The 71,932-nt window shown below is 45.4% G+C and overlaps 1 protein-coding gene and 1 long non-coding RNA gene across 6 annotated transcripts; one reads left to right on the forward strand and one right to left on the reverse strand.

Moving 5' to 3' along the window:
* Window positions 1-19,452: 19,452 nt before the first annotated feature.
* Window positions 19,453-25,092, reverse strand: LOC118224090. Its single transcript, XR_004764566.1, has 2 exons — window positions 24,943-25,092; window positions 19,453-20,721 (listed from the first exon to the last, which is right to left on the reverse strand). It is a non-coding gene; the product is annotated as an uncharacterized LOC118224090 (long non-coding RNA).
* Window positions 22,867-43,725, forward strand: arhgef37 (Rho guanine nucleotide exchange factor (GEF) 37). 5 transcript variants are annotated; one of them, XM_035411277.1, is made up of 13 exons: window positions 22,867-23,061; window positions 26,144-26,487; window positions 26,850-26,973; window positions 28,372-28,519; window positions 28,899-29,098; window positions 29,728-29,858; window positions 30,773-30,877; window positions 34,840-34,953; window positions 35,588-35,905; window positions 37,056-37,184; window positions 38,669-38,864; window positions 39,722-39,897; window positions 40,917-43,725. In XM_035411277.1, the coding sequence occupies exons 2-13, from the start codon at window positions 26,149-26,151 to the stop codon at window positions 41,130-41,132; spliced, it is 2,196 nt and encodes a 731-aa protein (XP_035267168.1). In that variant the 5' UTR covers window positions 22,867-23,061; window positions 26,144-26,148; the 3' UTR covers window positions 41,133-43,725. The 5 variants fall into 5 exon arrangements, with proteins under 5 accessions (XP_035267168.1, XP_035267165.1, XP_035267164.1 ...); XM_035411274.1 differs by lacking the exon at window positions 22,867-23,061 and adding an exon at window positions 23,146-23,468; XM_035411273.1 differs by lacking the exon at window positions 22,867-23,061 and adding an exon at window positions 23,475-24,349.
* The last annotated feature ends 28,207 nt before the right edge of the window (window positions 43,726-71,932 follow it).

Raw genomic sequence — 71,932 nt, forward strand, 5'->3', positions numbered from 1 at the left:
TGGAGACGGAGGACTGCGCTCAGAAGTGTTCAGCTGCAATGCCTGCGCAACACAGCAGCATTCACTTTTCCAGTTTCCTGTTCCTGGTGTTTGCAAAGGAGAGCACAAACAGAAGCTTTCCCTGGCTTTACATTCGCTGTCCACGTTGAAACTTTTACCCAACATATTGTGCAGTGATACCCGTTCCTTTAAAAACTGTTTATTCATGTTTCTCAGATTTTCATGAAATACAACAGTTTTTTCTAGAGTCGTGTATCATATGTAATATCATATGTAGTCATTTGTATTTTAATCCTGAATCGCAGATAACTGCAGTAGAACCTCAGCGACACTGACCTTTTCAGAATGCGAGTCTTATCTGGTCCATTGATATTTCGTACTGTGCAATAGGAGCTTGCTTATGGGACTTCATACCCTGATCGGTTTATTGGTCAGAACACAACTCTGCCAAACTTTCTGTAAGAAACACATGCAATTGCTGGAACGGAATCACAATGTATTCCAATGAGAATTAATCCAATCCAATCTCATATGTACATGAATGTCTTACATGCGGATCAACCTCAGTATTCTGAAAATAACTAAACGTCATTTTCCTAAGTAGGAACAGACCCCAGTTGCCTGATGTCTATATGTATGGCACATAATCCAGACTTCCTCACTTTGCACATTGTACATTATAGCGCCCCCTTGTGGGGAATCACCAATCTATTTCTGCAGGCAGATTGCTTGGTTGGCGGCAGCACAGTTGGAAAAAGATATGACTATAAATGGAAATAAAATGAAGGGCAAGTTTTGGAGCTTTCTTTCCAGGAAATGATATGAAACCAGCCAACAGTTGACGATGTCTGTATTCACTAGAGAGAACCTCTGAGTGCCCTTATGCTGTTACGGTGACTTCTGTAGGACTTGCCTTACTCTTGCTCACTGTCTGCTCCATTGTCTTTGGTCTAGACAAGCCCAGCTTTGTGGAAAACCTTCCTCTTAAATCACATGGGACAGTGCAGCGCTGATAAATGGCTGGAAACAGTTTTCCGCAGTGGTGTAGGAGAAGCGGCAGCCCCCCCCCCCCCAAACCTAACCCCAACAGTACGCCACCCCCCCCCCCCCCCCCCCGCCCCACCTTCACCCCTGCCCCCCCTCTGGTGTTTGCAGAGATGTTTGAGCACAGCATTCCTCCTCACCTGTCAGTCTTCATTGTGAAAGGAAGGGTGACCTGGTCAGCGGTTTTATTGCTTGTGGGTGCAGACATCACTGCGCAATCTGTTCCATCAGGATCTTCCTCAGAGTTCAACAACTCTGCGCATTCCAAAACTTCAGGAGCTCCCCCATGCGAACTGCAGCAAAGCCATCCATCTTCTCCTGCCTTGGGAAACCGCTGCTCCCTTTGTGGAAGGCGACAGGTTGGTCTTAAACACATTTTAATGTGTTTCTCTGGATGTTCTAGCCTCGTCCCCTTTGGTCAATGGTGCAGTGTCCACTTTGTTGAGCGTAATGCACTTAGGGACCTCGAGACAAGCTCTGGCGGAACACAAGTGTTGTTTTACAACACAATGCTCTGGCCTTTTTGAATGCAGTAAAATAACCATTAGACAAGAAATCAATGCCCATGTTTTGTCTTAATGTGTTGTCAGTTTGCACGAGTATTGTTTTTGCAAAATTTCTATTAAACTCTTTTTATGATTTGTGATCGTATAGCCATTGATTGATGAATTTCAAAGCCTACTGCAATCCACCAAAGTGGATCTTTTCCCCTGAATGAAGTGGACACCACTGCCTCAGAAGATACAAGTTAAAATGCAATATTAAACACATTAGAACATGAGAGACTTTTGATTATAGATCAATCAGTTCTCAACTCCAGTATGTGCTACCTGTTGCTCCACCTCCACTGCAAAAAGTTTGCTGTGATATTTCTCAAAAATATTTTCACATTTCACAAAGAACCCAAAATTAGTGACAAGTTTTCTGATTACTGAAAATATATACTTGAACAAGTACAATGAAACAAAATTTACTGAGTAGGTAAGAACATTAATTTTCTCTGCAATGCCAAATGTGATTACCTTCTTGAGAACTGAAGTGTTTTTGGAATCACGAATGCCATGGTTTTAGAAATCAAGTAAATCATTGAAGGGACGATTAAATTTCCAAGGGCAACCTGAAGGTCTGCTATGTTTAAAACTTTTTCAGAACTGGGGCCCTGGCACTATTTTAAGTGTGATCCCCCCTTAAACCCCCCTTTTTTCATAGAAATGGCCAGGACAAAACATGATACATTTGAATACTTCACATTACATGAAACATTTCTGCTTCTCTGCGCAGCTCAATTTATCTGAGAAAGTTTCTTGAGGGCAGACATGAATAATGACCAAAATGTCAGAAGAAAAAATGCATTTCTACTTATGGAAGCCAGGGCAAGAGGCAGGATAAAGTTTGGCATACAATCAAATATGCAACACAAACAAACCTCCCTCTCTATTATATCTAAGACTTTTTTAAATAAAAAAAACATTAAAAATACATGCCTGCAATAATATTTACAAAACCTTTGAAAACGTATTACACTTTCTTCCCTCCTTTTCAATTTAAAGTTGGAAAATATAAATGAACAATCATCTTTCATAAAGGTTGTTGATGAAGCACTGTTTTGGCACTCCATATCTCATCATATATTTAAGGAAGATTTAATGTATTTTTCAATATATTCCAGATTGAAAGGTATTGATTAGAGATTTGTTCACAGTAAGAGTATTTTGTGAAAATATTTTCCACAAAGCTGTTTGCATTGGAGTGAGGTTACTTTGCTTATTTTTTGAATAACGATTTTTAATCAAATGAGATTTCAGAAGAATGTTATACTAGAAAAAAAGATACGCCCAAGTTTCCGTGCTACTTTCTTTGGGGTGGTTTTTCTGAGAAACTGACAAAATATGTAGGTGTTATTGTAACAATAGAGTGCCCTGTGATTCCCTTCCAAGAGCTGCTGAAGTCTTTCAATATAATCTTGCCTTTTATTCAGGCACCTTGGAAAGTTTGCAAGGTGGCTTCAGGCCTGGCGATATTTTCAAGCAGAATTTCAAATATAATAATTCACTGTCGTTGGGTGGCAAGAGCGCTTGTGAAATTAACGCTTGTATGGTATATAAATAAGCTATTATACTTTAGTCCTTTATGGTCGGAAGCCATATTACAAAGGCACATGGAACACTTTGTACCACCAAGAATGTATCAAAGGGGCTTGATCAAAGGCTTTTCAACTAGACAGTATCTTTAAGTGTGTAAGAAGTTTGTTTCTGTATCCTAGCAACTGTGAAGTGAAAAGGCATCCTATCTTTAGCAGGTTTGACCCTGCCCTTGCCTACTTTTCTGACCTTGTTTAGACAAGAGGTGGCAGAAGACATGAAAAGAGAGGGTGAACCTCTCCTATCTATTGAAAATCTGGCGTTGCTATAGGATCACGTTACTATGTGGGACTAAGATAAGAAAATAAAACCTACTTTCAACTACCTACAGTAAATACAATTTACTATCATACAGAAAGATAAAGAATATTCCATCTCAGAACATATGGGAAGCACACAAAGGGAAGATTTAGATGGACAGGGAGTCATGGTATCCGTAAGATGGAAAAATTGAACATTTTTCAAGAGTTCTAGTTAAGCAAACATCCCATCCTGAAAAAGCCTTTGCTTCTGAAATCTGCACCACTGAATAGAACAAATCACAGAATAATGGAATGGCAATTAAGCTTATTTTCTGTGTTTGTGGGGACACCAGATCATTTCTTCTCTGCAAAAGTTCAGAACAGTCAAGGAACTTCCGGCAATTTGGGTCAATGAAATTTAAGCGTAACTGTACACATTTTTAAAACCAATTTTTATCCCTAGCCCTGATTTTCTGGTTATCCCATTACACCTTGTGCAATGTCCTGCGTCAGTTTTGGAGAGTGCAGCCTATCGTATCTTTTTCAGTACTGCGGAGCACCAGCCAAGATCAGCAGTGCTGCAGAGGAGTATATCTTATGTACAGCTGATGCAAGCAGACTGTACGTGCCCGACTGTAGGTGACCACAGGAGTCACTCTTGCGAGACGGTGACAAGACTGCAGGCTGAATCCATCCTTCGCAGAGAAACTCAGCACCAAGTGATCACCAGAGACTACTCGCCACAGTTGACACTGACAGGCCTGAATTTGACACCACAGCATCAGTGCCTTAAAAATATGTCATCCAATGATCTTACAGTCCACTCTGATAGGATACCTGAAAGACCACACCACTCCAACAATCCTGTTTGCTCTTTTAGAAATGTAAAAAGAACAGGACTGTGACACAATTCACATAATTCACATATGTTTGGGTGCCTGGCTGTGTGTTCATCAGCAGCAAAAATCCTGAAAATGAATTCAAGACTTTTTTTATTAAGTTATTTCCCACACAGCGAGCAAGCAACAAATGCACAGTGAACGTACGATTCAACTCTCACCAGATAATATTTGGCCCCACATTCTACATTGAATTAACACTGTTAGAGCTGAATTAACACTGCACATTTTACTGTGTAGCAATCACTGTAAATATAAGACAGCAGGCAGAGCACATCACCCAACCAACTATTCCAGGTGGCAAAACTGGTGCTGGAACCCTAACCATGTCCTATTACCCATAACCCAGAATGCGATTTCACTTAACACCTTGAATGTACAACATTTTCATCATATGTTTAGAGGCCGATGTCTGTTATATGTTATAGCAGGACATGGTTAGACATTTTAAGTCAGTAGTCTGCAGTAGGGATTGAATTAAGACCAGCCCCCCCCCCCAAGTCACAATATCAACAACAGATATGACAACTTGACAGAAAGATGCTGCAAGATGAGTTTTGGATGTTGCATCTTGATAAGTGAACGATTCTCTGAAAACTACTTTCCTGAACATTTGGCCAAAACTAAAGTAAATTCTCCTGAGACATGGCTGAAAAAAAGAAGTTTATTATATTCTTTATTGTTTTCGATATAAGTGTCTTTGAAAATATTAGACAAAATGCATTTATTTAATTTTTATTGAATGTCCCTAGAAGTGTATATTTCAGCATACTATAATATATGGCTCTTGAAATTAACTAACCACAGACTCATGTCCCCTACAGTGGACAAAAAATGAATTGCTGGAATTGTCTCCGGAGGAAATACAGTGTACTATTCAAGAGTGCACAAGCAGTTCCTGTATCCTTCTGTTTTCAAAGTGAAATCTCCACCCCAAAATTCTGTCAAACATTTCAGTTCATTTTTGGCTTCTAGACAAATGCATTTGACAACAGATCAAGCATTTCTATTTTGATTTATTCCACTAATGTCACCGGGTGAAACAGGGCAGCACTTTTGTAAGGATATCCCAGAGCAATGGAAGAGAAATCTCACAGCAGTCTGCCTCATGCTTTCTCTCTATTGCTCTGTTTGCCTCCATCGCTGTCTGAATCGTCTATTGTTGTCTGCCTTGCTCTGTTGGTTGGCCTCCGTCCTTGGAAAGCACTCGCAGATCACTGTAATGAAGTGAAATTGCAGCTCTTTAACAGCTACAGCTATGGAAAAACATGGCATTTTAAACATGCAATTTTACTGTTCATTAGACATGCTGATGACTGTGCAATCTACAGAATACGCGTAGCTTTAAAAGTCTCGGGTGGCAGGGCGGGGGACTTGGGCAGCAGTTTCTTGTAAACCATTCAACCGTGTTGTTCCAGCCTCTGTTGAGTACTCTGCGTTTCATTTTTACACACCTCAGTGGGATGTATTTAGGGTTGTAGTCTCCCCCGCAAATTGAACGTAGATTTTCTCTCTACTGTTGTACTGTAAGTAGCATATGTATTTTAAGTTAGATACAGTAAGTTGACACCCACTCAAAGGGATGACAAAGGAAGAATATTTAGTAAGAATATTTTCATTATATGCAGTTCATTCAGCTGAAAAAATGTTCTACATTTTTTTCTCCATTAAAGTTATACATGAAGAGTTTGATGTGAATGCCTTTACCTTTGTTTCCCAATTTTACCCAAACTGGTAAAAACTGACTTGAAAATGTGGTGCCAGGACATATACGTACTTTTATTTACTTCAGATTCTGTAAAACAGCTACAGCAGGGCATGAATCCCTAACTCTCAAACAGCTGCAACAACTCAGAGAGATTTGTAATGTTCATCTCTGGTCTCTTCAAGATATGGATATTTAGATAACTTGTTCTACTAATAATTCTGAGTGTATGTCTCAACAATCAGCACAGAGGCAGATCCATGGTTCTTATCAGGAGGTGTAAACCACTGCAACTGACCTTACTGGAAATGAAGGCCGTTGGTAGGCTGAGGTGCATTCTGGGATGTGGAGGAGATAGTACACAATATAATGTCCTGTGTTAATTCAACTCTTAACAGAGTTTTACGAGCCCACTCTGATTTAACTCTGATTTGATTTAACTCTGAACATTTTACTGTGCTGTGAGGAGCTGATCTTGTGTCTGGAGAACGTCTGTGGGCTGTGGATGTTATGATGTTCTGTGCTGGAATGTGATGTGTTTAGGTGAGCATTGTATATAGTTCACCACAGAGGTTTCAGAATGACAGAATATTTCAAGCCCAAATAATTAAAATGGTTATACCTACATATTACTGAATACTTCTGGCCAGAAACAGCACAACAGTTTTATGATATTCTCTTCAAAATGACAAACAAATAGTATACATTAAAGTAAAACAATTTTCTCAATGTTATGTACAGTGAATAGCACTGTCAAGAAAAGATCAGCTAGGATGACATCCAAATGTGTTGTGCTTCCTAGAGGAAGTTTTATAAAACAATGCAACAGTATGCATTTTCAAGTTTATGTTGATATCTTTCAGGTTGTCCCAGCATAACCCAGCGAGTACTTGCTTTCAATAAATACTACACGTCAAAATTCACATTTTTAAAGTCTGATTAACACTGCCACGACAAAAGAAAACACTGAGATAGAGGGTTAGGCCTAGTGGGTATACGGTATGTTGCATCCGAATGCTTTGATTATGCAAGCCAGGACTGGTAAACAAAACAAAAAAAATCTCATAAAACGCCTCCTTTATGTATCTCTTAAAATACAGTACCGCGACAACAACAGCATCAACAACGGCAACCAGGTAAACAGCAGCGACGTGGTGACAGCGCTGATGAATGGGCTAAAAAGCAAGGGAAATAAATCAAGTCTCCTAGGGGATCAAAGGGGGCGCGTGGTAACGGCAACAAACAGGCAGTGAGCCGTTATCGGCGGACTAGGGGTGCTCCCTCAACTTATCTCCCCTCAGCTGTGAATATCCCACATCAGCAGGTAGAGACGCTCTGTCGGACGGTCGTTTCACATCAGCGGCAAAGAGGATGTTTTTCAAGGCTGTCTCCTGGCAACAATCGCAAGAGGAGGAAAGGAGCTTTTGTCGGAGGTGTCGTGTTAAGCGACTGAGCTTTCAGAGAGTTGAGCCTTATCGGCGAGTTGATCTGACCGCAGTGAGCTGCACCAAGCTGCATTATCCTGCTGCGGGATCGCAGCGCTCCGTGATGCTCAGCCGGGGGGAACGGTGCCCTTTTGCTGCGGGGAAGGAAAGGAAGGCCCAGCCCATGCCGGTGTTACCTGTTACAGAAACCACTGTTTCTGATCATCAGCCTAAAAACGGCGAAATATGCTGGCTACGCATGCACATTCAACACGGACAGATTTGACCCATCGAATTAGGTGCTACATCTCCCACATTATAAGCATTAAAAGTGTTGTGCTTGAGTGACATTGAAAACAGTACGGTACAAGGTATGAAGGCTAGGCTATTATTATGTGCTGTATGTTCAAGCACAGGGTATTGATTTGTGACTAAAATATGAATAGTTCAGATTCCAGACACTCTCTGGGTAGAGCACTTCACCTGGATTGCGCCGTAAGAAAGCACAGAAAAGAAACTTGCCGTATTCATGTTGAGTTGTATTCAGAGCATGCAATAATTTATGAAGTTAAAAAGAAATAGCCAGCAATATATATAGGCTTCTGCATAATTGTGGAATTCGTCTGTACCAAGGGGAGCCTAACAGCAAATAAATTACACATAGGCTAGGCCCATTAATTTCTCTTGATAAGGACTGATTTATAGTTCATTTTGTTGTTGGAATACATCCAGAAATATATTTTAACCTTTCACTCTCTCTGGTGGGTGCATTTTCTGTAGATTGCTTAGAATGGATTTCCACACACACTCAAATGTCCGTATCACAGTTTTACCCCTTTTACCATAGCATATGTTGTGTTGAGTAAGACTGCGTGTCCTTAAACACCATTAAATGTCATTACTCATTGCCATTTTAAGTTGTTGGAGAGCCGTCGGCATCTTGGGTCTTTGTTTCACGGTGACAGTTCAAAATAAATCACAATCTGCGTTTGCCAGTTGCGCGGACAAAATGATTTGGTTTGGTAGTAAATATCTTCCCCGCTACATCACGGCCGTTTCTTTTTGTTTTTGTGGCCGCCCGCAGCACACAAAATACATTTGCACAGCAACTCCATTTACTCCCCAGTGCTCCCTGGCTTACTTTTTATATTGCGCTGAATTAGTTTGCTATTTATGCGTTCCTCGGTTATTTATCTACACGCTCTTAAGTATGTGCTAGCTGGTCTGGGTTGATTTTGCGTTGGCTACATTCATTTAGCTTTTCAGTGGGCCACGGAGCGTTGTGGCAGCGTTGTGGTAAGCACAGTCTTTTACGAGTGAGAAAGTGAGTTTTCTCACAATGCATTGGCAGGCCTATAGGATAACAATCCAGAGAGTATCAGGACTCGGGAGAAGAAAAAATAAGTTCAAAACGTCTGTTAGAAAAGGAATAGCCTACAAAACCATTACGTCAGTGTGGCATTAAGTAGGCGCTGCTCATAAAAATGCGCTGCAAGTCTGTCGGAAAGAACAGCGTGGTGAAGGAAGAGTGAAAGGTGCTCTAATGTGCAAATGGCTCTACGTTGCGTAGGAGGGCATCGCGGCCACGCGGCAACCCGGGAACTAATCATGTAACTTTACGGGGCTATCTGAAACTTCCCCCGTGATGTGACCACAGCCCACGGGTCACTTAAATGGTCAAGGAGAACGCAATAAACGCATTGCTGAAATGAAGTGTGAGCAGGCTTTGGCTCCATCATTTCCCCTGGTGTCCTGTAGATAACAATCACCATGGTTTCCAAGTGGGAAGCCTCAGAATGACCTTGTGTGTGTGTGTGTGTGTGTGTGTGTTTGAAAGGGGGAGGGGTGTACTAAAAAAGCAATTGCTTGAATATATGTGAAAGTGGTTAGTCACACTAAATCACAGCAGACTTCCAGAAGAGGCCTCTGGAACACCAATACTGTGGCTAGGCTAACAGTCTTTTTCAGGAACTGTAATGTTCTCTCGTGGATATCTGTAAAATGTTGTCAATTTAAACTACAGTTATGTACTATGCAGTTTGTTTCCATGGGCTTGTGATAGATCCACAGACAGGGTTTAAAAAGAGATGGTAGGTGAGAGTGGCATGATTGTGTTTCAGTATTGACTCACCAACCCACACACCTTTGATTAAGGTGTGCATGACTTCTTACCTGAATTGCTTATTCTTTGTGTCTGCCTTTAGTCATTTTAGGGTCAGCCAAGGTCTCCCCTGGCAACACGATGTGCAATTTAATAGTTACAGGCCTATTTGATTTTTATACAGCTTCATTTCCCCATTGCTAAATGCCTTCCATTACCTTAACAAGTCCCCAGGGTCAGCAAGGCCTCAAAGGGTACCTGGTTTCGCGAGCTGAAACCCAGATGTGTAATATGTTCTGGACCCGTAGATGATCCCACTGGCATTAAATTGGCACACGGATCATCATCTGACAGACTTCTCCAGAGCGGTGTATTTTCTGAGAAGAAGGAAAAAAAACATTTGACTGACTCTAAGGTCAGGTCTCCTAACTCGGTGATTTTTTAACTGCTTGCTTCGTCTTGGTGTCCCAGAGACCTGAAAACCCGGCAGCCGCTTTTGATTATTCGTGCCATATAATCCCGCAAAAAAGGGGAAAACGCTGACCTCCGCTAAAATGACAAAATTCTTTCATAAATGCCTCCCTGCCTCTCCTCTCCTCTCCTCTCCTCTCCCCGCCTCTCCTCTCCTCTCCTCTCCTCTCCCCGCCTCTCCTCTCCTCTCCTCTCCTCTCCTCTCCCCGCCTCTCCTCTCCTCTCCTCTCCTCTCCTCTCCCCGCCTCTCCTCTCCTCTCCTCTCCTCTCCCCGCCTCTCCTCTCCTCTCCTCTCCTCTCCTCTCCCCGCCTCTCCTCTCCTCTCCTCTCCTCTCCCCGCCTCTCCTCTCCTCTCCTGTCCTCTCCTCTCCTCTCCTCTCCTCTCCTCTCCTCGCCTCTCCTCTCCTCTCCTCGCTCTTGTCCATTCAATGCAAGCCCTTCTCCCTCTTAGGTAACACTGACTTGGCCTGTACTACCCCCACCCCCCACCCCCCCACCAAGTCTTTCAGTGTTTTCAATGCAGCCATCCCCTACCATAACCATTTCCGCAACCAAACCAATGGATGTATCACGTAACAACGGAATGAGCCTGCTCTAAAAGCACCACAATAAAAATTCATTTAAATGGCTCGCAGGGCTAAAATCGGCAGACACATTAGACAGATTTACTTTGAGAGAATGTTTGGACCGAGGGATTTCATTATTGGTAAATAGGGTGTTTTCTTTCACCAATGTGAGTAATGAAGAGGGATTCTGTTTAGTATCTGCTTCGGCATTTTAGCATATGTGAGGGATCTGCCGTCACAAAAGTTCTGTTACTGATAAACTAGTTTAATCTGTAATCTAGATAGTGTTCCTGTCCATGCTGGAGTGGAGTATAAAAATAAGATTTAAATAGCTTTGAATTGCTCTCTTGCACAATTAGCCAAGGCAGTAAATTTGTGTGTTACGCAACAACAAACCACTGGCTGCAAAATGGCTTTTATTTGAATTCTCTTTCACCAAGACTGAACCGCAGTTGTTTCTCACCAGGCCAAAGCAGTGGTCACCACAATCCTGCTGCTGCAGTTTCAAAACTACTAATTAGGAACATTAAAAAAAAAATTAATTAATTCATGCAAATGTGAGCAGACGTATCCTGAGCTGACATATATTTAAACCCACATTGGACGGGCCCAGAGAAAGTATCCAGTTAATGAAATGGGAGTTTGTCTTTTTGGTTTCAGCCCGCTGAGCAGGAGAGTAAACCGCCATTACATCAGGGTTTGCTTTCACCCATGGCCTCGTGGTACGCTGTGGGGCCGGGGCCTGGTGCAGTCGCTGCTTTGACACATTGTCCCCATGTGAATATGGCCCATGTCACGCACGTATGGCGCAACCGGCTCCAACATGGCGGCAGTGCCAGGATGAGATCTGCAGAAGTTGGCAGGAGAATCCTTTCCTCAATGAATTTCCTCAGAACAGATTTACTTACTGTTCTAATCCTGGAAATAGAGGAAAGTTTAAATTGGAAAAAAGTGAAGTAATTACTGTGATTTCAGCATTTTCAACACTAAATGAAACAGAGCCAGGGAAAAGTCACTGTATTCTTTATTCAATTTTTTTTCAAGCAGTTGCAAGAGTAAGAAGAATAGTGGTGCATTAACAATTTAAGTTTGGTAGTTTAGTTAGCAAGTTATATTGCGTAAGAAGACAATTATCATTATGGTGAAAGCCCTTACTGGTGGAAGTGATGAAAGCTCTTATAGAGATATGCTATACACTGCTGACAAATCACCAGCAAAAAATCAGCAGGCTTATACATCAGGAAAGTATATCTGATTTAACCAAGAGGAACACTCTGAAACACAGCCTTCTGCTGTAGTAATAGTTATGCCTACATGCGGTTTCACACTTTTCTTTTAGAGCATGCTGGGGAACCATCACCTAGCCAATACAAAATGCTTCCAGAAAGCTGTGTAAGGTTCCAGTTAAATTCCCATTTGGCTGTGAGATAACTGGATTAGAATATTCCCCAAACAGTCTCAGAAGATTTTTATTGTTCCAAACAAATTATTTCAAATGTAAACTCTCAAGGAGTGCCACATTACAAACTTACTGATACCATTCCCGGATGATTAACATTTTTTGGAGGATACGGGTGAAACACATTTTAAGAACATTCAAAATGAAGGTATTGCAATTAATTCAACTTCCAAAATCCCTGATAAAATTAACATGGATGACCATCCACAATTCAAATGCTTTTTAAACTTGCATAACAAAGCTGAATTGTGTTTTATGGTCATTCCTGAAATGTTTCTTGTGACTTAAAGATAATGTTCCAGTGACATTCATGAAACTGGACAAATGTACTTGCTGGGAACATTTAACCTAACTTTCCTAACAAAAATGGTTTGCTTAGTAGGTATATATTTGTGGAAATGTCTTGGATAATTATTCAGGATGTGATTACCAAAAGGTCACTTAAAATATTGACCAATTAGATCTACTTTACATTAAAGGAATGGACCAATCAGACGGACACATTTAGTTGTTGAATCGTCACATGAAAGCCTGTTCTTTACATTTAAATGGAACTTTGTTTCCAGAACTATTTTGGATTGATCCGTGTAGTCATACTGAATAAAGGACAGTTTGAGTAGCCAGTTCTTGTCTATTTGATGCCTTCTGCATTGTAGCTCCTTCGGCTTTCCCTAAACAGATGGTGTTCCAATAGAGTTTATTTCACCGTTGGCATAGGGATTATTACTCAGCGGTGATTACTCTGATTACTTCTGTGAATCCTCTGCCACCTCGATGCGCTGAGATCGCACAAGGCTAAGGCTGTCGGCTCGTCCACTCTTTCAGCGGAAGCACGGCAGGTGGGTACGGAGACTCAAAAAGACACACCTTAGTTCCCCTCTTTGTCCAGGCAAGAGGAGATTGAAAACAGTGGGTGATATTCTCTGATAGGGCAGAGCCAGACACTCTGCACGACCACCCTGTGGCTAGATGCATGAGCTCATTCTAGCTTGCTATTCTTAGCTTTGCCTTAGTTAACCAGTGCCAGTGTACGTGTGCGTATGTGTGGAAATGTGTTGTGTGAGCATGCTGTATCTGTACTGGAGCCTGAAGCAATGTACTGTAGGTTAAAAAAAGAGTGAAATTTCAACAGCAGTGACAGCAGCCAGTAAATGCACGAGCACTTGAGATGCAAAACAGTGGTCATTTATTGGCCTATGTACAATAAATGTGTGTGTTTGGCTTGGATACTGTGTATGTGTATAGTGTATGAAGCTGTAAAGTTTGTACATTTAAATAAGCATTCTGTGTGTGTGAGGGGTGTTTTACTGAACATAAGCATGAATGTGGTAGTGATATTCTGTGTGTGATTTGTGCTGATCTGTGTGTGTGTGCGTGTGTGTGTGCGTGTGTGTGATAATTGAAATATAAGTGTGTCGGAGCCAGGCCTGTATGTATTAGAATTTTTTATATTTGTCAGCCTAGTCCACATACAGCTGAGTCTCTTTGAACTTGTTGGCTATGGCTTGTTCTCAAACAGGGAAGAGCATTTTTATATAAGAACAAGCACATTTTGTGTCACAATGTATTAAAATCAGCATTGTGTTAGTCACCATCTTTGTTTTTATACCTTGTGAACTGCAGCAAACTAATAAAATGAATAACGTTTAAATCAAGTTTTGTTACATTTCATATTGCCATAGGGACAAGCTGAAGGAATTATAATTTGTGTTCTTTGAATCTATTGCCCCCTGCTGGAATTCTGAAGAATGAACTCTAAATTTCATGTTCTGGATTTTTTTGCCATTATTTCAGTTTTAGCTTATGTTTTCAATTGCCCGAGACAGTTCTGGGTGCATTGAAGGATATTTTAGGTACTTATAAAGATTTCCCACAACCTATTGACTCCACTACGGCTAGTTTAGGGGTGGATGGGTTTGTGGTTTAAAGCAAAAAAAGTAAACTTTAAACAACTCCAAGCAGCTTGTTCAGTGATATTATTTCCAGAGACGATATGAACACAAAGTTTTTTTAGGTACTGCATTACCTGTTTTTTCAGCCTAATGTTAGCCAAACTACTTTACAAAATTGAAATCCAAGCTACGATTCTGTCCAACTGTGAAAAATAAGAGTTTCAGTTACATTATTTATTCAAGCCTGAATTTACGGATGGGGAGTTGCAACACACAGGGGCTATGTCAGAGAAACGGTGAGCTGATGTACTGTGATCCTGTCTGAGGTCAACTAGCCGCATTTTCAGAAGACCTGGGCTGTCTAAACGTGAAAATGACATGAAAATTAATTTCTTTACTTTTTTTTCCAAGATCCAAGATAATAAACAAACCGTTATTTGAGTTTTGATGTCCTTTGCCATCCTCCTCAGATGCCAGTGGAGAGATTCAGTGAATTGTTTTGTCAACCAGCTCATACAGCAAATTCATTTTGAAAGATAAAATCGGTTTATTTTTATTTTTTATGGTAAAAAACTAAATTCTAATTGGCACCATTACAGTGCTCTGCCTGCCTATTTGGTAAATAATAATTTAAGTTATATTAATCCAAGTAAAGTACACATGACAACAGTTCCCATGTTTTCACAAGAAGTTATAGTTACAATGTAGATACATTTATTCTCATATGCAAAAATACTTAGTTCATATACAGTTTAGTATCTTTTGTAAAACTTTACTAAAAGTAATATAAACATATAAAAACATACAAACAAACAACTAACTTAACTAATAAACAAATAAATTAATTGAAGTTTATATGAAAACCAGATTTTTAAAAAATCTCACTTTCTGGACTTTCTGTGCTCTGGTTGCCACATTTTTCTTATTTCCTGTTTCCTCTTCAAAGCATCTTCGTGACAGTATCTCTGAAAAAAGTGCTACACAAATGCCACTGAATTGAATTGGATTGATAAATGTCTCACAATTTATTTCAATATAAGCAGACAGCAGGAAATAATCTGATACTAATATATGCGTACTAATATATGATACTAATATATATATATATATATATATATATATATATATAGTGTGAACACCTACAGTTTTATTTACAAGTTAATAGTTCAAACATCAAGTGAAAGTTTAATAGAAGACATTTTATTAAATTTCTAATTTGCCTGTTTAGCACTACTTATGTTCATGGTATTGGTGTTTATTGTTTTTTAATGATATAATATTTACTATGTGGATATCCTGATGTGAGCATGTTGTGTGCTGGTCATGCTACCAGTATGCTTGTCAGATGTGTTTATACTTTTAAAGGAACCAGGTTCCATGGTCACTGGCCCAGGGACGTGTTCAATGAGAACCAGCTGTGAAATGGTGATTTAGATGGTCACAAAGTGAAGTATGTGTCTGGTCTCAGAGGTTTCCAAGCAATTATTCAATCACCTGCAGGTTTCTTTTGGAGCATCTGTATCACTTAACATTCTCAAGAAGCCATTTTGTTCGTTTGAGATTTATGTGGGACATAAACGGTCAATTATTCACACACTAATATGAAAGGCCTCGAAACTACAGGCTATAGTAGCATGTAGATAACAAAGTGATAACCACCTAGTAGCTTGTTTTCACCTTAAATTCAGCCTTAAATTTCACCAAATTCAGACCTAAGAAACCAAATGAGCCGAGGTAACTTCATAACCCCCTGTGCTGAATAACAACAAAAAGCACTCCAAGGACTGGAGTGAAAACCAATGCACTATAACAGGAATATAACCATACAGTTGAAATCAACTTACACCGTGCCAATTATATTACTAGAGTTTACTCATGGCGCCTAATAACTTCATGGCTACCTGATAGGAAGTTAGGTAGCAAGAAGCGTGTATAGAGCCATGCTACACAATGTACAAACGGTCATAGCCTCATTTTCCCAAGTAGCCGCCCCAACATTCAAACCAGGCTCAGAGTGGCGTAATACCAAACGTAAACACCTAATACATGTTTTAGATGTTTCAGACCAGGGGTTCTGGTGAACAAAGTGTTCACCTCTCCGGTCTCACTATTCCGACTCACGAAGCACACTACTCAGTGTCGAACTACTTTGAAAGTACAGTGAGATTTGTCAGCGAGTGCGCCTGGAGCATGAACAGCGTATTAGAATTCAACAGACAGCTGGTTTCACTCCAGACAACATTAAAGAAATTATTAGGTGGAGATATTATTGTTGAAGAAAAAAAAAACATGATATGGATAGAAATTATAACCATGTGTTTGTTTCAAAGGGCTCCACCAGGCCCGTCGCTGGGTCTGGAACGCATTATTATGATTATACACCACGGTCTATTTGATTATTATTTTCTTTCTCCAGCATAAAAAAGCGTCGGCAATTTTTAAAATAAGAACGGCAGCTCGCCTAACAATTCGCCCTTGTTTGGGGATGACTGCAGTTGCGGTTCCTGCGGACTGAACAGGAGGACAAATGACAGGGTGATATTTCGGCGTGCTGTCATTTGCTTCGCAGGTTGGGCCTTAATTTGTCGCTGGGTCTCCCATTTTGGAGGGCATGAGAAGTGCGGGACCGGAGCGTGCCCTCGCTGCGTATAAGCCCCACTCCCAGCCAAGGCAGCGGGGCACGGGCTGGCCCTGCAAGTCTGTGTAATTACAGGCATCTTTAAAAAACAATAATAGCCATGATAGAATGAGCATAGTGGTGCACTGTTTGGGCTTGTGGGCGGGGTCTTATATTAGCTCCTCCTTTCACGTGGGCTGCCTGGACCAATTGGAACACTGAACTTTCTCCGCACTGAACCTATGTAGCCTTCAGCATGAGTCTTTTGCATAATACTGACAACAGCACTCAGGGAGAGCCATCACAGCAACGTGCATTAGAAATGATGTCATACCATGTGTGGCTTATTTCAGAGGTTTCTGCCATGGTGAAGGTATTCATGCAACTTTTAAGAAATAGTAATATTGTTTATGGACAATGGTAGTGGCTCTGTGCCACTGAAATGCCCTGTAGATTGGCAAGCTATATTTTACAATTGAATCAATTTGGCAGATGCTTTTAGCTAAGGCAGCTAACAAAATTGGATTGATAAGAAAAGACCGTTAGAGATGCTTGAGAAAGCAAAGTTGCAATCATAAAAGTGCCATGGTCAAGATGCATGCCCAAAGACCTGCGAGAAAGGGAGCAAATTGGTAATTAAAAAAATAGAAACATTGAGGTGTAGCCTGAAAAGGTTTACAGAAGACCTTAAGTGAATCTACTTTTCTAACTGATTATGGCTCTGGCTGTCCAAAATGTCATATGATACATTTTCCCAAAGTACATTTTTGTAAAAACAGATACTACAGAGTATACCCTCTTTGATATATCCAATCTCTCGTCTAATTTATATGCTAGATCAGTTTTTTTTAAAACTCCAGTAGCACTCTCGACTGTGTGCCATGACTTTTAAAATACCCCCAGGTTATTAAGTTCACGGAAACAAAGCAATTGGATGCAATGATTTTGTACCTTGTTAACTGTTTTTGTGTTTGTATTGACTTCATTACCTAATGTTCCAAACAAAATTAAATGACTCCACGGTTGTTTTTAAGTTAATACCCTGATTTATATCGCAGGCAGCACTGCGAGCCCTGGATGTAAATGCTGTGCATTCACCACCTCAACCCTCAGTCACTACGGCACATGTGGAAGCATAATACATTACTCTAAGATCTACCGTTCTCTGTAAAAAAAGCATCACATTTTATTACTTTGGGTTTTGGTAAGCTTGGCGTTTTTTTTTTACATTGAAAAATTAATTTCAGGGAAAGTGTGTGTGGTTGGAGGACCCGCCGTGGGTTCTGGGATACATCAAACCGAACGCTTTCCTTTGCTTCATATTTCCCAGAGAGGTCTGAGTGCCCTTTGAAAGGCAATAATACAGACCAGTGCTGATTAATTATTGCCTGAATGATTTGCATTTTCGCATTATCACCTCTGCGACCCGGTGCCTTTCTCGCTGAAAGTGAGAAATATGGAAATGAGGTCAAATGCCGCACCACCCGAGATGGACCCAAGGGCTGGCTTAGAGCATTCAATAGAATTTATCTTCACTCTTCATAGACATCCAGGAGACACTTATTGTACAGCACACACAGGAGCAAAGAGACGGAGCTTGAATGTATGTTTACACGAAGTTCTTAGTCAGTGCTATGTTTCCTGTACATGCAGTAGGCTTCTTTGTCGTTGCCTTGCGTTAGATGTTTGTGGACTGCTGTACCGTTCCACAGTATGGCAGCTTGAGTTTCAGCAGACTGAGTGTACCGCTTCATATACATCGATGACAGCATCTTAGTCATAGGCTACTAAACACAGCCAACCAGCGCTGACCAGAAGTAGGCTTTTCAGTGTGGCGCCAGGGAGCAGCAAATCAAATCATGGCAAGTAAAGGCAGGAAGTGACAAAAACGAGCGAGATGCACTCAACAGCAGGTATTTTCATTGCTCCACAGCTGCAGTGTTTTAGTGTAATTGCAGAATATGTAAATGCTTGATTAAGCCAAATGTTCAGTCACATATTTCAAACACATTTCTGAAGTATCGTTGCCAGACTACAATATTGTTAGGTGAGCACGTGAGATTTTCAGTACGGCTGAATTAATTTACATGAGCAGATGGACAGCCTTCGTGCTAACTGACTAGCGGCAGTAATTAGTAAGGCAGCTGACCTCTGACACCCTGGGAACAGATGTGGTGTCAGTGGTAAGTCATTCAGAATGTAAACCTTTCTAACATACCAGAGCGGACAAACTTTGGCAGAATGTAGCCGATTTACATATGGGTACATATGGACTTCCAGAGAGTACTCACTCCCCTCAAACTTTTTTTTAGCATTTTGTCCCATTACAACTTTAAATTGTAATTAATTCCAACCCCCCTCACCCCCCACCCTTCGTTAGCAGAATGAACAAACACATGCTGATGCAAAATTATTCACCCCCTTTCTCATTGACCTCTGGACAGTTTCTCCCATTGAAGCCAATGAGCTGTGCTGCTATCAGTGTTGTAGCTAGATCCTTGGTCACTTCTCTTAGAATCGTCCTTCTCTTCCAGTTGCTCAGTTAGGCTTTATCTTGGCAGTTTCTGAGCCGTGCAATATTTGTCCCATTTTGCTACAGTGGACGGTGCTCCTGGGAAGATTGAAATTCAAATGTGACCTCTCAAGGCAATGGAATACACCTGGCTCCATTTACTTTTATTTAAAATTTTCATATAACTTTGCAGATATCTAAATACTGTATTTCATTTTGACACGATAGAGAGTTACTTATATGCAGTAGGAGTATAAGAAAACTCATTTAAATATATTTTCATTTGACTTTGCAACACAGCAAAATTAGAAATAACCCATGTGAGCAAAAACTTTCTGAAGGCATTACAAAAACAATAACCAAAACACAGAAAGCATTATTTAATTTAGTGGAAATGGTTTTATTTTTAAAGCAAATAGAAAACCAAGTGAATTACAGCACATGGCTGCTATTATAGTGCTCGGGTAATGAGGAGAGCTTTGGTAGAGGGTACTGTGTAACCACACTCATTTGATGAAAAAACTGTAACTTTAATTGTAATATGTAGACCATGTCTGGAAATACAAGACTTAAAAGGCAAGACGGATTTCTAATTTTCCCATTTTCTCCTAATTTTTACCATAATGAGGTGAGCAACAAAGAACAGAGAAAATGTCCTGAAATGTCACCATAGAGCTGTTTGTGTAAACTTAATCCCAGGCTTTTGGCTTTGCCCATTCTGTTTTAATTATGCGATGCCTTAATTAAGCTTATTTAATGCATGGTTTCCTTTTTAAGGATAATAATAATAATTACGTACATATGACATGCATTATAGTAACAAAAATTATACAAGTCAAAATATCTACAAAAACTCACAAAAGGTAATTGATTGAAAAAACATCCCAGTAATAAAATGCTATGCCAGTTAGCTTAAGCATTAATGTTCTTCTGGCAACATCTGTAGCAAATATAAACAAAATGGAAAGCAATGACATGCAATGACATGGTTGACAGAAGGCAATGGCTTTTCAAGATGAATGAAAGGATAAAAAGTATAAAAAGCACTACACCAACACACCCGCACGTGATCTAAAGACTGTCAAATCTGTGGAACATCTGCCTTCTTTTGCATTGGCATGGAAACAGAATGTGCTGTGGAACATTGAAGTGCTTGCGTCATCCAGTGTAGCATTTTCCCCTCCATACATAAAACAAGTTCTCTTCTTGTTGCACATTGTCACCACTAGATGGCAACAAATATGTTAATTTTAACCTCGCTGAACCATGAACACTAAACAGACAACCCTATTCATAACATCTGATTGTAATGATATAAAATTAGAGTGTTATTATAATTCAGTATATTCATTAATTCTGTTAATATTGCACGTCAATTTGCTTCATAGCCCATTCTCATATCAAGCACTGGAATTATATTTTTCTAAATTTGGCAGAGGCAATCAACAAAATGATTTCATCAGCCAGCAGAAGAGCCAAAGTACACCCGGCACTTGGCTCTGGAGCCAGAATTGTTTCACAGTCATAAGTGAAAGATTCTCCTGCAGTTGCAGGTATATGGCTGTGTGCCCCCATCTCCTTTCCTCCATCCGACTGGACCGGCATCGCACCCATCACCCCGTGTCCACTGGGAACATGTACAGTACACCTACCAGAGAAGATGGGCGGGGCCAGTGATTAGATGTGCCTGCTTTAGGGAAAGTGAACAAGGCTAAGATAGACTGCAACACATCTTGATGGCAAACTGGAAGTAAACTTGCCATTTTAACAAATGGAGTTGCTAAGTCCAGTTTGCTGCTGCTTAGAGTGTGTGCCTGCCCATATATTTCAATAACACTGTTTTCGAAATTGCAGGGTCTGAAAGCCTTTAAGAGGAAGAGAAAGCCTTTGACATACACTATGTAAATTATGTGGCAGCCCTGCTGAGTCACTGTGGGGAAAGCAAGGTGCGCCAGCAGAGTCTCAAGGTGTGGTGAGACAGGCGTGTGTGTACCACAGACGTGAACTCTAGACAAGGTTCATCACCTTTAATATTTACATACTGGTACTGAGCAGACACTATTATCCAGAGCATCTGACACACATATATGCAGGGTCAGGCATTGGGCAGTGCGATGCTAGATCCTCAACGTTCACAACCTTACTCTACAGGGTTGGAGCCCTGATCGATGTGGTCACTTCTGGCACTACGATCCTTACTTCACTCTAGTGTTTCTTTTGCACCTCTACATCGTGAACCAATTCACTTGTTGTACGTCGCTCTGGATAAGAGCGTCTGCTAAATGCCTGTAATGTAATGTAATGTAATGTAACAACCGATAGTACCAGTCAACATTTAGTTTTACAACATAAAGTTAGATTCCATAGTAGGTGCAAGAGGGATCGAAAATGTAGAATTATTTGGAAGCAAATGCGTTTAAGGTCATAGCTTTAGATTTATCATAGAGGCTAGTAAATCCACACAAAATGTTCAGCAATAGGTGATCCAAAGTGCAGCTTAAAGGTCTGTTTCCAGTCTGCAGCACAGATGGACAGTGCCTCTGCTGTCCTGATCATAGTCGTAAGCTCCTTCCACTACTCGGGACAATGATAGACAAAAGACGTGATGGAGATTGGAGACTTGTGAGGTTTTATGTTAGATTGTAAATCTTGATTGTTTAGCGATAAATCTTGTTCCCTTACAAGTGAGCTCAAGTAGTCACAGAGATGGAATAGCCTTCTAAAGCAACAATCTCATATTGTATGAATATAGGTACCTTTGTTAGGAATCTTTCTTCTTTATTCAATGTGTAAAATGCACACTCTGGTCACCTAATGAGTTCCACAGTCCTGGAGAACTCTGAATAAGAACGCTTGCTTTAATCCAGAATATACCATTCTCAGTGGAGCCTTGGGTAAAGCCAAGGTCAGTGTGTTCAGAACATGTTTAAACTCTGAAGTATTCATTTGCCTGTCCAGTGCTCCTTACAAGGATCACAATTTATTTAATATAGCCTACATTTGACATGTTACCCAGTTACACAGTGAATAACTACAGCTTACAACATCAGGCCAATTTTTTCTTTTGACATATTGTCCTGCCAATTTTTGTCAGTTTTGCAGTTTCATAAGCGAACTGCTTTCTTACCATTTAAAAAGAAAGTTTCTTAGAGAAACCTTACAAGGTGTTAGTATGACCACTTGGCATGATTTTGTTTTTAAGAAGGCATATTGTGACATCATTAGAAGGTAGTACCATGAGATTGGGGCTTCCCAACCTCATTTCTGTAACTGTCCTACAGGTCTTCATTTCAACCCAAATTTGGCACATGTGATTCTACTAATTAGCAGTTAAACGAGATCTCTGGCTGTTGAATGAGGTGTGCTTTGTTAGGGCTGGAGTGAAAACCTACAGGATGGTATACAATAACACGGATGGGCATAACATATTTTGTACCACAAGGTTTTGTCTGGCTGCATGGCAACTGAGGCTGGCTATTCCTGGGCTCAAGCTTGCAGTGATTGCAAATTGCTGTTAAAGGAACATACTTGACTATATATATATATATATATATATATATATATATATATATATATATATATATATATTCTTCATTATCAGTCATATTTTTGATTGTTGATTTGTTGGCAGCACGGCACAATGCTAATTGTTAGCTGAATTCAGGTGTGCCTTAAATTGAGAGAGTTGGGGGGGGTTCAAGTCCAGGGGCCCTGACTGAATGAGAGCACAACTATTTGTGCTGTAATTCTACAGGGTTGGCATGCGGTGGTGAGGCCCAACGTTAGATCTTCTCATGGGCCACAAAATCCATGGCGCCGCTGAATTAATAGCACGGATGAAACTGAAAATGCTGTCTAGCTTACGTGAAGAGGTGGAAAATATTTGTATCAGGCAGTCATGATTAGACGGTACTAACGCTAACAGGCTTGGAATGTGTGGAATGAGAGTGACGTTGAAAAACCTGTTCTTCTCAATGGAACTGGTCAGGTGAATGATGACCTATTGTACACGTTTCCAAAAAAGTATTAATTTTGCGCAGTCTCGTACGCCACAATGACAATATCCACAAACATACTATATAACGTCCACGCCTACCGAAAGAAAACGCTTATCAGTTTTCACTGACACACTAGAGTAGACTACACAACGAGCAAGCAGGTTGTTAGTTGTCTTTTCTGCTTACAAATTCTGCTTTATACTCGTGTTACAATGTATAGCTGTGATGTAATTCCCCAATTGCACAATGAAGAAGATTATTTTCACTGAATGCTGGATAAGAGGCGACTGGATTACTTTTTAATTTTTATTTTATCAAGAGCGGTGTTGCTTACTCAAACATACAGCCTGTTGTGTAAACAGAGGCGGTCGCTGATCCACATGAGTTTGAGCCGGAGGTAAGAGCTATCATTGATAGTGACACTAGGTAGCGCTAGCATGTAGCGTAAATATAGCAACGTAGCTTGCTAGAAAATTTAAGCGAATGTGTTCTGTAAAGTATGGCATTTTAGTATCCCCTGCTCATTTGGACAAGCAATTAAATGTTATCAAGGTAACGTTACAACAGCAAATAGTAACAGAATAGCGAACCAAGGCGTACAACAGAGCTAAGGTTGCTAACTTAGCAAATGATTAACTATTTAGCGTGGTACCCGTGTTAAAGCGTTAACGTTACGGTACTTAGCTAGTTACATTCTAATAATGATCTATTCACTGACACTGACAAGCCGCGAATTGACAAAATATTTTTTAAGTCTTCGATAGAGGGTTTAACATTCTGCAAGTTTACCAGCTATGGCTACTGCACCTTTGCTGTCAGTTCTGTTTGTTTCCAGCTTTCAATGATTCAGTTGCTCCATCCTTCTTAAAATAACCTGCAGACTTGGGCGCTGAGTCACGTACACTTAAAATGACGTTCATTTCCAGACTTGGTTATGTGTAATTGTAGGCATCGTTTGCATTTCGTCGCATTATTTATTTTAAAACAAGTTAAAGTGAGAAATAATTGAATACAGAAGATGAAAGGCTAGATGAAATTACGCAAACGGTGGGCCTACACAGTATAAGTGACGAGGATAATATGTGGTATGGTGGAAGTCTGCAGCTAACGAAACTGCTATAGCAGGCTATAGATACTTTTTTTGTCATTAAATAGTCTATTTTATGTAGCCTACTTAGCAAGAATCACGCACGTTATGCTACCAGTAGCCTATATTCTGTTTACCCTGAAGTCCAAGTTTCCAAACTGGTGTGCGGGATATCCTGACAAAGATTATGGGTAAGACTTAAGCAAAATATTGTTAATTTAAAAATAAATTGTTAAAATAAAATAAGAAAATTCTAACAGCATTGTTGTACTTAATCCTGACTATATAAAAAATGTTTTTATGATTAAATTAGGGCATGATTTCACATATGGCGGGAATTAATCATTTAAATTATCACAGATGATTTTGCTAAGACTGGAAGCTTTTTCCTGTCATTACACCTATCTTATCATTGTGAAAAACTGAGCTGTCAGCTGTCTTCATCGTTCCAAGCTGTAACCAGTGTGTATTCTGTGTTAGATATGTCAACACATATCTTAAATTCTTTTGACCTCAGTTGTCTCACAATGAACCCGTTCAGTGAGTAATTATGTCTTAATATGTGACGACGTTGTGTCTTTTCAGTACCAACTTGTTTTTCACAATTGTCATGTGGCTAAATAGATTACGTCTTAGTCGAACACTTTTGACTGTCCAGAGGCGTGACTCATTTGCAAAACAAAATGGTGTGCTTTTCATAAAACAATAAATCAATATTAATAAAAAAACAGATTGGTCAACTAAACTGTGAAATATTTAAAGGGTGTGGCTGTATGATAATTACCCATTCTGTCCGTGTGTTGCTGGCATCTGTGGGACTGTTCCACACCACTGGGCTCTTTTTGCTGTGGCTGTGTGTGTGGCTGTGTGCTACCCGCGGCAGGCTGGCCGGCCCCTGTCCTTGAGCCGAGATGTGCGAATGGGACTCTGCCTGGGCAGGCGTGGGGCCGTCACTTCCTCTCCCTGCCTCCCTCAGCCAATTGGCCGGTTCAGCTGAGTGGCGGCATTGCTCACCGGCCTGCCCTAAAGCCTAAAGTCCCCCAGTTCCCCCAACCCCCTCTCTCCTTCACTCCCTCCCTTCTGGTCAACAGAGCAGCTGACCCTCCCATCCCCTCCCCACACCCCCCCTGCACTCGCACACCCGTGCCACATGCGGCTCCTGCAGTTTGAGTCAGTGGATAAAGTTGCGCTAGCCAGCCTGTTTGCCAGTCTGTTCTGTGCTGCTCCCTCGGCCTACCCACACACGCGAGCAAGCTCTGCAGCTCAACTGAGCCTCTGAAGGTAATGACGCATTTTAATTGGAGTTTTGCACCGGTGGCTTTTTTGCAGATGGCCTATCATTTTCAAGCTTAGGCTGTGCGGTTGCCCTGGACAGCACAGCCTGTTTATGTGCTGTAGAATTTGCAGTCCAGAGCCACGCCGTTTCCTACTGTGTCGGTGTTTACTCTGCATTTTACACGTAACTGTCTCCGTCTGTTCTGTGGGTTCCAGTCATGGTGTTGTTTTCTGTTATCTTTAAAAAAAAATAAAACTTAACTTAAAAAAAACAAAAAATAACTTTCTGTAGCATCTCAGTTTTCCAAAATGCTGTTTGTCATAGGAAAATGTTTTTATGGTCGAGTAAGAACTAATGACTACTCTTCTAAAGTTTAACCACCTAATTTTACTCAACTGTTTATTTGATTCGCTTGCGTCTGAAAGTGGCCATGCTTGCATTTCAGCCATGCGAATAATGATCAGTTGCTTTTTTTCCCAAGAACTGAACTCTGGGAAGACTCCTCACGACAACGCCTTTGACAGCTTTTACCATTCGGGACCATTTGGTTTGCACAAATGGTGTTCCACATCAGAGGATGTGCAACAATGCTGGGCCCTCCACCCCCAGCCCACCTCCCCCACAGACGCCCGTTCTGGCCCTCCCTCTCTTAGGGCCAGCGACTGTGATTTAACTCTGTGTGAGCTCCCGTCCTTGTGTCTCTCCACAGACACCATGGACAGTGCTGCTAACGCCAGAGACGCGCCTCCTCAGGGGAGCTCCGGAGAGGAGGTAGAGACAGCGCGGGAGGCCGAGGCAGCATCGGAAGGGGCGATGGCGGCGGCGGGGGAGGAGGTGGAAGATGAGGAGGAGGAGGCGGAGGACGGGGAGTCGGCCGCAGTCGGGGCCACGCGGGAGGCGGAGAGGGCCGCAGCGGAGGCCGCGGCCGCCAGGGAGAAGGCGGCGCAGAGGCAGTTCCTGACCATGGAGGAGCTGGTCTCCACGGAGAGGAGCTACCTGAGACACCTGCAGCTCGCTACCGTGACCATAAGAGGCAATCTGCAGAAACTCCAGGTACGCTCCATGTCTCCTTCATCACAAACTGTACTGGGACACAATCAAAGATGGGCTCCCTCTGGAGCGAGAGTCGTTAGCAGAGCCGGCTGTGTAGCATTCCCTAGCTAGCGAGACCGCGTAGCGTTAGCGCAACTGGCCGAGTTGTGCTTTTGTCATCCGATGGCATCGGGGCAGTGACGATCAATGCCTGAGCCCCAGATGGGATCAGCGTTTTGTACAAAGCCAGTGAAGGCATTGTGACGGCTGGCGTGATCACATGTAGCGGGTGATGGGCTGGGCGGGGTGTGGGGGGGGGTGATGAATAGCAGGCTGGGAACGGAGAGCTGGGAATAAGCCCGGTGATTGATGCCTCCCTGCAGCCCGCGCCGGCCAATCTGGAGGCCATGTTCCTGCACATCGAGGGGGTGATGGACGTGTCCAGAAGCCTCCTCAGCCGGCTGGACCAGACCCCATCCTCTGATCCCAAGTTCCTTCACTCTCTGTGTGAGTCCTGGGGAGGGGATTTGCTTCAGACTGCTTCAGTGTGCCTGAAGTTGGGCTGGTCTTGAGAAACAGCTTTCCTCAGCTGCTTCATACACATTTTGTTTGGCTTCAGTTGTGAAATAAAACCAGATATTAGTGGTTGCATTAGATATGGTGCTAGTCATTGTTGTCTTTTCAGTTCATCATTTTGTAATTATACGCACCAAACAGTGGCACTTGAACATAAGTGTTACTGCTTGATGCGTATAATTACAAAACAGTGATACTTATGTTCAAGTATCGCTGTTTGATGTGTAATTACCAAACAGTGATACTAGAACATAAATCCTGTTAATTCTAGACAGTCTAGGGCAGGGGTGCATGACTCCAGTCCTGGAGGCTTGGTGTGTCTGCTGGTTTTTGTTCCAACCAGTAATTTTCTCTAAACATCTGTGTGCACCAGTGCAATGTTTTCACCATAGCTGCATGAGCAGACTGCAGCTGTAGCACATTTGATCACAGTTAGATAAAATAAACGGTTTTCCTAATTAAATAGCTGCAGGCACAGACTGCCATGAAACTCTGAAACACAGCAGCTCTTGTGCATACCTGGTTTACAACTAACAGAAATGAATACCATTTCTGTAAACTGTGGTAGAACTACATTACTACCACATATTCCATTCCATTTAAGTATGTCAAGAGCGCTTTACACAGACGAAGAAACTCTTTTTTAACTGCACCAGGGGTATAGCTTTCCCTTAGATCCAGATTCGCAGAACGCTTGTTCCTCACAACCACGGAGGAGGAGAGACAGGGAAGAATTTTGCAGACAGGAGGATGATTAGATTAAGAGAGCCAAATTAGGAATTTGGCTAGAACAATAGTGGGAAAGCCTCTGCCCTTTGTGGTAAGAGCTATAGGGTCTGTAATAACCCAAAGTGCATCAGGGCCTTATTTTAAATGTGCCGTAAGGGGGGGAGGGGGGGGCGCATTGATTTTCCATTGGGTCTACCCCCTGCTGGCTTGTCAACAGAAACTCAGAACCGCTCCCGGAGTACTGAGTGCCGTGGTAATCACGCCAAACCCCACTTAGCTTCATCTGGCTGCTAAGATTGGGTTTCAGAAATGCTCATATTTCAGTGTGGTTAGAGACCTTCAAATGAGCAGATGCGAATGCTTAAACTCCTGGGCTATGTTTCAGGGTTATCACTTCGCTAAAAAATGAAATTTGTTTGAAGCCCCTGCTTTTCTGCTTTGAAGCACCGAAATGTCACCGCACACATGGCATGCGGAGAAAGCTGCAGTAACAGTCAAGTTATACTTGTTTATATAATCACAGATGGCACGGAGGATATTCATGTGCGCTTTTTTAAATCCTTGAAGAAGTGTAATATCTGCACGTTTTTTTTTTTATAGGTGATGCCTTCCTTTGTCTGGCAGCAGACATGGAGATGGCCTACAAGGAGTATCTGGCCAACTACAATAACATCACCGCTCAGGAGAACAGCTACAAACAGAAGGAGGCCTTTTGGAACGAGATGGTGAAAGTCATCAAGTCCTCTGCGTAGGTTTCGCCCATTCGAGCTCGCTGGAAGGGAACCTCGATCTCACCTGAATGCTTTGATCTCTCTGGAATTCTGAATCACTAATCACTAAAGGCCGTGGCTGTGATTTGTATTAACACAGGAACGTACTGTGTCAGGTGATAAGAACGAGCCATTCAGCCCACTGCTCGTAATTTTTTTGGCTAGCCTACGGAGTGTCTCGTGTTATGTTAGGCGTGGCCACGAAAGCCCCAAGCGTCTCTGTTTCTACTGTATGACTTGGCAAGCCGTTCCATGAATTGACATCACTGTGTGTGAAGTACTCTGCAATAGTGGGAAATTTTTACCTTTATCTAATTCCCACTTGGTCTGTTCACTTTGCATTACTGCCCCCTGCAGGCCGGAGGTCAATGCCACGTCCCTGACGTTCTTCCTGGTGATGCCGGTCCAGAGGATCGCCCGCTACCCCATGCTCCTGCAGACCATCCGGAAGCACACCGACCCCCAGCACCCGGCCTATTCCGTCCTGGAGGAGGCCGCCCGGGCCACCGTGGAGATCAACTGCAGGATCAACGAGTACAAGCGCTTCCGAGAAGTGGGTGAGTGCACGGCCCCGCCCGGAACGAACCCGCGCGCCCGCACGCCTCTCCACCGGAACGCACGTGCAACAAATTTCAGAGCTTGAGAACGCGTGGACTTTGACAGTCTTATCTGGTTCATCTGATCTGCAGTCAAGTCGAATGACACAACCTCACAGGTCAGTGTCATTCTTCCTTTGAAGTGCTATTGACATGAGTTGGTGTGACTTCACTTCCTGCTTCCTCAAAATCTGGGATATGTGAAGAAATTAATATGTGGTGTTATGTGCTAAAAATGTGTTTTATATAAGTTAGTCCCTTATGCGTGATTTTTGAGGTTCACTTTAAGTTCGCTCTTCGAGCTTTCTATTTGCACATTCTAGAAGCACCTTTAAATATTCGCTGATTATTTTCCCATGTCGCTGATGATGAACTGCCTGCAGCAGCTGAAGGTGTTGCTATGCCACGCGCATAATTCCGATTGCCCGTTGCTTGGATACGGCGGCCTCGGGGAAATGATGATTAATTGTCACCTATTAGTCAATGGCCCTCGTCCAGGGCGATTTGCTAATGTTAAAACCGACGCGTGAACGGCTCCGCGAAACAACGGCGGTGTGTAAAAAAAAAATGCTCTCGTCTCGCCATCGCAGCGGACAAGTACAAGAAAACCGAGGTCCTGACGATGAAGGACATGATCAACAGGCTGAACGGGCACAGCATCGCCAAGAAGACCGCCCGCCTGAGCCAGCTCATCAAGCACGAAACGGGGATGGTACCGAAGGTAGCCCTCGCCCCAGCCCTTCCTGTAATGTCGGCTTAAGTACTGTGCCCTGAAATCAGATTCTCAGCCCAACAGCTGCGCGCGTTCGTAAGTGCGCTTTGAAAAAGGTACACTCTGTCCCTGTTTACATGCGCCGGTTGTAAATATTTTACTTTACAGCCCCGAAAGTCAACCTAATGATGCGTTTTTCTCACAGTGATAAATTTCCACTGAGCGCTCCATATCAACGCAGCTGCACTGTTCTAAATGGACTGCACCGACTCTAATGCACCACTTTAGAGTTGCCCATAAAAATGTTTGTTTGGTAGTGTAGATGATCATTTAGGCATATATTAGAAGGTTGTTCCATGCTGTAATATTATGCATATTATCTTTATGCCGTTGAGGTGCATTTTCACAGTTAGTTTACAAAGTCACTGCTGCAAATTAAAAGCAGAAAGGCCAATTTGCCCATGTTCTTGTCTCCCTAACTTAGCTCTTTGATCCTGTGCATGTTAATATTCATAGAAAAGCCTGCCTAACTTCTGGTGATTGGCTTTGCTAATAAACCAATGACCTGTTTTTTTTTCTGGTGGTGATGCAAGCCAACTTAACTGATGACCTGCTGTCTTGAACTAGCTGGAACCAATATGATAGCAGGATTGATTGAAAGGAAGCCACAAATACTTTGCTCTCCCAAAATTGATTCTGTGACCTTTGCTCTTGACAGAGTCTGGTTTAACTTTAAAATGCTTTTTGGTTCCATTAATATAATGGATTGCCTAAAATTCTAGTTCACATAGCATTAGGCATTATTATAATTATGAACTGACATTACCACATGTGCCGTTGAATGTATGTCATATTCAGTATTTCATATCCTCTTTGATAGACCGCTACAGTGAATGTTTACGTTTGTCTCTGTTTTATTGTAGCTGAAGGATGAGGAGTTTGATGCCCTGGAGGGGTTTTTCTATGTCTTGGAGAAGGGAATCATGGACTTGCATAAAAATGTGGCTGCCTATCTGGGGCATCTGCAGGTGAGCCGCTTGCTTCTCTCTCTCTCGCTCTGGAGATTCCTTTTAAAACTTCTGTTGAATCGTGTATCTAAACTGAAACCTCTCAGGCAGAACCTTTCAACGGCTAAATAATTTTCAGATCAATAAATTCACTTACAATTTCTCCTTAAAGGCAAAAAATATTTGACATACCTTATTAAAAGCCTACGTATCTTTATGGAAGATACACATTATTTTGGATGGATTGGCAGTTACTGAGACAGTGACCTCTTTCTGTGCAGTGACAAATATTTTTGATACTCACAGTTTCCAACAACCTACTGGCTTTGCAGCGATTGGTGTAGGGGTTTGTGTTCACTCGAGGGTGGTCTGAGTAAGGGATAATGACAGAGGGGCGGTGCATTATGCAGTTTGAATGCCTGGCGTGGAGGTAGTAAATTTTCCTCTGTGCAGGGCATTCAAAATGCATAATGCACAGCTCCGAGGTTATAATCCCTTTCATACAATGGCTTACCAACAAAATGCATAATTATAATCGAAACGTGTTTCAAAATTTGCGATTCGACTGCAATGGAAACTTAAGTATTCCTTTCTAGTCCCGATGGACTAGACAGATGAGACTGCTGTCTGCTGGTAGTGTTTCTCCATACGGATCGCTATCTAACTGGGTAGACTAGTGTGGTGGCCTGTGTAGCCGGCATAAATACAGTTGTGCATCCTGCTACGACAATAGTGTGTAGGCAAGTGACGATGGGGTGCGGATATATATGTGCATGTTAAGACCTCAAAACCGGTAGGTGTGCAGTGGTAAGAGTAAAAGAGGAATGCCAGGTTAAAATGAATGTAGTTTATTGTACAGTGTGTTCAGTTACAATGACAATATGCAGTGGTGCAAACTGTGAGTGGCGAAATGTCTATTGGCTCCTGTGCAGGAGACCGTGTTGACAAGTCTCCCTGGAACATTGCACTGCAAGAAAAACCCCAAGTCATCAAATAAAGACACAATCATGTCAAAACAGGCAGCAATCAGTCCTGCTTGCGTCTTCTCTGTAAACATATCACACTGGGTTAACCTTTGTAGCTGAGACACCAACTTATTCCCCATGACGTCGGCTTTCCAACAGTACAAAACAGCTGACTCCCTGTCAGCACAGTAAACAGTCTGCTTTCTTTTGTAGGTGATAAGGAGCACACTTCTGTAAAACACAATTCAACAGAGAGCTGATTTGGAAGTCAAATGTGCTCTTCAAAAACTAGTGCTAATGTGCATTCATGGGATATTTTGGTTGGTGATATCTCATTGAACATTTAATAAATGGTCTTGCTTGCTGTAGATAAACGTTTAATGAGGTTGCTATATCTTTAAATGTGAGTTTATGAACTAGCTAGTAGGGTATAATTTGCTAAGGACAATTTATAGAATGGGTCAGAGAGCCAATCTGCTTGTGCATTAGTCGCTAATATGAGAGGATGTGAAGTTAATATGAGGTATGAGGTTAACCAAGCTGAGAATTCTGCTTTAATGTGATCTCTGATTGAACTGAAACTGGTTCACACTTGTGCAGGTCCAGGTTGCAAGAACAGAATGACCGTGGTCTTCATGTCATTTCCACCAGCTAGTTTTAGGCAACTCAGATGTAGTGAAAAGGTGGCTTGTTGTCTTCCAGTGGGTTGACAGTGTGCTAGGTGAAATGACCCTTTTTGACCTTTTAGCCTCTATTTACTTTTCAAAAGAAAATTTGGGCTCATATAAATAAGACTCAGCAACATAGCTGACAGTCTGTTCTGTCTCATTGTCAGACATGATCGTAGCTTCCATTTCAGTTTTTTATTAACTTAAAGCTGAAGTTAAGCCTGTGACAGCTGGCACAGATTGGTAGGCTACCCCGATGACTAGACCAGCCACATCTAAATAATGCGTCTGTGATACTTGCGAGTGAAGAGTTTGCCCTGCTTGAGAATTTAATAGGAAATAAGAATCGGCGTGATATATAACTGATATTTCAGTTTATGTATGTGAATAAAGGCTGTAAAATGAATCTGTTCATGCACCCTCTGGAAACATAACAGGGCTGTACAAGCTGCTTTGAAGTTACTTGAAGTGTATTTTATTGCTTTAGACCACAAACCTTGGAATGCCTCTATACCAGCCATTGTAAATCAAACTGGCTGTCAGAAGCTTGCACTGCTCATAAAAAAACTGTCCGGGCCAATCGGAAACATGCACTAAAACTGAAACGACATTTTGAAAAACCTGAGAAAATGAACTATGCCTGTAAGTCACATTCATGCTGCTTTCCTGGACCTGACTGTGTACTGAATAAGCAGGTCATGCGAGTACGTGCGCCTGTTCTGGTACCAACACACGCGCACACAAGAATTTCCAGAACGCCAGTCCTTTAAATTCAGGGCGCTTAGTCTTTAAAGAGGTTTTAATGTTTCATTAAGCAATGGTCCAGTTTTTCCACTTCCAGTGGTTATAGCTGCAAGGGTATCATCATCAGATTTGGGATATCCTAACTACTTATTTGGGAAATAAGGCCTTTTGCCAAATTCAATGATGAACTGGCTTTCCAGTTCAGTGCTGTGGTGCCGATTGACCACTGGCAAATAGCCCAGAGTGTTGCCTTTTAGGGAAAATGAGGTTCTAGCTGCCTCGCTCGATACATTCGAGAGTATTGGGCAATTAAGAAGTACTTTGGCAAGTATGACTGTGCATGACCCTGTGCGCATTATTTAACGCACCCATCGCTGACAGCATTGCGCAAACAGCGTCGCCACGTTTGGGGTAGGGCTGGCCAATAAACTGCGAGAGCATGCAGATACTTCCTGTACAACATTCTGAGAATCCGTTCTTTCTTCACCACCTGCTCTCAGCTCCACCATCAGTCCTCCTCTGCAACTCGTCCATAGTGCTAGTGCTGGTGCTGGTCTGAGCTGCAACCTCCCCACCCATGTCGCTCCCCTTTTCATCTTCCTCTGGCTACCCATCAAATTCAAAAACCTGGGGCCAGCCTGCTGGGCAACTAAAGGGACAGCTCGGCCGTATCTACAAAAGATCATCAGACTCTACGCGCATACCAGACCTCTCTGTTCTGCTACTGCTTCCTCCCTCTGTGTGCCTCCATGTCCACATCACGTCTCCTGTCTCTTCTGCACCCCCCCCCCCCGGTGGTGGAATGAGTTTCCCCAATACGATTACAACAGCAGAGCAGACACCCTATCTGTCTTTCAACAGGCTGAAGAGTCACCTCTTCCCACTGCACTATGGCTCCCATGACCCCCTTTAGATACCTGTGTTATCTTTCTTTGTTTTGGGATAATGTTACAGGAGTAGCTGTGTAAAGATTTCTGTCTGGTGGTACTTTATTTTCTTACAATGCGATTTGTTGTTTGTTAGCTTGACATTACTCTTTAATTGATTATTAGCAGAGCTCTGTGCTTTCTTGGCGATATGGCATTTTTGTATTCCTGAGGGTAACACTGATGATCTCCACTTCTGTATGTCACTTAAGAGTGTCTGCTGAGTGATAGTAATGTAACGCTAATTATGCGAAATTTTATGACGACAATAATAATTATCGCTGCCATGCAGTATATCGTCTTTATTTTTCTGTAATCATACCTGATGTCGTACATCACTGTCAAACTTCAATGGCAAGTGAAACGCCAAAAAAAAAAAAAAAAAAAATCTCATCTTGACATGACAGCAAATCAAAAGCGTGGCCATTGAGCTTCCGTGTGATCAACAAAAACACATCACATGACCACATGGAAGCTGCATTACCTTGCATCTGATTGGCTGCCATATCAACACCCAGTAGATACCTCTTCAGTTAATAGTTTGTACCTCTCTTTCATTAATTTCTGTCCATTGAGATTCATTCTCCTTTCTGAATGACACTGAGCGTTTAGTCTGATGTGTCATTGGCTGTGCACTGCGTGTGATAACCCCGCCCCCGCCCATGTCTCTGCCTTTGCAGAAGTTCACTGAGTGCAGGCCGGAGGAGCAGGACCTGGACATCGACAGCGAGAAGTCGGCTGTGTTCTATAAGGAGATCTCCACGGCGCTGAGACAGTGGATATACCCCGTGTTTGTGAGTACCTCGGTGATGCTCGGCTCTGCTTCTTCCCCCCTCAGCCACTGCAGTGCTCCTCTGTCTGAGAGCGGGGGCCACAGCCGGGGCCCGGAGAGGCCATGCGGACGGGCCTGCGGCCGTGTCATCAGTCACGTGACCCTGCATGCGCATGTTGCCTCCTTAGAGTGTATAAATATGTGGAGACAGTGACGCCACTAGAAACCTGTGGGGAGCGCGTCAGAACCAGGAAGTACTTTGCTAATTTTTTCGCTCAACAGACATGCTGTCGTGTCCTGAAATCACATGTGAAACGAGGATAGTGCGGACACTGGCTAAAATAAATAAAATTTGTGTGGTAGGGAAAAATATTTTACCTTGGAAAAATAATAAGTGATTTTCCTTCTTAATATAATGCACAACGTTAACATCAATATTTGAGTGGAAGTATTTTATTCTTGCTGTCAAAAATGAATGGAGCCCTTTGGGGAAACTTGTTTTTTGAGCGAAAATCATAGACATCAGCAGGGGGTGACATTGCATCTGGTGCTGAGGTTGAGAATCGAAAGCTTTGGTTGACTCCAGTTATAGCTTGGCCAATCACACAGCTCATGCTCTCCTCACCTCCACCCCCCCCCCCCACCCCCGTGTCCAGGAGCGCAGGCTGAACGCGCTGGTGTTCAGGCCCCTGTGCGCGCTGCGGGACCTGCTGGCCGGCCCGCGCAACCTGCTGCGCAAGCGGCTGCACAAGCTGCTGGACTACGAGCTGCTGGAGGAGAAGGCCAGCCTGAGCTACGAGGAGCAGGCGGCGGCCGGGGACTACCGCACCCTCCACGCCCTGCTGCTGGCCGAGCTGCCCCTGTTCAACAGCGCCGCCCTGCAGCTGCTCTGGGGCGCGCTGGGGGCCTTCAGCCGCCTGCTCCGCGACCTGGCCTCCGACGTGGAGCAGCTGTGCGCCGGGTACACCCAGCAGGTACTGAGGGGGGGGGGGAGGGGGAGAGAGAGGGAGAGGGAGAGAGGAAGGGGAGAGAGAGGGAGAGAGAGGGAGGGGGGAGGAGGGAGAGAGGGGAGGAGAGTGTGTGAGAGAGAGGAGGAAGGAGAGGGAGGGGAAGAGATACAGGGAGTGAGAGTGAGAGTGAGAGTGAGAGAGAGAGAGAGAGAGAGAGGGTGAGGAGAAGGAGAGAGGGAAAGTGAGGGGGAAAAGAGTAGAGAGAAGGAGAGAGAGCAAGAGGCGGGGTCAGAGGTGAGAGCAAGGAAAGGAGAGGGCAGGGGAGAGAGAGAGTGAGAGAGAGTGAGAGAAAGAAAGAGAGAGAGCGCTCTCTAACTGTAGGTACTCTCTGTTCAGCTGACTGCCCTGTTAGCCATTCTCCCTGGATGATCCCACTGGAAGGTGCCATTGAGCACCCTCAGCTCGTTGTGTTAGCATGGTCCATTTCACAGACCTACTGTTGAGCACTCATGCTGTGCATGAGCACGGCATTTCAAACAGCTATTTTTGCTTCACAATCAAAGAAACTCCTGTGCACTGTAATTTCATTTGAGAGTTTATACCCTCCGAGCACCTGTGGGTGAATTTGCCAAACATCATCTGTAGTATATTTTTAACAGTAATGTGGTTTTAATACAGCTGGCTTAAGCTTGCCATGTAATACAGCTGATTTAAGTTATATCCCCAGTAAGCTCTGAAAACTGAAGGGTTCACCCATTTTGTGTAGAAATTTTGGAGAGTTTCTATGTTATTGCTGCTAGTAGTCAGTAGACCATGGATAGTAAGAGGATATTGAGAATGTGTGCTATTGTGCGTAAGATGTATAGTATTAAAGTCCTAGCCTACTGGAAAATTGTTTGCTATCTAGCACGAAACTGCCTAACATTGCATGGTTACTAGCTTGGCTCTTTGAAACCCCTGTTCTGAGTGTTTTGTTTTATTGCAACTATTGTTAACTGGAACGGTGTAATTTCATTATCAGGCAGCTTAGTTTATTCTTTTGCTCCTCAACTCAGTGACAAACTGTAAACGCACTGAATCTACGGACAGATCCTTTAGATCTTTGGGTCTTCAGATTGAACTGCTTGAATTACCCGGCTGAATCTACTCCTTGGACTCGCCCCTGTTCTCGCAGCTTCCTCACAGCTCCATGGAGCCCAGTGCATTCTGGGAGTGGGCGGACGGCTCCGTTCTGGAGGGGGCGAAGAGGCTGGAGAGTCTGTGCCGGAGCATGGAGGAGGAAATGAATGCCCCCATTGTGCAGGTTCGACCAAACAGTCCGGTTAAGAGCCCGTTGCTTGGTGACACATCGCCGGGGGAACAATGCCGGTGCAGTGTGTACACGCTTACTGTCAGAATAATCCTGCAGTCCCGCCCCAAATGATCTCACAGCTGCGATATGCACCTTTCATGTCTCGGTTGTAAATGTTGTGAATGCATGCACATACCATTGTTCTTTTTAGTGGCAGGAATGTGAATGTTTAATATTGTAGCATGTAAATGGTTCACTGGGTTTGAATATTTGAACAACAAAGTAGTAATGCAGCATAAATTGTCATACTACACGCACCATTCACTCACCCTTTCAGACAGCGAAGCTGTTAGCAACTAGGCCCCTCTTCATGGCCGTTGATAAGATTTTTCTTTGCATTTCTCCATTAAAAAAACTTTCAATTTACTGATTTGTTCAAAATAAAGAAGTAAGTAACTGATATGAATATCAGTTGAATGTTTGAGCGGTAAAGTGTATATCCATTGTGTATACTATAATGGCATTACACACACTGCTCCTGTTCTTTAATAAGTGGCGTTAGTCACGCCTCGTGGCGCTGCTTGATTTGAACGGTTCCCTCCGTCGACGGGCATGGAGCTTCATTCCGGGCCTCGTTGCGTCGGACGCCGGCGCTCCTCATCGTCAGCAGCTTCCCATTACTTAGGCTGATGAGGCTGTCTGCGTCGCGGACTGTCTCTGACATTCCAGACTCATGCCGTAGTCTCAGAGGCACGGACCTCGCCCAGGCCTTCCGCTCCACGCAGGCACAGCGCGTTCTGATTATAACTTTGAGTAAATGCTGCTTTTGTGGTTATTGCGTACACGGGTAATGGAGAAATGTTTTCAAATCGAGCGGCCACGTCCAGCTGCGGGAAATTTTTTTTTTAGGTCTGTGATGCTCCCTGGAATGAAATGGTAGTTCCCACACCGCAAAATCTTTCATAATTAATTTAAAAAAGAAGAGTTTATTTGTGCGCACACTAGTTAAAAAGTACTCTTCACTCTAGATTTTATCCAGGGAGGGAGGGTATTGGTGAGCTGGATATTCCCATCCTCACAGCACAGTTTCAATGACTCTGGCTATTGGCCCTTGTGGGTTGTCTGCGTTAGCGGTGCTAGCTGTGTTAGCTCCATTAGCTACGTTAGCTACGTTAGCTGTGTTAGCTATGTTAGCTGCATTAGCTGTGTTGTTCTCTGGCAGAATAGCTCCAGTGGGTTGCTGAGTGGAAAGAAGGAATAACTGGATGCACAAGCTTTGGAGGATGTGTGTGCTAGTTTGCACCCTCTGTGAAAGACTGGCCTGAAATTGCCTAAATTGGGTCAAAGATGTTTTTTATTTGTATTTTTAAAGGACTGAAAAAAGTTACTCAAATTCATACTCAGATGGAAGAAAAGTTTCAATGTAACGACTCTGGAAACAAACCGAATACCTGTGCCGATTCTAACACTCTGAACCTCTGTTTCCGTGGTGACAGCCCCTCAGCCCCGCCTCTCAGAAGCGGCTGAAGAGTCTGACGGAGAAGCACGGCTCCGGAAAGATCTACCAGCTGAGCAGCCATGTTGCGGGCAGCCGTGACCTGGACCTGAGCCTGCAGAGGGGCGAGCTGGTGGCCGTGCTGAGCGAGATGGACACGCGGGGGGATCGCCGGCGCTGGCTGGTGGACGCTGGGGGTATTGCACTCCGCTCGGGACTACAAACCCACATCTGCTTTCACTAGTTTTCACTTATCATGACGCCAGAAATGGAAAAAGAGCTCCTCCTGTACGCGACCGGTTTGCTTGTCGGGTTTTAACTAAATCGCTGCATTTTGTCGCGAAGAGCAAAACCCGACGCGATTGAAACGGCGAGTTCGATTGGCCGGCCAGGTTGTAGCTCTGCCCATTTTTGTTGTCGTGACTCCTCGCCCTCGCGTCACCACCCGTCACTGTCAAGCAGCAGCGACGCTGACGTGCGCCGGGGGCGGTAAGCGGAGAGCGGCGGAGCGGCGAGGTCGGGCGGGCCGTCATTAATTCTGACGGCCGTTAAGGAAAGCCCCCCGAGGACACCGTGTGCCGTCCCGCCGAACGCGCCGCTCTCCCGCCAGAGAACATTAGCGTTGCCCAGGACGCTCCTCTCTCCCAGCGCGGAGCGTGATGTGCGGCTGTGTTGCTAGCGCCGCTAATGCGTTCTATCAGGGCCGTCTAACGGCTGATTAATGCCACTTCCGTTTCGCGCTCGCGTTAGTGAGCGTACGCCCTCCGTCAGGTTGGGTAGCACCGATGGTCTAGACCTGTCACTCGAATCACAGTCCTCGAGGGCTGCTGGATTTCCACCCTCCCTCTACCTGGGAGACTGGTGTGAAGCCAGTCAGTTACACTAGCTGTTCAGTTGACCACCTGGGAGGAATGAAAACCAGGACCGGATTTAGATTCGAGGGCTAGATTTGAGTATCTGTGTGGAAATGTTCCCCTGTGCTGTTCTTCCTCCTCACCTTCCTCCTCCGGTGTCGCCGCCCTTAACCGCTGCGCTCCTCCGTCTGCCGTTCCAGGTCCCAGGGGGTACGCGCCGTCCTCCAAGCTGGTCCGCTATCACCAGGTGACGTTCGACCCGCCCCCGTCCCCGTCCCCGCATTTCACCACCCCGCCGGGCGGGGCCGAGAACCGGAGACACTCCTACACCCCGGAGGCACGCCCACGCCTCGCCATGGCCCTGCCTTGCTTCCAGGTGAGCGGGGGTCACCCTCTCTCTGCGGCGCTGTTCCTGGGTCAGGTAGCGTCGGGATACGAGGCCGGGGCTCGCTGAGCTAAGCTGATCTTGGATCAGTGGCTGTGGGTAAAAGTAAAGGCGCCCCAGAGTGGCGAGTGACACAAAATTGATAGCGCAGCTGGAGTCTGTGGCTGTGAGTGACAGAATTTCATTCCCCGAGACTGGTTAGCTCACCAGAGAGATAGCAGCCAAGCCAGATCAATACTAATAACGTTATCTGCAGTGTGCATCAATCACTAGCACGTAGCACGTGTGAACGCCGTAATGGGGAAGCAGAAATTGGCTGCCAGCTGCCATATCAACGCTGTTGCCAGGTGAAGTGCAGCTTTCTGGCCAGCTGGTTTGTTTTGACTGATGGCCTGCATGGTATCATTACGGGAACTATATGATTTTCTGGGAAGCAGTAAACCATGTCATTAATGTATGTGTGTGCGTGTGTGTGTGTGTGTGTGTGTGTGTGTGTGTGTCTGTGTCTGTGTGTGTGTTGGTGATAACAGCGTGACAGATTTTCATATTAATCTCTGTGTGCCATTTGTCGTAGTTTGTATGAAAAGACTTTCTGCCAGTTATGGAATTCATGACTATGAATCAAATGGATGATTCTTTTTGAAAGTGACTTTGATCCTTGCGTTGTGTGTTCCCAGCTCCAATTTTAGAAACACTGTCACATTTTGTTTTTGAAACTCAACTCTGCTTGTCAAAATTATTGATGTTTTACCAACAGTGTCCACTAGTAGGAGATGTTGAGCCATTACAAATTATACTTGACAGAAGATACATCACGGAACGCTAATATTGCGTAGTAATGTGCGGTAACTGATGACACTAGGAAAAGAGACTATAGTCTATTTTGCTAATTAAAGGGAGATGGATTTACTTGCAGGCAGCGACAGAGAGGTGAGCTAATTGGCATAGACTGAGAGAGATTGACTGGAATGGGTCTGTCGATAAAGTGTCCGTCTGTCCTGTCTGCGTAGGTGTGCGCTGGCTACGACTTCCGAGCGCGGAGCAGCCACGAGGTGACCCTGCGGGCCGGGGAGCCCGTCCGGGTCCTGGAGCCCCACGACAAGCGCGGGAACCCCGAGTGGAGCCTGGTGGAGGCGCACGGTCAGCGGGGCTACGTGCCCTCAAACTACCTGACGGTGCTGCCCTCCAACTACCTGGCCCCACCCCCCTCCTCCTCCTACCGCTAGTCGCCGGCTTGGACCTGCCTGTGCCCGCGCCTTCTTAAGCCCCTCCCCTGTGTGTGAACCCTGTGGACGTGGTTTTCGCTCTGTCCGTCTGCGTGGATTGACAGCTGATGCCCCCCCTCCCCACTGCCGTCGCCACTGAAGCCACTGAAGCCACGTGGACTACAGGCTTCTGCATCCCAACCAGCTTCTGCTCGTCCTGGGGGAACTGGAAATAGAAAACCAAGAAGAACAAAAAAAAATCTACCTGGTATAGATGAAGTCTGGATTGATGGAATCAATTCCGTTGAGCGTTTTCAGGATTTACGGACTTCCTGTGCATCCTTGGCTAATCTGCACGCCACGCTCAAACTGCTGACTCTTTTTCGCGTGACGCATCTGGACCAGGCCTGTTTGCAGATGGGCCAGGCGTGTTCGCGGAAACGACCCGCTCGCTGCTCTGTTCGTGCCTACCTTCAGCTTTCAGACGACTATTTTTAGTCTGTTTCAGTTCTTCAGATTTTAATTTGTTCCATTATACCTCTGCAAGTTTATAAGCATGATTAGTAGACCTACTCTTTGCTCGTAGATACTTATACAGTTAACAGTGCATTCTTTCCTCGTGTTTCAAACTATAAGGATACATGTAGATCAGTCTCAGGATGATTGACAGTATCCTCTAATTTAGTTACTATGAGTGGATTAGGGGTGGGTGATATTACGATTTTATATTGCCACCAGTGCAGTTTCAGCTAGGGTATGGTTTTCATGTGAGTCGAGGAGATTGTTAACGTTTTTTTCTGACAAGCTATTCAGGGGATGATTGCTAACGAGCTAACATGCTAATCAGTCAGTGTCGTTGCTTTGAATGGCCTTGATAACCTGGAACGATATTTTGAGCAACGGTGATATATGCAGTCACTAATGAAGAAAAACCGCAGTGCAACTGCACAGTATTTTCCCTCATTCATTTTTGGTCACCTGTGGTCACTTTCTGCTGGGCAAATCAGCGCAATGTTTTGTGGCAGTTTGATAACTGCTCTTGAAAATTCAGCCGGAACCACGGTTTCACGGTTACACAGAAATATGTTAGTGTTCTGCGCTCAGGCCAAGGACTTCTCGGTATAGCCTACATGGAGAAACTGAAATGCTAATGTTAAATTCGCCCGTTTTTTTTTAAAAGCAAACTAGCAAAAATAATGTTATGATAATCATGTTATCATGATCATTTCGTTTATTTAACCGCATTAACAAAATATCGCGACGCGCTTCCACCGAAGGTAAAAAAAATAAAATAAAAAAAGCGCCCGCCCCTAGTTAGTGCTGATGAAAGACTTCCGGGGAATCTGTGTGAAAACTTTAGAGAAAGGCGGCGGCGCCACAGGTGTGCCTTTTTATGTATTCAGGTGAGGAGCAGCATCTGGAGACTGTACAGCATCTCTGCAGTGCAGTGCAGTTCAGCGAGTCTCGGAAGAACGGCCTGTCCTTACTGCAGTGTTGATGTAACAGCATCTATTTTCTTCTGAGATATTTCTCACTTTTTTGCCACGCTGATCATACGAGGGCGTATTCGAAATGAATTTTTAAAATAAAAATCGTAAGGACTCCTGCAGATTGTGGAAAAACATGTTACTTACCAAAAGGGGAGAGTCAGATCAAAGAATTTTTCTCCGAATATTGGAGAAACTGCTGTAGGTATGTCTTATAATATTTAAGATTCTGAGGGAGTTTTACTGTGTACAGTATCCGAAGGGTTAAACTAATTATTAGACCCAGATCTTGCGATGATGGTCTTCGCGTGGTGTTTCTGTAACACAGAGACACTGTCACGTCTGTTAAGTGTCATAGCAGCGCTAGGGGGACACTCTCCGGCTGATGCATGTTTTGGTCTGCAGAGTCGCTCTGCTCACTGCAGATGCCATTGCAGTTATCTAATCTCTCCACTAGGGGGTGCACAGTACCAGCTCCGGCTGCTGTTCCTCTGGTCTCATCTGTCATCTTCATTACTTCAGTCAGTATTAATGCTAATCCTCTCCTGTTGTACAAGCTGCAAGATGATATACTGTAAACGTAAATTATGCGTTTGATGATGAATGTCTACTTGCCTGAGCCGTAAAAGAATGTTCCGGCTCGGTTGCATCTCATGTTCAGGCTGACAAATCTCAATTTCAGCACGTTAAAAGGTATTTTATGTTTGTTTATTTATGCTATTTATTTTGCAGTTTCAGGCTCGTCGACTTCTAGCATTTGAAGCTCTGTGGGGCACTGAAACTGAAAGACATTAGAGGTGATCCTCTGTTGCCAAAGTAACTGGGAATGTTTTCTTCAGTGTATGTATGAACATATATGAACTATGAAGTGTTAATGTTTAATTGCTAGGATAATTAGAACACATATGCCTTGCAAATGACAGAGAATTCATGTTTTTGTGTCAGTTAATTGAATACTTTTAAGGTTAAGCTCAGCAACAGAATATGTGCCGTACTGGTGTGGTTAAGCTGTAAAAAATGAAGGATAATTAGTGTTTTTGCCTTTTGTTCTGAGTACATATTACATTGATTATGTTTGCACTAACAAAAAGCTGCTTGATAGCATAAAGTTAACAATTACCTGGTAACACTAAATGGTCGTCATTTCTTTCATTTAAAAAAATATAAATTCTGTGTCCAATGTGGGGCTGAGCCTGTCCAGTTCCTGCCCTAATTTGGAAAGGCCAACTATCTGCGTTCATGTGTGAACCCCACAGCTGATTCGGGAGAGCATAGACACCCGAGGTTCTCCTCCAAAGCACATAAAGTATGGTATCACCAGTCTGCTAATTTTCGCATCACAGGCTACAGCTAAGCTCGCAATAGAGTGGAGTCAGAGGAAGACCTTCATACGCGGCTTTCGCAAGCTGCTCGCGGGCACTGGATCAACCGACAGGGGCCGCTAGAGAGCAATTCAATGCAGACCCCTAACCAATCGAACCTTCCCATACCCGGGTTGCGCGTCACCCTGGGAAATTGTGACGGGCACCACAGTCAGCACTGGCACGGTCCGGATTCATAAAGTAGCAGTCATTTCTCATTCATGGCGGAGACCACTTTTACCACTGTGCTGGCAGCGGGAACCTCATTGATGGATATATTCAGTGTTTGTGTTGGTTCCTACATCCCGGTGTGGGTTGGCTGTCAGTGGGGGAAGTTGCTGCATTAGCCCCCTCCAGTTTGTGTGGCAGAACTCAAAGCTCTATAAATAAATTCCTCTCTTCAATGGCCTAAAAATAGCTCTCCTCTTGGGCCTTAGGCAGAAGGGTTTCCATGTGATCGTGGTCTCCCCCTGCTGGAGGCTCCAGGCGGTGCAGCTGTTTGTCTGGCTTGCCTCTTGGGGGAGCTCATCTCATAAGAGCACAGAACAGATTCATCGCCTTGTAGTGCTGGCTGACCACCTGGGAGGCTGTAATACAGTAGCAATTTGAGATGTTTTAATTTTTCAGGCACTAAAATTGGTGGCAGCCTGCTTAATCTTCCGCAGCCTAACCTGATAATGCAGGGTTTCTGGCAGCAGCAGGACTTAGAGACTCGAGGCTGGTTGCTTTTCTATGCTTTAGGTATGGTTGCTGAAAAAGGCTAAATGGTGTGTGTGTGTGTGTGTGTGTGTGTATTACTGGTGTTCACATAAAATGTCCTGGAAAATAATGTCTTTAAAGCGGTGGGAACCCTGTATGCGTATATGTATGTATGTATGTGTGCATGTGTGTCTATGTGTGCGTGTATGTATATATGTGTGTATGTGTGCGTGTATGTGTGTGTGTACGTGTATGCTTCTATCTATGTATGTGTGTGTCTGTGTGTGTGTAATGCATGTATGTATCTGTGTGTGTGTGTATGTGTGTATGTATATGTGCGTGTATGTATATGTGTGTGTCTGTGTGTGTGTAATGCATGTATGTATCTATGTGTGTATGTGTGTGTGTATGTATGTATGTATGTATCTGTGTGTGTATGTATGTACAGTATTTAGCTGTATGTACGTATGTGTGTGTGTGTGTGTGTAATGCATGTATGTGTCTGTGTATGTGTGTATGTATGTACAGTATGTAACTGTATGTACATATGCGTATGTTTGGGTATGTTTGTGCGGTGGAGTCTTTCCTGACACGGTGTTAGCGTGAGGTGGGATGGAGAACAGAAATAGCGGCGGCCTCACAGGACACGGCGCGCGCCACGGCTGTATTTGGTAAGCAGCATAGCTCCGGAGTCGCGGCGTTTCAGAGCAGTCAGCTGATCCTGCTGCTCCCCCACCAATTTAGCCTCAACAATGGCTGACCCAGTCTGCCGCTGCTAATTACAGAGCCTGCCGTCTGGAGCGGACCCTCTCACCACACCCCCTGCTGGCCTGTGGGCGTGCGGCGGAGTCTGAGCGCGAGGGCCACTGTGTGTGTGTGTGTGTGTGTGTGTGTGTGTGTCAGTGAGTGGATGTTTCAGTGAGTGTGTGAATGTTCATTTATGTTTATGTGTCTGTTTGTGTGTGTGTGTGTGTGTGTGTGAGAGAGAGTGGATGTTTCAGTGAGTGTGTGAATGTTCATTTATGTTTATGTGTCTGTTTGTGTGTGCGTGTGTGTCTGTTTGTATGTTCCTGTGTGAGTGCCTGTGGGTAGGCACAATGGCTCCACAATGCTCTGGGGATAATAGCATTTCATTCGGGAACCCACTTTTATTTTGATTTATTTACGTCAGAATTTGATAGACGTTACGAATTCGGTTTAAATATATAAAAGTCCCTCACAATAACTTATAATCCTGACACGCTGAAGTGCCTTCCTGGCTCATCCCGCGTACAGTTTGTTCTTTTCCCGGCACTGCCGACTCCCTCGCTCTGAAACCTAATTCTGCTGCGTCTTTAAGCGCACCTCTGCATACTTTATGAAGCGCGGCGGGATTTTCATTACAATGGAAAGATCTGAGGCGCGGCGCGGCTTCTCCTTCGTGGTTTATGCTGAGCTGATGTAGCGGTTTGTCCTTGCGGGGGTCTCGGCGTGGGGGGCGGGGAGGGGGGGGCGATGTGTTTACGTATTGATTAACAGAAAGCTCTTCTGTCTGCGCCCGCCGTGCGCGGTGAGTAATCACGTTTTCTCGGCCCCCGAACGCCGTCCCTCTTCCTGCGCGGCGGCGGCACGTTTGAGCGGCGCGTGGTCCCAGGGGGGGAGGGGTCGGCGCGGTTTAAGTGTAGCCCCTATGAGGATTCTTACTGTATGGCGACACACTGTAGTTGTCACGGGATACTACCGCTTCTCTTTGAGCATTTTTTTTTTTCCAGCCAAATGTCTTCCCCCCCCTCCTGTGAGATCGGGCCAAGCCGCCGCGGGCCTCCGCCTTTCTCGCCATCCTCGGCATGTGGCGCCCGGACGTCACATTTCGCCTCCGCGGAGCGCCTTCCGCCGTCCCCCCCCCCCCCCCTCATCATTCTTGCCGCACGCCGGTTCGAGGGCTGCCTTGTTTTTCCCCGAGCGCTCTCGGGGGGGGGGGGGCCCAAAACGATGTGGGCCCCGCCCGACTCGGGGGCGGGCCTGACCGCGCGGGCCCCTTCCCGCCGCTGTTTTCGTGAAAAAAACACCACCGGCCCGGAATGCTGCCGACGCGAAACGCTTCCCGCGAGAAAAAAAAAAAAAAAAATATCGGGGCTCGTCGCTGTCATCGCCGCCCTTCCGCGTGACCGTTCCGACGAGGTCGTTTTTCAGGGGGCTGGAGGGGGGGGGCGGTTACGTGTGCTGGATATCGCTAATGCCCCGGGCCGTGCTGCGTGCCCGCATTGAAACCCGAGCGGCATGAGGCTGCATACGCGCCGCGGCTTATTATAACACGCAGAATCCCAGGCTGCTAAACATTACTAAATTTGCCTCTCTCTTGTCGGCGTGCGTGTGTGTTCGTTTCTGAGCAATTGGAGAGAAGGTCAGGTATTCTTGTGTAATCGCATTGCTGCAATTGTGTGTGCATTTGTGTCGTGTCCATGCTGTTTGCTGGGAGCTGAGACCCGGTAGGAACGCGCGCCTGATCCAGCTTGCTCTCTCGATCCGCTGAACTCGAGCTGCCGTGTGTTTGTCCGCATCTTCCACGTGACAGCGGAGTGTGCTCTGCGGAAAACCCAGAACGACAAAAAAAAAAAAAAAAATTTGCTGTCAGAAGGAAAAAAATTCTGCGTTCCTTCCTGAAGAAGAACTAGATGAGATGAAAGAGGGGAACAGAGCCAGCCGTAGGATTTTGGTGACCCTAAACAAGAATGCTGTTGTGGCCCTGATGAACTCCAGCATGCAAAAATCAATAAATAAACCGACTTGAATTGTGTGGCCCTGGGATGTTTGGGGCCCAAAAGGACCACATAGAGCAGGGCTGGCGAATCTTGTCCCTGGAGATATACCGTCCTGTTGGTTTTCATTTGTACACTAATTTGACACACCTGAATTCTACTAATTCGCAGCTCAGTGAGATCTGTAGCTGTCGAATGAGGTGTGCTCTGTAAGGGTTGGAGTGAAAACCAGGACAGTAGAACTCCTGGAACAGGACTGGGCAGCCTTGGTGTTCGTTCCAGCAGCCGGCTCTGGAGGGAGACATAGAATATGCGCATTTTTTTGTCAGCAGCGAGAATGCAGGAGTGGAGAGACAGGGCCCAGACGGAAGGACGGACCTGACAGACAGACCTGCCTGTGAGCTCCTGAACCGACACGGTGCTGTCGTGGAAACGCCCCCCCCCCCCCATGTGAATGTAGCTCGTGCGGCACGGCTCTCTATGCACGGGCGATCAGGTGTGGCGGGGGCCGGCCAAAGTGACCGTGGCAACCCCCCCCCCCCGCCCCACCCACCCACCCCTCATGCTCACGATGGTAAACCCTTTGACCTTCCGCTGCTCCCCCTGTCGTCCCGCACTTCCTCAAAGCTGTCAGATGCTTCCCTCGAATCCGGCAGCCATAAAAGGAATAAGTGCCTACATGCCTTTGGGGAGGGGGGGGCGGCGGCCGTCATGACCCTTCAGCTAAGAGCCTGTCAGCGGCCATCACGCCCGGTTTTGCCCTTCCTCCCCCATCCCCATTACTGACACACAGACAGACTGACACACAGACACAGACAGGCTCCCGAGGGCGAATCGCACGATTCTCAGCCAGTAAATTCGTCTCTCGGCACGTGACAATAAAACTCGTATCTCAGCTCCTGACAATAAAACTCATCTCTCACACACTTCCGCCCGGCGAGGGTCACATGTCCAGCGTGTATGCGGGCGGTCCGTCTGAACGCTGACTTCTGCTTTCTGGGCTTGCAAACACAGGCACACTTTCACTTTCACAGAGGCTAAATGAAAGGAGCATACGATTTTTATTGCATATTACTTCGAAGTTAAAATAACGAAGTTTCGCAAAGGCTGAATTAAAGTACCACACGATTTTTATTGCATAGTGCTTCCAAGTTAAAATAATGAAGTTCAGTTTCCTTAGCGTTAAATGTTCATTTTTGCTTTATGTTTTTTGGACAATTTATTTCCCCATTGGTCTTATTACTCTCATTTCCACATTGCACAGCGATTGCAACTGTGCCAACCCCGACCCTGCTTACCGTAAACCCTGCCCCCGCACTTCCATAGTGTGACCTGCACATGGCCTGTGTCTCCCACAAACCCCATGGATTTCTGGCAAGCCATGCTAAGGATATTGGGAGAGGCCTAGTAGTCAAGGCCTGTCTGCCATCTTACCTTGAAAGTGCTATTGGCTATACCGTCCTCCTGCCAGTCATTAAGTGTGCGTGAATGTGATGGGCGATGGGCCGGTAAATTTGCCTCCTGCAAAACAGAATGAAGTGAAGCATCTTTGTTGCTTCACTGTCTGGTAATCTTGAAATCTAGGAGACAATCCTGTTTCAGGCCCAAGGCAGTAAATGCAGAAATAATTGGAATGGTGGCTGTAATGAGCTACTGTACTAGTCTGCGCAAGTTTGTATATATGGGGGGGGGGGGGGGGGTTGAAATGCATAGACCCCAGCAACTAAAACTAAAACCCTCTAGGGGGGCCATGCCCCCTGGAAGTATTTTTTTTAAAAGAACAGCTGTGAAATGATTATTTCTGGTGAATTCTAAGGGGAATATATTACAGATTACTGATCAGTAAAAATGGGTGTTTGTGACAGAAAATATTTGCTGAAGTCGCAGAGCAATCACAGCAAAGTTGTTTAAAATCACAAAAAAACTGAAATTTTAATTAATTAATAGTTTGAAATAGCATGAGTAACTAGCAAAAGCAACAAGTGCTTGAAGTTTTAAAAAATCAACATGCAGCTGCTGGCTAGGAAAAGCCTACCAGTGAAATCCATTTGTAAACTGCTGCATTTTTCTTGCTTAATTCGATCTATCATGGAAAGAAAGAACATGATGTTTGCCCTTAATTTAACATTGTTGCAAATAGAGCATGCTCAGTGCATTACTACAATAAAGCATGGTTATCGTTTTTATTTCTTTACATTTTTTGTTGGTACAGTATGTTTTACATTGTGAGGTTTGAGTCGTTGATAAGCATGTGTTGTCGCTGATGTTACCGTTACCGGGGAAGGAGCACCAACACTGTTGATAGGGGCCAACAAACATCTGATTGCAACAACTGACAAGGAAGAGAATCTAGATCACAGCACATTCCAAAATCTGTATACATTGTTGCACTTTCTCCCAGCATTTGTCAACAGGCTATTGGTAATGCGTAGGCCTATGCAAACAGATCGAAAAATCCCGGAAAGCGCGAAAAGCAAACGGAATGGCAAAAAATGGGGAAAGTCACAGAATCTGCGGCACCTACAACTTCTGTGACAAACACCCAGCCTTACTGATCAGTATATCCCATTCAAATCATTAAATCCCAATTTTTATTAAATGATATATTTTTTTCATCATCATGCAGTATTATTGTGGGGTTATTTGGCCAGTTTTATAATGTTGGAGGTAATTGTATCCCCCCGTCCCCCCGTAAAAGACTGCGTCTGCGTTTAGAAATAGACCTATAAATGACATTAAGAGCCAGGACGGGGGCCGAAAAGGGCAGGAGTAAATCAACGTGTGCGGTATCGATTTCTCCTTCACGTGAAAGGTGCGGTGTTTGGTTTTTGTTGCCGCCGCCCCAGCGAGCTCTGGAATTCCCGCGCCTCACAGCCGGTTACAGGCTGTTATTGCTCTCTGTCAGTGGGGATTCCAGGGGCCGTCACTCTGTGGAATCGGCGCAGGCCAATCTTTGAATCCGAGTGTGAAGAAAATAGCCCCGATCCTCACCTCCCCGGGGGGGGGGAAACGGAAACTCGGCGCGGCTAAAGCCCGCGCGCCTCTTCCCCCTCCGCCCCGCCGGTTTGTTGTTGAGAGCGCTCGGTCACGTGCCTCGCCGTATCTCCTTTCGCCGCTTCAGTCAGCGGCTCGATCCGTCCTCCCGCGGCTCCCCAGCAATCCGCCGCGCTGCAAACAGCCCGCCCGTCGTACCCGGCTGCCCAAATAGCGTTCGGGCCGCCGGACGAGCGCGCTGCCAGTGTTTATTTATTTCCTGCCGGCCCGTGTGGGGCTGTATGGGAGGAGTCACCCGGCGGGCCGAAGCGATTCGGATCGGCGGTGTTTACACGGAAGGCTCTGGAAGTTTCCGTCCCGGCCTCGGAGGAGGCAGCCTGGGAGGAATGTGCCCTGGCGAAGGTGCGCCTGCCATCGTCGCTACGGTCGCAACACAAAACAGCGCCATGGAGACCGGACGCAAGCCGTCGCCGACAGCCATGGCAACTCGGCCAAACAGCCTGCACGGGAGAAGAAAAAAAAGAGCGAGATTCACTTTGGGAATTCGCGTCGGAAAATGCAATACGGCCAAAGGCTCAATGAGCTTGTTCAAAAACCAAGTATTGTGATAGGCAAACTGGGGGCCGGTGTGCAGCTGTGTGTGTGAGCGTGAGTGTGTGAGCGTGCGAGTGCAAGCATATTCAAGATGTGTGTCTGTGTGCATGCATGCATAAGGGCAAGCTTAAGTGTGTGAGTATGGTGTTTGAGCTTGTGAGCGCGTGCAGGGCGATGCGTGTGAATGTATTAGCATTTGTATGAGTGTGTGAGCATGCGTAAAGTGTGTGTGGGTGATCGCGCGTGTATAGGGCTGAGTGTGCAAGTTTGCAGGCCAGTAGGTGTGTTATAGGATAGTGTGCGTACTCTCTAAAAGCATCACTGTATTTCTGCTCCAGCATTTGTGTCATAAGAGCCGTGCATCTCTCTGCAAGCCCACTGGCTTGGTTTGTCCATCACCGCCTGCCTCCTCTCAAGGTCGCCATGGAGCTGAAGGTCAAGTCCATAATGTGGCTAACGGCTGGGGGTATGCCTCTGTGGTAAAGATGTCGTAAGTCACGTCTGAGAGGTGCAGGCAGTGGGGGGTTGTGCTGCACTTGACCTTGGGGGGGGGGGCGGGCTTCCCGTTCCCCAGCCACAGAAATGCCGCGGAGCGCGTTTTATTTTTGGGCCGCGCCCCCTCCGCACCTGTCACAAGAGGGGGGGGGGGGGGGGGGCGGTTTTGTTGCTCCCATCAACTCCCCAAACGCGTGTCCAAGACACCTGTTTTTTTTAATTACTTTTGTTGCAATGCATGATGGGGATTAAGGGACCTGAGCCTTTGATCCTGACGTTTAGTGCTGGCCTTTACGGCGGGTGCTCCTGGTACCGCCAGGCCCGCTCTCCGCGCTGGAGTGCGCGGCCTTTGTTTTGACTCCACGCCGGCGCGCTTTACATGTACACAGGACCCTCGGGGCGTCGGGCACACGAAACGCCGCGGCCGCCGTAAACAGTAAACACGGCGCATCTGGCTGCCAGACAATCGGCTGGCGATTTACAAGCTACGGTGACAAGTTAAAGGAGCTGAACTTCAGAGTGCTGCGCGGGGCATATTTCACTCGGCTCGCACTCATATTTACCGTCTGCTTTTATGAGTTTGTAAAAATTCAATTTGCTCGGTGCACACGGGTTTGCTTTGGTTAAAAATGAAAAAAAAAAAAAAATATGCCGCAGTATATCATGCTTGTTTCTCTGAGTTCGTGCTCAATTGCATCTTGTGTATATACGAACTGGTAAGGATACTATTTACTGTGTACACACACACTTTCGGTTTGCCGTTGTAGGAAAAATACCACACGCACTAAAACTTGTAAAACACACATTTCTGGACAAGGTAATTGTTGGTGAGCAAATACCATAAAGCAAAAGTCATTTGATACTGCTTTTTAATAACGTGCTTAGTGAATGTTAGAGCCAGATCTTATCTCCACCTTGCCATTGATTGTAAGGAAAGATTTTGTGTCTATGTGATAAGTGATGGTGCCAGCTGTTGAATAAGAATGGGAAACAGATTCAAGAGTTTATCAACTTATCTCCTCTGTGCTGCGTTGAGAAATAAGATTAGCCCTACCGTCTAAATATATATTTATTTTAATGCAGTACTATTTGTAAACACAAGGGGGACTTTTCATGCACAGAGGAACGTATACATACGGTATCTTATTGCTGAACATGAGTCTTCAATAATGCCTGTAAAAGCATGGAAAGTAGTACATTCTCTGGGGCTGTGGAAAGATCACAATATGTGATTAGAATGTTCTTAACTGAACATTTGGAAGCTGATGTAACAGTCACTGTGGGTAATTGAAAGCAATGGAGTGATAGAATTTTGAAAAAAACAAACACTTCAAAGGGCCAACTAAACACTCAGTGGTTTACACATTTTTATATCTTTATTACTTCTGTGAGATTAACCCTACTTCTATATGTAATTCAAATAATTCTTAAGCACATACAGTATTAGCTCTCGTGTACTTGTCTGAACAAATAGCCAGAGGGCTGTGTAGAGTTTTTGGGTTTATTTTAAGCAAAGGTGTGGGTTTGTTGATGAGATGATGTTCTACTCATTAAAGTTCTCATTAGACCGCAGCCATTTGACGTTCACCCTGTCACCTATTCCCAATTGGGAAAAGTAGGGATTGGCTCAGAATCACACAGATTGCAGGCTTTGTGAGATTCTTCATGTCACTCCCTTGCCATGTCTGCTCCAGCCCGGTATGCTGAGTCATTGACAGGTTTGTCAAAGGATTCCTGCGACAAACCTGTCTTAAGATCCTGATGTGACTGCTTCCTGATCACCAGCAATCAAGGTCAAGCAGCCCTGGGTTTTAGTCTCAATCTCTGGGATATCTCCATTCCAACACAGTGTTGTTGACAAAGAATGAGGAACACCATGTGATAGGCTGTTCCTGGAATCCTACCGTGCTTCTCTCTGCATGTGGTCACAAGTTTATGCAGTAACTGCAGTGGGCCTTTAACAGACACATTTTTTTGCAGGTGGATTCCTGCCACTTGTACTTGTAACGAGCCATTTTGTCCCGAAGTCCTGAAGAGTTCTGATTCTCTTGCATTTCAAGTCAAACTGGATGTATTTGCGGGGTACTTTCCCTCAACAAACAGAAGCCCGTGTTCTGATTCCTATAAGCCCAGACGCAGGACATTTTGAAAATTTCAACTGTTTGTTTTCAAAAGCACATCTGGACACACCCCCAAACCACAACCCGTGTTTTCAGATGGTCCTTCCTCAGTGGACGTGGGAACCTGTCACTCACAAGCACGCAAGAGTAGAGCCACACCCCTCTCCTCTCCTCTGACTCCCTGTTGTAAAGATGGGGCAGATGTTTGCACTGGCCATGGATCAATACTGCATTACATCCCATGACCGGCGATCCCTGTTTGTTTTACAGTTTCACTGCTCCTTGTAAGGGAGAACAGAGGGAACTACGGCACGCGGAAGTAAACTGCCCTGTGTAAACAGGGTGCCGGCACTATTGATGTGGTCAGAGAGGAGGCCTCGGTCTTGTGACATGCCTTGGCAGCCTTCCCTCGCTATCCCCTGAGCCGGCCTTTTCCACTTCCTGCTTGTTCTCGGCCCTTCGTCTCAAAAGCGGTTCCGCCCTCAGAGGACGTAGCGCCCTCTGCGGCGGTCGTCGCCCCGAAACGGAACCGAGCGCGCTCGCCGTCCCGCTCAACCTGGGCTGAAGCCGCGCCCCCGCTAACGGCCCAGGAGCCTGCAGTCAGCCCCTCCCATTCGCTGGGACGGCATTGAGAGCACGCGGACGGAAAAGCAGGCGAAGGAGCGGCACACGGCTCACGCGATTGGCTTCTTCCCCGGCTATATAAATAAGCGAGAGCTTTAAGGTCCAGGCCAGGTGTAGCCCGTGGCTGGGGCGTGCGGCAGGAGATTTTAAAAACGGATGTCTGTGCCAAAGGAGCAAACGACGAGAAACTCGTCCTCACTTTCACACATGCACTCATGCACGTACATGCACACACACACACACACACACCCACACTCACGCACACACACCCACATGCGCGCACGCCCACACTTAGTGTCCTCCAGCCGCGGAGGAACGCTAATCTGATAATCGCAGCCATGCAGATGTCTATCCTCTTTTGATAGAGCCACGCCCCTGACAGGCAGGGTAATCCCCGCGGGCGCATTCCGCCGTGGCACCGGAGGCCAGTTCGCATGCACACACAGCGCACACAGCACGTCAGGCTCCCCGGGGCCAGCGTAACCGCCAAAAAAAAAGACTTCCTGGTCGTCATCAGCGTCCCCGCGTCCCGCGCTATCGTCATTCCAGTCAGTTACAAATAAGTGGCAGTTTCCTGCGAGGCGATCTGCCCCAGAAGAATGCGAGTTAATGCACAATGCCCTCTGTTGTTTGTTCTTTCGTTGGCGTGACCTCCTCGACTTACACCTGCCCTTCACGCCAAGCGCTAATTTGCCTACGGCGGTATTTTCGGGCGTGCGGCAAACCATTAACGAGGAGGTATATTTTCTTTCTCCAGATAACGCCGAAATCCTCGTAGTCCTCCCTGTAGACTTTTGTCGAAGATAACAAATCTCCACGATAACACGATAATATTCACCTTAAGGGGGATCAAAGTCATTATGTGAGGGAGAGTTTACGGTTCATAGTTTGTGGCGTAAAATCGTTTTGTTTGAAGCTGAAGCTGAAGTGGTCTGGGGGGGGGGGGGGGGGGGTGCAGGCCAGCTCTGAGAAGCTTCACACTGAGGGACAGGAGATTTGAGCGCATCAGAGTTTTTGACTGGAGGCTATTTTTGCTGGAGTTATTGACATGAAAGCCTGCAACGTGAGCAGCAGCGGTACTCTCCTCAATAATGCATTTGGCTGTAGTGAGGAGACTCGGCGCAGAGTGTGCTTATGCAAGCCGGCTCACGACTGAATGCATTTTTTAAAGCTTTTGTAGGGTGCGGAGCCGCTCTCTGGCTCCATTAGTCATCCAGATTTGGGGCTGGTGCAACTTCCATTCTCCTGCACTGAGTCAGAGTACTCCTGCCACCCACTCCATGCGCTGAGCAATGGTGTGTGTGTGTGTGTGTGTGTGTGTGTGTGTGTGCATGTGGGTTGTGTGTGTTTGTGTACAAGAGTGTATCTGTTTGTGTGAATATGTGTATGTGTGAGTGTGTGTGTGTATGTGTGAGTGTGTGTGTGTGTGTGTGTGTGTGTGTGTGTATGTGTGAGTGTGTGTGTACAACTGTGTGTGTTTCTGTCTGTCTGTGTGTGAAGGGGGAAGTGTATCCCTACTGAAATGAGAGAATATGCTTTAGATGTCTGCCATGCCTCTTTTTTAAGAAGATGGCTCTTTACAGTTTATAGCAGGAGATCAGGAAAAACATGAAGGTGCAGTTTGTGTATGTACGTGTGTGCATGCATGCGTGTGCTTGAGTGTGTGGGTGTGTGTGTGTACGTGTGTGCATGCATGCGTGTGCTTGAGTGTGTGGGTGTGTGTGTGTACGTGTGTGCATGCATGCGTGTGCTTGAGTGTGTGGGTGTGTATGAGTACTTGTGTGCGTGCATGCGTGTGCTTGAGTGTGTGAGAGTGTTTGTGCCTGCATGCGTGTGCTTGAGTGTGTGAGAGTGTTTGTGCCTGCATGCGTGTGCTTGAGTGTGTGGGTGTGTGTGTGTACGTGTGTGCATGCATGCGTGTGCTTGAGTGTGTGGGTGTGTGTGTGTACTTGTGTGCGTGCATGCGTGTGCTTGAGTGTGTGAGAGTGTTTGTGCCTGCATGCGTGTGCTTGAGTGTGTGTGTACGTGTGTGCATGCATGCGTGTGCTTGAGTGTGTGGGTGTGTGTGTGTACGTGTGTGCATGCATGCGTGTGCTTGAGTGTGTGGGTGTGTATGAGTACTTGTGTGCGTGCATGCGTGTGCTTGAGTGTGTGAGAGTGTTTGTGCCTGCATGCGTGTGCTTGAGTGTGTGTGTACGTGTGTGCATGCATGCGTGTGCTTGAGTGTGTGGGTGTGTGTGTGTACTTGTGTGCGTGCATGCGTGTGCTTGAGTGTGTGAGAGTGTTTGTGCCTGCATGCGTGTGCTTGAGTGTGTGTGTACGTGTGTGCATGCATGCGTGTGCTTGAGTGTGTGGGTGTGTGTGTGTACGTGTGTGCATGCATGCGTGTGCTTGAGTGTGTGGGTGTGTGTGTGTGCTTGTGTGCGTGCATGCGTGTGCTTGAGTGTGTGGGTGTGTGTGAGTACGTGTGTGTGTGGGTGTGTGTGAGTACGTGTGTTAGTGTTTATGTGTGCCACAGAGTATATGGGGATTTGAATCAGCTGATTTGTGTAATGTTGTGTTTGCCCTCATCTAACAGCTCTGTGCTTAGTCCCTTGTGAAAGAAATATGCTTTGTGGTTGCGTTTGTAAAAGTGTAAATTTTATTTGTTGAGAATAGTTGAACAAACTCATACTCAACACTCCTCTGACGGGCGTGTCTCTTTCCAAGGTAACCGGCAGGTAACTCCGCCCAAGCTCAGAATGCAGCCGACAGCTCAGACAAACCGCACGAATTAGAGGCGGTTGGAATAAAACCCCCCCCAGGACTGGGAAGGGAAGCACTGGTCTCGCGCGTACGAGCGCCTTGCAGTCAGACGGCTTCGGTGCGTGTGCAGAAAAGAGCAGCGCTCTGCTTTCTGACCTGCGTCTCAGCCTGCTCGTGCGCTGCACGTTTACGCGTGTACAGTGCGTGCACCTTTGAGTGATGCGTGCGTGTGTGATCGTCCGTGCGTGTTTTTCTTCCCGCAGCTGTACCGTACGTGTTTCAGCACATGTGTGTGTTTATATTGGAATGTGTGTGGGTGAGTGTGCGAGTTTGTGATTGTTTATATGTGTTTGTGTGTGTGTGTGTGTGTGTGTGCAAGAGTGTGTGGGTGTCTCCCTCTGTGTATGTACAGAAAACTCACATCACCCTGATGGGTTTGGCTGATAACAGTGTCAGGCAGTACGGAATGGCCTTTGGAATGACTGGTGCATCTTCCTAATAAGATCCACTGGCGGAGTTACAGAGCTGTCTGTGCCACACTGCTTCCATCTCCTCAGCAGGCGCTGAGTGCAGAATTATAAAGCAGTGCTGGAACACTCTGCTCTGTCCGCGCCTCGTCCTGTTTTGAGGACAGAAGAGGGCCGGGGGCAGGAGGCTGTCATAGCATCGCCGGGGATGGCTTTAGCTGCCTGCCCTCTCTGAGGGGGTGTGGGCTGGCGTCCCGAGAGGACACCCATGTACCTGTGAGCTTTTGATGAGTGTGAAAGCTCACCTTGTTTTTGAGTTAATGTAAGCTTTGTACAGGAGTTTGTGTGTGTGTGTGTGTGTGTGTGTGTGTATGTGTGTATTTGTGTAGGTGTGTATGCAGACGTATGTGTGTGTGTGTGATTGACACACACTTTGTACAGGTGTTTGTGTGCGTGTGCATGTACAGTACGTGCGTGTGCGCTGCAAACATGTGCGCTGTATTGTGTGTCCCATCCGGCTGATGGTCTGGAGTGGGGGGGGGGGGGGCTAATAAATCATTCAGAGCCAAAATCTATTCTTATCTCTGCCCTTCTCTCAGCCACAGCCTCTGTCCCCAGCCTTCCCCTTCAGTCCAGGGAGGGCTGATTGTACTGGGGGATATTTTTGGGCCCTGTGAACAATGCAGAACCAAAAAGCACTGTCACGGCTCCCCCGAGAGTGTCGGCACCATGCATGCGCTTTCCAGCGGACAAACTCTCATCTGTGACCTGGCTGATATTCTGAGACCCCATCGTGCCACGCGAAAATGGAAAATGGCGCCTGTCCCTACCATCTTAGGCCCCGTACGCATCAGTGTATTTAAACTTAAACCAGACCGGGCACAATATTGGTATTGAGCCATACAAGGACCACTCGAGATTGTTCTATTTCAGTTGGGTTAAGTATAATTTTCTTTTTTTAAGTTTTATGTACATTCTCTGGACTTAAAGGGAGGACGTGCGCATTGTGGCGATGCGGAGACCTTCTCAAGTTATCCGAAGGCATGCGGGGTTACGGTCCTCTCCTATTTCGAGTGTTTCTTATAAGCACCTGCTGCGAGACTGCGGTCGAAGTGCCGCGGCGAGGGCCTTCGGGTTATTGGGTCCGGCCCCAGTCCAGCGTGTTAGCAGAGGGCTCGTCGCAGCGGGGTTTGGGGCGCAGGGGCCCCCGAACGCGGCCGAAACCTAAGCCCTCCGCCCGGCGAGGGACGGCGGACCCGCAGAGCGGCCCGGCGGGACGACCCAGCGCAAGCGCAGCTGCCGGGCCGTTGGGTTACCGGCTCGGCGCCGCGCCGCCCCGTCGCACCTGTAAAGGGTTAAAGATCTGGAGGGGGTTTGTTTTTCTGGCCGCCATCCTTGTGCGTACGTTAAACAAACAGATTCGGACTTAACCTTTTCACACGGTTGTGAAAACATGCGACTGTGGTGGAGGGCCAGGGTTCGGGAAGGGCGGGTGGGGCGGGGGGGGGGGGGGGGGGGGGGAGTGGCGATGGGGGTGTGGTGAGTCAGACTCTGAGAACGCTGCAGTCTGTTTGGAATTCCTCAGATCCAACTGTCAAAATATGGGGAAGCAACGCACTGGTCCGAAACAGGGTTTTATAGAGAGAACCACAGCCGTGTAGCAGGGGGAGGGGACCTTTATGGGGGAGAGGGGAAGCCATATGCAAAAGGCGAGGATGCCTTCAGATTATTTTTTGACAATCTTTTCTCATAAAATCTCACCTTGTGATGAAAGCCTGACAAAGTCAATCTAACAAGGCTTCAGTGTCGCTGTATATTTCTCATTATCACTGTGAGTTTCAACTGAAGCCAGAGCTCATGTTAGGGGATGGAAAAATGTACCATATATTGATTGCTGTGTACTGTACAGGCAGTCCTATGGCGGTAGTTATTCTGCCCTGCCCTGCAACTGTGCGAGATTTTGTTGCCATTGCTTCCGATCCAATTCTCATGTTGTGGTTCACGGTTCTTGGCAGTGTCGGGGAATAGTTGAACTACTTGTAGTTAAACTAGTAGTTCAATTACATTTTGCAGCTGTTTGCTGGTAGTTCAGCTACATTCAAATTTGTGTACTGGATGTAGTAGAAAATTATTTTTTTGTCATTTTGAGGTGTAGCTGACTACAGAAACTATCAACTGCTTTTGGCCTTATACATTTTTTCAAAGCCCCTTTGACTAAATATTACTTCCTCTCGCTTCTATGACAGCCTCCACTCTTCTGGGAAGGCATTACACTAGATGTTGGAGCATTGCTGTAAGGATTTGTTTCCATTCAGCCGGAAGTGCATTAGTGAGTCTGGGCACTGATTTGGCAATTATGCCTGGTTTGCAGTCGGCTTTCCAATTTATCCCAAAGGTGTTGGATGGGGTTGAGGTCACGGATCTGCGTGGGCCAGTCAAGTTCTTCCTCATTATTCTTGACAAAACCATTTATATATGGACCACACTGTGTTCCCGGGGTCAAGCTGAAACAGGGAAGGACCTTCCCCAAACTGTTGGGGAAGCACAGAATCATCTAGAATGTGATTGCATGCTGTAGCATTAAGATTTGCCTTCACTGGAACTAAGGGGCCTAGCCCAAACCATGAACAACATGGTCAGACCAAGGGAAGGTCTGGATACTTTTGGTCCTTTAGTGTATATTTTTCTTTAGGGTAGCTATGCTGTAGTGCAACTACTTTCAGTATGAAGCAATTGATAGTTTATACCCCAGCACTGGTTCTTGGAAAGCCCCCCCCCGTACATATGTTCTGACACCCTATAGCTAGCACCCCCAGCAGGAGCGGAGGCGTATCCGTGCCAGTGAGACTCAGTAGAGAGCCGCCATTAGGTGCCGGTGAGCCCGTTGCTAAGCCGCGATCGGAGCCGTATTTATATGCAAAATGTGATTTAAGGTCACCCTGCGAGCAGCTGACTGGTAAGATTACGGTGCGCCTGCCCAGGAACGTCGCGTCTCTCGTGCGGAACTCACCTTCCGCCGTCGGCACTTGCCCTTCAGACACGAAAGAGGTGGAGCGACTGGATGGCAGCAGATGCTTCTCTCGCTGCACCGTAAAAACCTGCTCGTCAACCTTTGAGCCAGTGCAGCTCCCTGGGGGATTACTTTATGGATAAAGCACAAAAAACCTCAGTCCTTTGTCAAGCCTGGATTAAACAGTTTCATGCCTACGACCAATGGACTGGGCTGATTTGCTGGCGCAGTAAAATCTGCTCCAAATGTAATTACAGCCGTGTAGCTTTCTGGCGGTGGTTTAGCTGGTCTGTTGGAAATGCCACAAATGTATACTACAAGGGTTTCAATGTCAGTTCTACATAGGGCCTCATTGAGATTTACATGAATGCTAACAAATGCCACACATGTGCTTTCTTGACTGGGACTGAATTATATTTCCTTTATTCCTGGTTTGAAATTGTTCATTTTCATAATTAATTGCCTACTTCAGTCTCAGAAGGATGATAAAGCAAAAATACTTCATGGCTCCAGAAGAAACTGAAACAAAATCATCACAGCGATTATTTCCAATACGAGATAAGGTTCTGCAGACCTTTCTGTTCTTTGATGTACTGAAATTGCAACTACTCCAAATTAAGAAAGATAAAATTTTTATTAATAAACAATCACACTGTGAAGAGCACGTGCAGAATTTGGTGGCCTTTCAAGACCTTTGTTGCACATTGTTATGGGCGGATTGATTTAACGGGACTCAGATAAGATAATTAATGTAAACAGCCCAAGTCGGCCTCGTTTGACCATTAAGAGGGTACATGTGCTACGGTACATCGCTCTCAGATTTCATGGTGCTGCATTCTCTTGGCCCTGTCTCCCCCGGCAACATGGCCATTAATTATAGCCCTGGAGACAGTCCGGCCACTGGTCACTTATAGTGGGGAGAGTGAAATATTAGCACATACACATTTAATCAATCCTGTATTCTAGCCCAAGAATAACTCTATTATTTCTTCTTCACAAATGCAAAGGATGACAGCTAAATAAAAAGCATTTTGTTTGTGCAGGGAATTGGATTTTGTAAAGCATTTAAGTTATTACATCTGTCTTGCATTTTGCAATGTTGAACATACATTCATGACTTGATATGTTAGTTCCACTCTGACTTCTTCCTGAAATGAATTTCCAAGGAAAAAAGTTCCAAAGAAAAAAAAAAAAAAAAAAAAAATCAGACATCGTAGCTTGAGCAATACAGGAAATGAGTGAAACCATTGTTTGGGTTTTTTCCACAAGGAAGTTCAGCATAATAATGAGAAGAGCTGTTTCGTAATGAGTGGAGGCTTATGAAAGCAGTATAATGTGCTGTATCTCACTGGGCCTGATATTCTGCTGGACATCTGATACAGGAGAGGTGAAGTATGTACCGGCTCTCTCGCAGTGTCTCAGAGCCAGACTCATACACATGCTGTACGTTTAATTCCAGTGTGAGATTTCCTGCCCGACTGCTCTGAACTATGGCCAGCGATTTCCTCTCGCTGTGTCACTTTGCCTGCCCTTTGAAAAGGACAGGTGGGCGTTATCACACAAAACATTGTTAGTCTTCTCCATTTCTCTTTTTTTTTTTTTTAACTGAAAACACTGCATCTTCTCTATGACTTTCAGCAGATTTGATCCTATTTTTTATTATTTTTATATTTTGCGCAGAGCTCTATGTATACTGTGAAAATAAAAAATGAACAGTACCAGTGTAATGTGATACTGATCAGCAAAGTCTGCAAGAGGAAATGATTGCTGATTCCTGTCTATTATACAGACAAAGGAGTAGGGAGAAGCAAGAGGAACTCACTCTCACAACTGGATCTGATGTTACAGAATGCATGGGACTATGGTGAATGCCCTGATCTCAATCATTTCACCAATATTTCCTATTTTCAAAGGCTGTGTTTTAAGGCCTGGTTTTATTAAGCCTGGACTGCTTGAATACTGTACATTTCTAAACCCTTCCCATGTTTTGGGGAAGAAAATTAGCTACGAATCCAAGTAAAAGAGGAGAAGCACAGAGAGATGCATAGAGGAGGAACTGTTTCTCCTTTCCTTGTTTTTTGTTTGTCATAGGATTCATGGCTTGGATTTAGTGAAAGTATTCTTATGTGATTTCAGGATTTAAAGAGCGTATTTGGGAAGATTTTGCTGTGGTCTTGTACTCTAATCTTCTGGTAATTGCAGAAGATATTGGTCTCAAGGTCCCAATTGCTTTGAAAGTTAGAAGCAAAAGCCTTAATTCAGCCGTACTTAAATGGTTGCCAGTGCAGTGATGCTAACACTGGGGCAATATATCCATGCTTCTTTATCTTCGTCAAAATATGAGCATTGTGAACAAACCGGAGGTTTTTAAATGTAGTCTAGCCTATACATGACAAAAGCACATATCAAACATATCAGGCCTTTCAGACCTGCACTTGACAAAACAAAACAATCATCAAGATTCAAAGAGGCCAGGCAAATTTTCCTGGAGTTTTTCAGACCTAAAACCAACATTTACATTTTTAAAAAAGTAGTTTAAAAGCAGGAATTTAAGTGGCATCCTGGCCTTTGTATAAACAATACATACCTCCAAAGGCAAAAGCTAAAATGGCTCATACAGGCTTCAGTGAGATGAATTTCCTTGCTATGCAGGCTATACAGTTATACTGTATAACTGTGTCATTCACATTGCATTGTTTCCAGATGATATTACAAAGGGATATACAGTGAGAAGAGAAATGGTCCTAGCACTGACTCCTGTGGGACACCATAGGTCACCTTTGACAGATCAGAAAATCCTTCAGGTAGTTGGGGTCCTGCCAAATAATTAAAAGTGTAATGTAAAGTTTAATTTATACCAAGAGAGTGCCTGTCCACAAATTCCAACAAAGAACATCGTTCTGAAGTCTGTCCAAAGGAATCTCAGGATCAACAGTGTCAAAAGCTGTCTTAATTCAAGAAGCACAAGCGTAGATACACTGTGTTCCAGTGAGTTGCAGTGTGACGGCAGTAGTGGATCATTAACAACCTTGACAAGTGCAGTTTCAGTACTATAGTTTAATCTAAATCCTGACTGGAAAGTTTCAAGGATGGTTTGAACTATGATAGACTCTGAGTTGTGTCACAACAGCTTTCTGTTGTATTTTAGAGGTTTGAGATAGGTCGATATATATTTTTGTTAGATCGTCGGGATCGACATGACGTGTTGGTTAATAACAGTCATCTTCAGTGACTTCAGGGCACACATCCTGTTGACAGTAATTTTGTGTATGTGCTGGCCTAGGCCAGGGAGAATGTTTTACCACTTTGTTAGGAGTGGATCAAGGGGGCATGTGCTGAGTTTTGAGGTTATAACCAATTCAGTCAGCTTGTTGGGCTTCAATAGGAGTAAGGCTGTGCAGTGTTGCAATCAGTGCTTTATTCTATAATATATTCGTGCTGGGCTTTCACAGGCTTTTGGGGATGCAAGGCCAGGAGAGGAAGACATCAAGGAGATCTGGTCTCCAGTAGTTTCTAATTTCCCTCTAAAAAGTTAATGGTCATTACTGCTGTAATTAAGTGGGTGATTTGCAGATTCTGGAGATTTCATTTTAGTTAGTTGGTTTGCAATATTAAAGAGAAATCTTGCATAATGTTCATTCTGCTCGATCAGTTCAGAGAAGTATAAGAATCGTGCCGATGTGAGGGCCAGCTTCTACTGAAGGAGTCTTTCCAAGTGAGACAAAAAACCTCCAATCTGGATGAGCACCACTTTTGCTCTAGTTTTCTTGTTGTCTGCTTCAGGGCACAAGTCAAATCGTTGTACCAAGGAACAAGAAATTTCTGTCTGTGTTTGTTTTTTTTCAAGAAGGGCAATTTGATCAAGGATACTCAGAGTACAAGTTGGGTGGCTAGTCAGTTAGTTCCACAATAATAGGAGATCAGAGGGGAGCGGTCTGGACAGATACTCCTCTCTTAATGATGTGTGCAGCCACGATTCTGGTGAGGGAGCGCAGCCACAGAAACGTATCACTCCCCCCCCACAAAATTCTGCAGGGAGTTCAACAGAAGCCCTTTGGTGTCACTATGGCTGTCCCTGTCCTTTCCCTCTCCCCTTAACTGTCCCTCTCCACCCATTCCAATGCCAGCTCTGGCCGGCGCCCCACACGAGCTGCGCATGATTGGCTTTAAATCACTCGGGGATATACAGTTGGTGGGGACGTAGCATTGTTCATTGGTCGAGCGACTCTTGTGGCCCTCCGGGGTGTCCGTGGCTAGCTACCCGCGCGCGTACGGAAGGGTTTCCTCTGCCCCTGTGCGTGACTTGCGGCTGCGGTGTGAGAAGGAGCAGCTGGCTGGCAGGCTAATGTTTCAGAAGAGAACGGCGGTTTGTCTTCACACTCCTGAGCCGGCAGCAGGACCCATACATAGGCATGCTTGTACATAGTTTGCAAATTCTACATTCCAAATCCGGGTGGGATTTGAGATGGCTAATTTATGAAAAGAAGAAGAAAAAAAAACAACTTTGTCCTTCTCCTTCTTTTTCCTTCCCTGACATGCCACCTTTTCTCCCTCCCCGTCTCTTCCATTCCCCTCCTCTGTACCTTGCTCCACCCATTTCCTTTCCTTCCATGAGGTGATGAACAGCAACCTGTGGTGACCGGTTTAACCTTGGATGAGTGTTGTGTACATATTTATTTTTCTCTGGGGGGGAGGAGTGGCAGTTGTGTGTCCCCCTGTCACCCCAGAGTGGTACGGTCACATACCAGTCTGAAAAGCGTGTATGCTGGTATGACTACAGGAATAGCTGCCACTTACATGACTTACAGTCCCATACTCAGTGCTGCAGCCCAGCTTGCATGATGTCTACGTGTGATCTCATATCTATGACAATGCGCCAAAGTGTTTTCGATGCCTTTCTCTACTGTCAAAGTGAAATCAAGGTCACACATCGTCCGGGACAAACTGCGATTGAAACAGTTTTAGCTCTCCCCGGGTAGCCTGCATAGTAACCGTTTGGTTTGATTGCTTTGAGGGTGGGGGTAATATCACAGCAGTAAGGACCCCTACTACTGAAACCTCTCACACCGCTGATTCTCTGATTTAGATACAGGGTGCAGCAGCCCATACAGGAGATTGCATGTTAATGTTAGCATAATGCCCTGCAGCAATGCTGGATACAGGGGGTGGGGGGGTTGGGGGTTCTCTGGGTGGACAGTTTTGTTTGGGCTGGCAGGGATTATCCAGGGTTAGTCACACGGGCTGAAAATTCTGAAACTAATTGGTCAGTTTTGAAAGATGTCACAGGACGTACGGAATCGCGTGCGACCCTCCTGTGTTTGACGATTTGTTTCGGGACCGTTATCTCTCTCCTGCAAATAAACCACTGACGTAAATGCACGGTTGCATATTCATCAAACAAGAAGACCTTGAGACTTTCAACATTTAGAAAAAAAGCGGCATCAATCTGCAATGCTGTATAAGAGCGCTTACGCAAAAAATGCGGATGTGGGTTTATACTGTAGTTTGTGCCCACAGCCGTGTGCCAACCTTGAACTGACTGAGGTGTGATCATAGCGGGCCTCTCTCTTTTCTCTCAGAATCACAGGCAAGAGAATACTGGTGCATGGAGATATATTTAGCTCCTCTCTCCCTCCTGATGTGAGCATGAGGTGGAATCCTGTAGGACACTAGCGTTGTATAATCTTCATATGACTCACAACCTGCATGGCTGCAGAGAGCCGGGGATGTGAGACGTCTGAATGGCAGTCAGAGGAGGCGCTGGGGGAGACTGTTTAAGTCTCTGGTTCTCTCTAATGCTGCCCCAGCCACCTACAAGGGCTCCAGCGCAACTCAATTATCGATGGGTTTTGCCGGTAAGCAGGGAATGCGGCTGGGTGATAAGAGTGCTCCGATTGCAAGTCCGTGCTATTTGCGTGAGTGCGTTTTTTTCCCAGAAGTAGGGGAAGACAGGGTTTTTGGGAGGGGGGATGGGGGGGTGGGAGGGAGAGAGGGGTGGAAGGATGCGGTGACTCAGTGCCTTTTTCGACTTGCCCGACCGATTCTCCCAAAAACGAGCTGGTGCATTTGCGCGGATCTCTGGCCCCGGTCTCCTAGGTGATTTGGCGAGTGAACGCTCTCGCCCATCAATTATTTCCAGGTTGTTTATTTGGCCTGTCAGCGAGGGCCCGCTGCAGAACGATGCGCTATGTACAAGCCGTGCTCGCCGTCGGATCGTAGCCAAGCGCGCAGTGCCAATGTGTCTCTGAAAACGCCTCGAAAGTCCATCAATGTTTCAGGCTGGTATCGGAGGCTGGCCTCTCTTTGATCCGGTGCTATGGGAAATTAGTGTGAGGGGAGACTTAGCCTCACCCGGGGATACCCAATCCCCTCCCCCAGCCTCCCATGTGCTCAGTACTGCAGATCCACCGGTGGGTTTGTACTCCGTCCCCTATATGCTCACGTCCCCCTCCCTTCTCTCCAGGGCAGCAGCGAACACAGCAGGATCCCCAGGTGCTCCCAGCTCTATTTACGCGGGAATTCCCACCCAAGATAATCTAACTGTAAGAACAGACCTCAAGACTTTGAGATTGAGTGTACACACTCTCATGCACACACAGTGACCTGCATACATACATACATGCACAAACACACACACACACACACACGCACACACACACTTGAAATCAACACGCTCTTAGTATATATACAATCACATTATTCTGTTCACATGTGATATGCTTGATATGCTTTGGCAATATAAATGCAAAATTTCGTCATGCCAAAGCACTTTGAATTTGAATTTGAGAGAGAGAGTGTGTGAGGGAGTATACATGTGCGTGTTTGTTGAGCGTGGAAAGAGAGAGTGATTGTGTGTTCGTAAGCCTGCAGGATGCATTCTCGACATGTGAAGCATTCAAGGTTTAAAATACAGCAGCATGGAATCAATGTTTAGTACAGCATATAAGCATTCCTTCAATATTGCTAACCTTGTAAGCGATGGGGGTACTGTGACTTACGGACACTGTAGCCCTCAGCCATAAAACAGGGCTCCCCGCGGGGGATGGGGCGTGGGGCGTGGGGCGAGGGAGCCATGTGACGCACTGAGAGTAGGTGTAACATCAGGCCATACTGAAGGGAGGGAGAATGAGTAGAACTCCGCCTGCATTTCTGGTCTGGCCTAGTTTACCAGGACAGCATCTGGCAGCCTATTCAGCGTTTCAGCAGGTGGACTGCAAACGCTGACTCCCATAGAACCCCACCCTCTCCCCGCATTAATGCTGGATTTCCCAGGAAAAGGAGACCGGTCCAATGAGCCCAAATTATTTCATCCCGCAGAATGTCTTGTGGTCTTTGGAAATGCAGAGGTCCACAGGTTACATAGCATCCTGCTTTACTCCTAATACTTTACATTGTTGCATTCCCCCCCCCCCCACCCCCCCCCCCCCCCCCCCCCCCCCCCCCCCCCCCCCCCCCACCCCCAGCCCTGACTGAATGTGCTGGTGCTTGCGTATTAGAGTCAGGCTGCTCTGATGTGCTCCTGGGATGCAGATACACAGCTGCATCAGAGCTGGGCAGCTCGCTGGCTTCCATTGGCTCATTGGGAAAATGAGACTGTCAGAACCTGAGACAGTGACAGATGGCTCTCTGAGATAGCAGGCTGCCTGGGTGTCAGTCACAGGATCCTCCTGCCCTGATGGATGTCTCGTGCTGCAGGAAGAACGGCTGCTCCTGCTTTCAGTCTCTGGCCACCCGGGCTTATTTCAACATCTCTCACAGTGCCGGGGAGTCTAAGACCGGCACAGTCACACAGAGGGCAGGAGATATCTCATTCCATGGTAACGTATCTGTTGATCCAAGGCAGGGTAAAGTTGAATGAAACCGGTTCCATTGAAGATTTCCAACTACTCCCAGGGAACCAGCCAGGATCATGTGACTGGGACATTGAAAAGAAAAGGGAGAGGGTTAGGGCCTTCTCGATAGGTGGTGGTTAAGTTCACCCAGCCCACAGATCTTTGAAGCCCTGTGAACACAGCTCACAGCTCATTGAGGCATTGTTCTTTTTAGCTCAGAAATTCTATTTTGTCAAGGTAGCACAGGGGGGAATAGAGTTCCAGTAAAGTCTCTTGGCAGTCTCAGTGAGTTAAGTCTTGGTATTGCTGGGAAAAGACACCCATCCATTCACAAAACAATGGAAGGAATGTTTCACGTCCCACAGTGTACACACGCGCTGAGCCTGCTAACGCTCAAGCACTCACAAGCGACTGCACATCAGCATGCAGGTCAGGACACAGATAATGGAGAAGAAGAGGTCAGACCCTGTTGTTTGCATGTCACCTTTTTAGACGCGTTTTGACCCATTAGCTGGAGTCTGCCAATTCCCTGAGAACGCCCCCTCTCTGCACCTGTTCGTCAGCGAGTAAATGAGAGAGAAACGGAGAGAGGGCCGGAGGTCTGACCTCACGCGGAGCTGAACAAAGAGCAGTGATATGTCTGGACTTTGTTCTTAGTTCCTGAAGGTAAAGTGTCAAAAGCGCAGACTTATTGCAGTTCACCGCCTGAGCCGGTCAATCTTTGTTTTTGAGGAAATGCGCTCGCCGTTTTGCTTGAATTATGTCGAGGTTAGATGTGAGCCATCAGTGCCCCTGCTGTGTGGCTGAATGCTGGATCAGGGTACATTTTTTAAATCAATTCACCCGCTGTGAGAAGATTAAGTGCCACCTTTACCCCACACACCGCTCATTTCTGGCACCCAGTCCGTTTCATGCAGGAGGCAAACGAGCCGAAACATTGATCCGTTCGGTTTCGTTACACGTTTTTCTATGCCGCTGAATAATGTGTAGTTAGTAGCGAGGGTTTGTCTAACTTCATTCTCCAGATTCCTACTCAATTTAGGAATTCAGAAGTGCAGTTATTGGGTCAGGCATAGTACAGCTTGTTGTATTTACATCAGGCATCCTCAGGACAAGAGAAGAGAACCGATCAGGAATAATGATGGAGCTGCAGCCCGCGGGATTTCGGCAGTCAGAGCTGTCAATCTTCCTCTCCCTCCCCCCCCGAGCCCCCAATCCCAGCTCTGTGGGCCCTGCTGAGGAGGGATGGGGAGCAGTGAGGGAGGGGGGGAGGCGCAGAAATGTCCGGCATGCGGCCAGCGAGAGTAAACTTTGCTCAGCGCGCCCTGGGCTTGTTAGTGTAAGGTCTGACGACTCTAAACCCTTTATCACCTGAGCGGCTGGCTACGCTGGCTTGTTTTACTAGCGCCACAATAAAATGAGCTCTGCATAATCGCACGGCCCGTGCGCTGCGGGCCGGTCATGTGACGGGGGAGGCACGTGTTCGCTGAAGGCTCCAGCGCTGTGCAGCACGAGCTGCGTTGGCAGCCTGACTCATTCTGCTGCCGCCCGAGCTCAGAGACAGGACCCGGCAGCCAATCACAGAGCTCCGGACACAGAATGCTTTGCATGTCAGTTGTGTTCCCGGCCTCCTTTACCCCCCCTCACCCCCCCCACCTCCCCCACCCCCCCCTCCCTTCCTGCTCGCTGAGCGCTGCTTTGCTAGAGCAACGCACAGCAACGGTTCACCGCGCTGTAGCACGTTAACATGCAACCCAGCTGGCACAGAAACTAGATTCAGCTGCATCAGAGTCTTTTACCATTTCTCTCTTTTGCGAGGATTGGCATTTTCTGTGAAGGCAAAAATTTTGCATTTGTATTGTAATTTCTTCTTCAGCAGCCTCAGCAATTTGGTTCAGGCTGAAAATATAAGGCTTTCCTTGGATCCCAGCATCCCTCACCCCCGCAGTGTATTACAGATTACTCTATCAACTACCAATAATTAATTGCTGCATTCTCACAAAACAATGAATTTGATGAAGAGTGCATTAAATGGATAACAACAAAAAAGGTGTTTAAAAAACACAGGCAGTGTGGCTAAAATGACCTCACAGAGTGAATGAAATGACTTCATTCCATCCAAAATGCCTTTGATAAGGCTCAATGCATACTATTAAACTGTATAATTGTACATAAGTGGTTGTCTTTCTTTGACCGGAGATGATCTATTTCACACTTTCATATGTGTCACAAATGGCCTAAACCAATTTGGACCCAACTGTTAAAATGCACTTGTGGTGTTGCTCTGCCCTGAAGCTGCTGTACAGATAAATACATATTGCTTCACATGAACTGCCATACAGCTCCTCCACACTGCACTCAAAGAATGATGCAATCTGGCTTTTCTCTAAAGATACATTCACGCTAACATTAGCTCTTTCATGCTCCACTGCATCAGTCACCTAGAGAGGCAACAGAACATTCTTGTTATTAGAGTCATTGGGATTGCTTCCAATCATTCAAAAGCCTTGTCAGCTTTTTTAGTGACAAAAATATCACAAGAAGAATAAAATCGTTCAATGATATTCAAGTAATTTTTTTCTGAGATTGTAGACAAACTTCAGATGGAATTGTTGAACTCCAATTAAATGCATAAATCAATATGGAACACTATGAGAACTTCATACTAACAAAAAAACGAACATTATTAACAGAATATTGGTTATTTGTGCAATCACTGGAACCAAAGGCAAAGACATTTCCTCATCCAACTAATATGGAGCCAAGCATCACATGTGACAGTGTAGCAATATTGACCAGAATTGACCAACAATGACTTTTCACATCTAAATTAGGACATTTCGTTTCCTTTTTTGGGGGCAATCTACGAGTTTTGAAAGTAAGATTGTGGTCTGTCCCACGATCCTTTCCTACAAAGAATTTCCAAAAGAGAAATGATGAATGTAGTCATGGTTTCTTTTAGAGTGCTGGTAAAACACTCCTCAAGTCAGGCTAGGGCAGGAACTACAGTATATCCAGCATTCTCGCTGCTACTGTATGTGTGCACAGCTCATCACCCAATAAAATACACTAGAAAGAATGGACAGCAGGAGAATAAAGACAATACTAAGAACACCAGGCTCATCCATTTCACACCACCCTCCACATTTTATATGAATTAATTTAAAACCTTGCTGTCATGAAAGCATCCCCTTGAATTTATGAGCAGAAATGGAAGGGGTGGGGGGGGGGGTGGTTGGACAACAGGAAGTCTAATCACCATCGCATCGATCATGTGGAGGAACAGAGAGTGCCTGCGTCCCTGATGAAACAGTAGCGCACGGAGCCTTTCTCCCCGAAAATGTAGTGTGAACCCCAATCGATTGCTGCCCTCGAACAACCGGGGCTAAGAGTGGTGACACTAATGACCCCCTCACCCCCCCCCCCCCCCCCCCCCCCGCACCTCCCAGACAAATCGATGGGACGATGTGGCGGACAGAGCGGGGCACCCCAATGACTGATGACCAGTGACAGGCTGCGGAGTCTGGTGCTCCTGAGCGATGTTAGGAATGCAGTCTGAAAGCGGACGAGGGTCTCTCAGTCCAGTAACCTCTACCACAATTCCAGCAGGTGTGCGCACGGTTTGGATGTTTGATTGGCCTCCAAAACAAAGACA

The sequence above is a fragment of the Anguilla anguilla genome, chromosome 3, assembly GCF_013347855.1.
Source record: "Anguilla anguilla isolate fAngAng1 chromosome 3, fAngAng1.pri, whole genome shotgun sequence".
Taxonomy (NCBI): Eukaryota; Metazoa; Chordata; class Actinopteri; order Anguilliformes; family Anguillidae; genus Anguilla; species Anguilla anguilla.

Bases quoted from the DNA above. Each gene is read 5' to 3' on its own strand.
- arhgef37 (XM_035411273.1), top strand. The intron at 29,859-30,772 runs GTAGCCCTCGCC...GTTTTATTGTAG, and splicing joins AAACGGGGATGGTACCGAAG to CTGAAGGATGAGGAGTTTGA. The intron at 35,906-37,055 runs GTACTGAGGGGG...CTGTTCTCGCAG, and splicing joins GCGCCGGGTACACCCAGCAG to CTTCCTCACAGCTCCATGGA.